This window comes from Castor canadensis, chromosome 10 (assembly GCF_047511655.1).
Source record: "Castor canadensis chromosome 10, mCasCan1.hap1v2, whole genome shotgun sequence".
Lineage (NCBI taxonomy): Eukaryota > Metazoa > Chordata > Mammalia > Rodentia > Castoridae > Castor > Castor canadensis.
The window spans coordinates 54,731,821-54,803,909 of NC_133395.1; the positions used below are offsets into that span (position 1 = coordinate 54,731,821).

The 72,089-nt window shown below is 43.3% G+C and overlaps 1 protein-coding gene across 2 annotated transcripts; it reads left to right on the top strand.

Moving 5' to 3' along the window:
• The first annotated feature begins 34,633 nt into the window (after positions 1 to 34,633).
• On the top strand, positions 34,634 to 39,219 carry LOC109702825 (protocadherin-8). 2 transcript variants are annotated; one of them, XM_020188082.2, is made up of 3 exons: positions 34,634 to 37,462; positions 37,633 to 37,840; positions 38,257 to 39,219. In XM_020188082.2, the coding sequence occupies exons 1-3, from the start codon at positions 34,832 to 34,834 to the stop codon at positions 38,628 to 38,630; spliced, it is 3,213 nt and encodes a 1,070-aa protein (XP_020043671.2). In that variant the 5' UTR covers positions 34,634 to 34,831; the 3' UTR covers positions 38,631 to 39,219. The 2 variants fall into 2 exon arrangements, with proteins under 2 accessions (XP_020043671.2, XP_073899392.1); XM_074043291.1 differs by having other exon boundaries at positions 34,634 to 37,171.
• The last annotated feature ends 32,870 nt before the right edge of the window (positions 39,220 to 72,089 follow it).

Below are 72,089 nucleotides of genomic sequence, written 5' to 3' on the forward strand. Positions count from 1 at the left end.
ATAATCTAGCTTCAACAATGCTTGTCTCAAAGCCAGTTTTGTTTTAGCAATAACTCCTCATCCTCATCCCTACATTGGATTATATTGAATCAGATCTAAGACTTTATATCATTATACCCATAAAAATTCTAATATAAATCTCCAAAGACAATGGCTCTATTTTAAAGCCTTTCTGGCATCATTTTTGCCCTTCTTCATCATCCTTTATATCCAATTTATCAATAACTCACAGTAGTTCTCTTTCCGTCATAGTATTTCCATCTTGTTCTCTGCAAACCTCATCCCGATCTTAGTGCTTAGCTCAGAAGACTGAAAATGCTTCCTGACCCTAAGTCACTCCCACTCAAATCATCTTCTATCAGACAACCATTATCATTGTCCATCAATACCCTCCCATTATTCCTTGTTCAGGAATCCATAATGGGGACTTCCATTTTCCATAACTGATAGTAGATTAGCCCTCCTGCCAAAACAACTTCAAACTGAACAAAACATATGGACCACTGTTTTCACAAATAACATACAAAGTCACAAAACTGATTTCTTGAAAGACAGGAAATTCATGGGCTCAAACCCCAGCTCTGGAGTCCAAGCAAAACACAATAGTCCTAGTAAGCTGAGTAGGCAGAGATCATAGATTTATGAGACAAAAGTTGAAGAGACGAAGCAGAGCAGTCCTCAGAAGTCCATGTGGGGATCTCCACAAGTGCTCAGCTGAGGACTGAGCTGCACATGTGAAAGGAGAGTTTAGACAGGCGTACTAGAATGTGGCCATTCTAAGGTTGAGCTCAGAACAGAGATACTAGAGGTTATATTGGGGTACAAGTTCAGCAAGAGGGGATAACATCTTGTTCACAGTCCAAGTACACAGCTGAAACTCCAGAAATGTTGCTACTCAGCAATAAGACTCATACCTCAGATAAAGTTTACAACAGATCTACCCTTCCCAAGTTTAAAACCAATCCTTTACAAAATTGAAACACCACATAAAAACACATAAGTGGATATTGCATCTCTCAAGTTTAAAAGACATTGAAAACACCTTGGGATTTCCACAGATACTCTCTAGGAAAGCATTAAAACCAAGTCTATACAAGTTCAATGTGAGTTATGAGTAACCCAACTACCAACTAGACCAAAAATGAACACTGGAATCTCACAATACAATATACGTATACATGAAAATGTCATACTGAAACTCTCTGTACAGATTTCTTAAACAAACAAAAATGTCTTTTTTTTTCAAAAACAGCTCCTGGCTGGGGGTTGGTACCAGTGGGATGGGGATATAAGGGATGTATAGGAGGTGAATGTGGTGGAAATCTTATGTTCTCATGTATGAAAATGGGAAAATGAGACCTGTTGAAACTATTCTAAGAATGGGGGAGGAGGGATAATGGAGAAAGATTGGAGGGGGTGAATTCAACTATGATATACTGCAAGAACTTTTGTAAGTCTCACAATGTACCCCCAGTACAACAATAATTTAAAAAAGGAATATCACAAAATACAGCCTCTACACTGATTTACCCGCAATATCCAGTACGCAATCAAAAATTATTAGGCATACCAAAAAATGTATAGTGTAATGTATAGTCAGAAGAAAAAGCAAGTTCTGGAAACCATTAGGTACCATTAGGTAAACAATCCATTAGAGATATATTCAAAGAATTAAGAGAAGATAAATTTAAATCCTTACAAGAAAATACAACCTTAATAAAGGAAAAGATGGACTCTCAGCAAAGAAAATAGAAAACACTAAAAAATGAAAACTCTAAAATGAAAAGTACAATAGCTGAAATGAAAAATTCACTGCATGGGTTTTTAGTGAATTGAAGGTAACAGAAGAAAAACTCAGTGAACTTGGAGATAAATCAGCAAAAATTATCTAATCTAAAGAAGAGAGGAAAAGTTGTATAAAAATGAATAGGATCTCAAAGACGTAAGGACAACATAAAACAGTCAATGTATAATTGGAAGCCCATAAAGAAAAGAAATGACGATGGAAAATAACTGAAGAAATATTAAGACCTTAAGCCCCCACCACTGACGAATGGATTAAGAAAATGTGGTATCTATACACAATGGAATTTTATGCAGCCATGAAGAAGAACGAAATGTTATCATTTGCTGGTAAATGGATGGAATTGGAGAACATCATTCTGAGTGAGGTTAGCCTGGCCCAAAAGACCAAAAATCGTATGTTCTCCCTCATATGTGGACATTAGATCAAGGGCAAACACAACAAGGGGATTGGACTATAAGCACATGATAAAAGCAAGAGCACACAAGGGAGGGGTGAGATTAGATAAGACACCTAAAAAACTAGCTAGCATTTGTGGCCCTTAACGCAGAGAAACTAAAGCAGATACCTTAAAGCAACTGAGGCCAATAGGAAAAGGGGAACAGGTACTAGAGAAAAGGTGAGATCAAAAAGAATTAACCTAGAAGATAACACCCACGCACAGGAAATCAATGTGAGTCAATGCCCTGTATAGCTATCCTTATCTCAACCAGCAAAAACCCTTGTTCCTTCCTATTATTGCTTATACTCTCTCTACAACAAAATTAGAAATAAGGGCAAAATAGTTTCTGCTGGGTATTGAGGGGGGGGAGAGGGAGGGGGCGGAGTGGGTGGTAAGGGAGGCGGTGGGGGCAGGGGGGAGAAATGAACCAAGCCTTGTATGCACATATGAATAATAAAAGAAAAATGAAAAAAAAAAAAAAAAGACCTTAGCTGAGCTGTTAACTATTGGAGGAGCCAAATAAAGTGACAAGCCAGGGCTGGGCATGGTAGCTCACATCTGTGATCTCTGCTACTTAGGAGACCAAGATAGGAGGACAGAGGCTTAAGGCCAACCCAGGAAAAGAAATAGCAAGACACTGTTTCGAAGAGCAAGCCAGGTATGGTGGTGTACATCTATAACCCCAGCAGGTGGTCCAAAGCTAACCCAGCCAAAACAGTGAGACCCTATCTGAAAAATAAAGTGAAAGGGTAGAGGCGTGGCTCAAACAGTAGAGCACTTGAGCCAAGTACAGCAAGTGTTAACAAGCACAAAGTCCTGAGTTCAAACCCAATAACGCACACACAAAGTCACAAGTCAAAGATGAAAGTGGAGTGTTTAATCACTGCACTGTAAAAGCAAGAGCTAAAACTGAAGAAAGTGCAGACTCCCCTCAGTTTTGCTTTTCCTGTGAAATAGCACATGGGTTGAGGGTCAGGGGAGCCAGAGCAGACTTGGGGATTCTCTCCCTTTTGACAGAGCCTAGAGTGAAAGGCTCCAGCAGTTTCTTGGAGCTGAGGGTTCTCGGGGAGGGAGAGGACTAGGAATGGAATTTTAGGCTTCCCCAGCTGCCCCACAGTACAGGGGCTCGGCAGAGGTGTCTGAAGAGGGCCTCTGCACAAGACAGGAATTAAGACAGGTATGAAGGTGCAGGGCAGCCATGAAATATGCAGCGAGAATGACAAACCCTGAGTCCTCGACTGTAGCAGCTTCAGAGGTGGGGAGGGTGGTTTCCCCACCCCTACCTTTCCCACCTCACCCCCATTCTTCCCATAAGGACTACAGGCAAAGCCTTTGTCATGGCCTATGACTAGGCCTGAAAACTCACAGAGGTTTTTAACCAGGACAAGAAAACAAAAAACTTCAGCTTAGAAATCCAAGCAGCCCAGTGAACCTCAAGCAGGATAAATACAAAAAATGCAAACTACTGAAAACCAACAATAAAGAGAAAATTTCCAAAACAATCAGAGGAAAAAAGGACATGTACAGAACAATAATAGAATTGGTGACTGAGTTATCAGCAGAACAAGGGAAGAAGAAAAGGATTAAGAGAAGGAAGGTCAGAAGTCAATGAAATCACACCTTTAAAATGTACCAGGTGTGCCTCAAGAAGTAGAGCACCTGCCTAGTACGTTGAAGGCCCTGAATTCAAACCCCAGTACAAAAACTAAGAAACAAAGGAAGGAAAGGAGGAAGGAAGGCCCTAAAATACTGGGGAAAAAACTGTCAACTCAGAATTCCATATCCAGAACAAAGATCCTTTAACATAATAATTTAAAAAAGAGTGGAAAAGACATTTTCAGGTAAGAGAAACCTGTGAGAATTTGTGGTCAGCAGATAGTCACTAAAGGAAATGCCAGTGGATTTTTCTTAGGCTTAGGGAATGACACAAGATGGGACAAGAAGGAAAGAAGAGCCAGGATTGGTAAACAGGTAAACATAAACCACTACATGTTTTGTTTGTTTTCTTTGTGGTTTTAAAATAAAACCACAAAGTGGGGTTTACCATGTCTATAGAAGTAAAATACATAACAAAATGTTAGTTTAGGAAGCGGTAAGCGGGGTTTTCTAGTTGAATGACTAAGTGTGTGCAGTGAGAAGCAGGAGTTACGAATGCTCAGGTGTGAAGTAGGAGGAGGGAAGTACGTTGTTGGAGAATGCATTAATACGGACCCCGACACCTAACAGCATGATGCAAACCAAAGGTGTGACCTCCTGCCTCCAAGAAGGTTAGATTTGACTGATGATTCCTCAGAAGACTTGTGACTCAAAAGAATGACTGTGCCAGAATGAAGTGATAGGCCATGAGTTTGAATTTTGGATCGGGAAGCTCGCCATCTGTGTAAGTCACACGGTACAGCTGACTGCTGACTCTGCTGATGGGTGGTGTCCAGGCCTGACTCCAACTTAAATTTGCTGCAATCTTCAATTTACCAGAAGCTTCTTGTTGCTTGAGTATCTGCAATATACAAGAATATGCCTTTTTTTTTTTTTACATTTTACCAGCTATTTTTGTGTATCCGAATGTTATACCTTGAATTATGTTTTACTATAAAGGTTGAAAGGATGCTTATTGTATGGTATGTTATCACTTCATCTATTCCATATTATTGTACCAGCTACAATCATCCCTCAGTGTCTGAGGGAGATTGGTTCCAGAATCCTCCTCAGATTCTGTACGCATCAGTTGCTCAAGTTCCATAGATAAAATGGTATAGTGTTGGCATACAATCTGTGCATGTTAGGTCCCTGGCATTCTTGGGGTGGGCGGAAGGACCTGAGGCTACACCTTAACACCAGACCCCCTGATTTATGACTGCTAGTTTGTCCCTGCCTGATTGTTTCTCAGCTTGCAGAACAACTCAGGAACTTCCAGTTATTCAACTAGCCAGGCATGTCGAACTGTTCCATCTGGTGATCACAGATAATCAGACACCAGAGACTCTCTCCCTCCCCCATGGCTTGGCCCCTCCTATAAAGCCCACTACCCATTTCACCCAAGTCGCTGCTCCCTGACCTGGGGCAGGGGGCCGACCTGTGGTCTGGATTTCTAAAAATCTTTCCTTTCCACACGTGGCATGGTCTTAAATTCAGCAGTACCTTACATCTGGTGCAAGACCCAGGAGAGGTTAGAAGGATGCTCCAGCCTGGGGCTGGTCCTTTGGCTTTTGTGTCCTGCCCTCTCCTGAACCCAGACTGCTGAATTGACCCATGTGCCTCCAGACTGTGGATTTCCGACCTTATTGCCTTTCTGGCTTTCCCATCCATCATTAGCCTTTCTCTTCCACTGCTCTCCACCTGACCTACTCCTCAGACTTGGTAAGTGTCACCCTCCCTTGGGGCTGCCTGTTCCCTCTCTCTCTCTGGTCTTGGAAGTGGCAGGTGCTGCGCCAAGCACGCCTCCTACCCCCATTTGGGGCGCCCACCGCTTAGCACGGGGATGTCTGGCTAACCAGTTGGGCATTCTCTGTCAGACAGCAACCCAGGTCAGGGATGCCTGCCCTTGGGAACCTGTCCAGGTGACACTCCCACTCTCTCTCTCTCTCTCTCTCTCTCTCTCTCCCTCTCTGTTTTCCTTTCCTCCACCCAGGGTGAGAGCTCGACTGCCCTCCAACTTACTTTGACCAAACAGCAACAGGACAATTCTGCTCTCCTTGCCTGAGTCACATAAGGGAGGCTAGATCTTGACCTAGATCTATATTGGCCTGAAGAGTAAACTCACCAAGGCACCTGCCTCTCTCCCTCTCTCCCTCTCTCTCTCTCTCTCTCTCTCTCTCTCTCTCTCTCTCTCTCTCTCTCTCTTTCCTTCTACATTATGGGGACCTCCTACTCTAAATTAGATGGGTCCACTGGGATGCCTTCTCTGCACCCTCCCCCTTGGTCTCCAAGAAGATATAAAACCTAAGCGACTGACTCATTACTGCAACACCATTTGGCCTCAGTACAAGCTAGACAATCATTCACAATGGCCTGAAAACAGTACTACTGATTTTCACACACTTCTAGGTCTTGACAATTTCTGCCATTGCAATGGCAAGTGATCTGAAATTCCATTTGTCCAAGCTTTCCTTTCTCTCTGCTCTCGACCCTCCCTGCTCCAATCTTGCAATGCTGTTCAAATCCTCCTTGCCAACAACAAACCCCTCTCAAAGTCTGTGTCTCTCCCTCCCACTGAACTCTCATACTTGTGACCTCATGGGCTCTCTCTGCCCATTTCCCAGCTCCTCCTGCCAGCCCCCTAAATCAATCTCTTCCCCCACCTTGTGCTCCCATGACTCAGACCCCCCCCCCTTCTTCCACCCCTGCTGCCTCTCCCAAACAACTGCCACCCTATTCTCCTTCTACAGTAGTCACTATTGACCCTGAGCCATCAGGTTCCTCAGGAACCAACAACACTAGTCTTGCCCTCAACCCCTGCTAAAACCCTAACCCGCTATACTTTATCTTAACTCTCATTGATCTTAACTCTGGGAGGTGGCAGGAGCTGACATTATCAGAGTTCATGTGCCTTTTTCCATGACTGACCTCTCCCAAATTGAAAAGAGACTTAACTCCTTCTCAAATGACTCAGCCCCCTATAGTAAAGAATTTAAATACCTAACCCAATTATTCTCAGCTCTCATTTTATTTCCCACTCCTTCCCTGATATTAAAAAAAAACTTAAAGAGGCAGAGGGTGGCCCTGAAACAACCCAGGGAGATCTTGTAAAAATGACATTTAAAGTATTTAATAACCGAGATGAGGTTTGAGACCAGAGAAAGGCCCAGCTCTTGGCGGTTGCCCTGAGGCCTCCTCCAACTTCAAGACAGGCTGGACAACAATGCACTCCTCCAGGGCCTGCTTCAAGTGCAACCAGACAAGACACTGGGCAAAACACTGCCCTTCCCCTCACCCGCCGCCAGGACCCTGTCCACGATGTGGCCAGAACAGACACTGGAAGGACGACTGCCCCTCTTTGTCTCTGCAAGGTAGGTCAGTCTCCCACTCCCACTCTCAACAAAGTGAAGGCCTCACAGACCTCTTGGGCCTGGTGGCAGAAGACTGATGTGGCCCTGGGACCTTGGCCTCCTTCAAGATCACACAGAGGAGCCCAGGGTAACCGTCTAAGTAGCAGGTAGGCCTCAATCACCTACTTGGTGCTTACCTGACTTCTCAGGTAAGCTTTATCCTTCACAGATCTCCATGGTGGGAGTGGACGGTCTCCTCCACCAGCCAAAAAAAGAAAAACAGTTTTATTTATAGATAAACTTCAATGTGTAACAAAGTTAAAGTTAACTGTAATCTAAGAGTTGCCTAAAAGATTATTAAGATCATGTCAAACTAAAATCAAATTCTCTATGTCTATAAAATAACAAAGTTCTCTATGTCTATAAAATAACATTATCTTAAACATTTTATCAAAAAAATTATTTGTGTTTTCTATTAACCTTCTCAAGCTCTAAGTACTACTAAATCAGAGTTCATTTACATATTTACTCATGTGTCTTAAATGACCATCTTGTAACTGTGTTCCGTGTCTATACTTTATTTAAATACGATACAAAAGGTGTCAGTTTATGTAAAATAATGAGCTAAAGCTCTCCTTTACCCAAAAGTGCTACATTTAACCTGCATTCTGGCAGTCAGCCTCTATTTGCCTTTAAAGGTCCCACAAATGCTTCATAACAACTAACCTGGCCAGTTTTGCCAGAATTTAAAGACAGCCCTCATCTTTTTGGACAGGCTCTAATTAGAGACTTATTAGATTGGCACTACCCAGAGGCCACCCTTCTTCAATGCAGAGCCACAGAGCCCCTTATCTGCAGGGCAACTGGGTCCTTTTTAAAACTTGCTGGCCTCCAGGGATACAAAGTCTCTAAAGAGAAGGTTCAATTATGTCTCCCACAGGTCACCTACCTAGGTGTGGTCTTAAAGGAACAGGCTCCCTAAAGACCTTCTTTCTTGAGCCCCTGTTAAATAATGTATGGCCACCCATTTCTCTTGAAAAACTTGCCTCCAACAGACTCTGCTTGTCTGGTTGACTACCTACCTTATCTTAACCTCCTCCAGGAACTTCTCAAGAGAACAGGCAGACCAGATCTTCTCCCACACCTCAGAGGAGCCCAGGGTAACCGTCCAAGCAGCAGGATCTTTGATCCTCTCCACTGGGACCTCATTGGATTGGCCCTCATCTGGTCATCCTCACAATGCCCACCACTGTCAAGCTCAATGGGATCCCCCAGTGACAGCACCTCTCAAGGATAAAACATTGCCCACCAACTTCAGACTCTTCCACTACAAGAAAAGATGAATGTTCTTGCGTATTGCTGGGCCCCATGTGGCTATGCCTCCCCTGCAAACTCTCTCCCTTTTCCACTCCTGCATAAGCTCTTATTCCTCATCTGGCTCTCAATCTGCTTTCCCTTCGCAGCCCAGAAATCCTCTTCCCGTGACCCATGCATGCGCATTGCAAGGGCAGGACATATTGTTACTAAGACTTTACTGTTCTACACTTACTATTCCTGTGCAGGCTCTGTTATCGGGTCATGCACTCACAATCACACCATCTATCAGGTGTGCTCCCATGATAATCAATTTACCTGCTTCAACCCCACTTATCACTCTGTGGATCAATGATTAGAACTCAGGAGTGGCCACCTCACTGGGAACATTGTTACTCGAATCCAGGTGTTCCATCCTGAAAAACCAGTGTCATTATTGTTTGATGCATGTGCGGCTATAGACAAACTATGCAAGGTACAGGCTGTGGCTGTAGAGGCCTGGGTTGGGAAAGGACCTATACATCAAATGAAAAATATATGTTCCAGGGAGACAACTTCTGGCTGTGTAATAATGAGGGTTATCATTTTTGCCCTTATTGGAGTTGTATTTCATGGGCCACATGGCACGGGGCCACACACTTAGCCCTCCTTCAAAAGGGCACTACTACCCCTAACTACACCCAAGCCACCTGTAACCCTATAAATTTCACTGTACTTAAGCCATCTGATTGGACACAGGGACAGATGGTTTTCTGCCATAGGTGGATTTAAAATGCCAGTGGGAGCAGTGGGCCTAAATTATGCCATGGAAATACAAACCTTTAAACCAGGAAAATGCTCTTTAACCCTAGATGCCTGCAGGCCCATTCAGGGAACTCAGCAGACAGACTTCCCACCAGATGCTACTACAACCTTCTCCCTACAACTGGCCTTGTCTGCAAATGAAGCCTGGGAAAAAACCATCAGCTTCCACTCCAGGGGACCTCACAAATTTCCAAATTCCAGCTGAACCCCCTTTAACGATGCCCCCACTCAGCATGAAGCAGCTAGATCGATTGGTGCCCATAATACCAACAAAAGGCTGGAATGTTAGGTCCCTGGCATTCTTGGGACAGGTGGAAGGACCCGAGGCTATACCTTAAAACCAGACCCCCTGATTTATGACTGCTTGTTTCTCCCTGCCTGATTGTTTCTCAGCTTGCAAAACAACTCAGAAACTTCTAGTTACTTAACTAGCCAGGCATGTCGACCTGTTCCATCTGGTGATTGCAGATAATCAGAGACCAGAGACTCTCTCCCTCCCCCATGGCTTGGCCCCTCCTATAAAGCCCACTACCCATTTCACCCAATCGCTGCTCCCTGACCTCAGGGTGGGGGGGGCAGGGGGGAGCAGCCCTGCAGTCTGGATTTCTAATAAATCTTTCCTTTCCACACGTGGCATGGTCTTAAATTCGGCAGTACCTTACAGTGCACATCCTCCTGTATAATTTAAATCATTTCCACATGATTTATAATACCTAATATAATATAAATGCTATAGTTGTAAATAGTTGTTATACTGTATTGCTTAGGTAATAATTACAAGAAAAATGCCTTTGCATATTAAGTACATACAAAATTTTTTTCTGAATATTTCTGAACCATGGTTGGTTGAATTGCAGATGCAGAGCCCATAGATACAAAGGGTTGGCTGTATTATACTCGTGGCATTTTCTATCCCATAAAAAAAATGAACAGAGAGAATGGTGTAGTCCCAAGAGTTAGCCAAAAGGGACAGAGGTGATCTTCATCAACTTTTAGAAATGGAGTCCTTTAGCTAGTGAACATAATCTGAAAATAATAAAGTTGTTGTGATTAGTTAGCCTTAAGTCAAAACCTGAAGCAAGAAAAAGAATTGGTAATGGTCACACACCTGTTGATCAAAATACACTTTTTTGTGTTTACCTGCCTTCCTTCCCACACCCACCCCTCTCACCTGTTCGCTCTCCCTTTCTCACTGTTCCTCACTATTTTACCAGTCTCTTCCTTGTCAGCCTTGTGGGTACCTTAAATCATTTCTCTGAACTCCCTATAAACTTCAGCTCCAGCCTCCTTTGGGGTCAGGCATTATTTCTTATAGCCTGTCATATCCAAGTTTGTTATGTTGAACTCTCCATAGAGACCATCCCATCCCCAATGTATAAATCTGTCACCATGAAATAAAGGTGTAGGCTTTATCTTGGAGTTTTATTCTCTGTCCTTGACAACTTTTTAATTTGGGGCTGGAGAATTCTAATGACATCCTGTCGATGGCTTCATATGCTTGTTGTTATGATGGGCTAGGGAGTGACAAACATTTTATACACAGTCCACCTGATGCTGGCTCTTGAATTCCCCAGATATCAGGACTCCAGTTAAAATAATTTTTGATGGCCTGAACCTGTTATCACATTGGGGCTCAAGCCTGGAACTTTGCAAATCAGTCAGCAGAGTGGGCAGTTCACTGTTTCTCACCTTTTTAAAGCTTTCTTCTGATATTGCCTGAGAGGATTTGCTTTTGCTAGAGTGCATTGGCTCAGCACTGATACCTCTGACAGAGACTTTTCTCATCCTCGCCAGGTATCTGGGCAGCTGGATAGTCAGCTCTTTGTGTCTTTGCTCCTTGTCTTCTGCTACCTCGTCTGTCCTTTTGCTGCCTCTGAATCGTCTTCTTCCCAGCACCAAGAAAGACTGGGGTGGAGAGAGGGCGGACAGGGATGTCCTTTCTAATCTATGCCTCTTCTCTCCTGTGCAGAGTGGATATACCCACTCTTAACTCATTTTTTTCTCTGTTGGTCAATAATTCCTCAAATATTTATTGAGTGTCTTCTTTGCACAGGCATTGGGTAGCAGCACCATATAGGGCTTACAGTAAAATGGAGGTGAAGGGTGGCAGACATTAAACTAATTATTCAGTTAATGATTTAATTGCAAATGTGAGAAGTGTTAGACAAGCAAGATGTTAAGAGAATGTGTGAGTGAGGATCCAGCCCAGTCCTGAGCAACAGTTTTGAGGGTTTCTATGAGAAAAACTCATAGCTGAGCAGAAACTAAGAAGCAAAGTGGTTACAGGAGAGTCAGAGAAAATTGGAGTGCCAAGCCAAGAGATAGAAAGGAATATGGTCCTTTGGGGGCCCTGAATTATGGCACCAGGGTGGCTAAGATGCAGTGGGCCAGGGGAAGCCACCATAATGTGAATGTGAGGAAGGAGGCAGGGGCCTGTTTCCACAAGAACCCAGCAGGCATCTGAAGGATATGTGGCTCTATCTGAAGAGTAGTGAAAACTGAAAAATTCTCAATCATCCATGTCATCAGTTTCAAAGTCAACTCAATAACAGCAGGAAACAAATCCACAGACATTGAGATGTTGTCCAATTTCTAATGCCACTGGCCTTAGGAAAGTCTTAGTCCTCCCTGGTTGGAGCACTGAAACTCTACCATCCTGCAGAAGAGTGTCCTGGTTATATCACCTGAAGGGAAACAGCACAGTCAGCCTCAGGGCCGGCTCACTAGGCTGATTCTGGTCCCTCCTAGACTAGGGATGAGTCTCTGCCTTCGTGCCAGCATCAACCCTCAAGAAGTCTGAGGATTCTTAGTCCCCTTCCCATCTGTGGTGCCTACAAGAACCCTGGTGTTATTCATAAATGATGGGACATCAGAGAGTCTCGCTATACAGGTAAGCATCACTGGACAACAACATCAGCATTCACTGGGTACCAGTTTGATGGCTGTTAGTTACCCCTCTCTGGATAGAAGGGACACGCCCTCAGGTGGCTCATCTTTCATGCAGTCACCCTAGAACTAGCCACCTCACTTAGGTAGAGGCTGTGGTCTGTGTCTCACTTTCTGCTTGGTCCTGCATCTCCCTGTTCTCTCTAGGCCAGACTGTTCATGTCAGATGCCTCCCATCACCTCTTCATATCCACTCTCCATCCTCTTCACATGACTCTATACCCCAGAAGCATGGCCCATTTGGACCATATCAGTGAGTTCCCTTTCCTCTGGTTTCTGGCTAAAGTCAGCCCCTGGGAAGCACTAGCAAGAAGACAGAGGAAGAGAAGAGAATGAGTTTGGAGCTCCTGCTACTATGACTCTTTCCTTGTGGGTCACAAGGCTCACAGCTCCTTCTATGTGGCCTCCCATACTATCCTTGTGGCTTCAGTAACTACTCCCTACCCTCTTGTTCTTTCAGGCCTGGCAGTGATAATGGCTGCTGTCATTGCTAACCCGAGGGACACTGGCACTATCCCTTCTTAATCTCCCTCCACTCTGCCCAGGTCTTTGCAAATAGAACTTTTATTAAATTCCTCAGGATACCTAATTTCAAAGTGCCAGGCTTCCTTCCTAGACTCCAATCAATACAGCAAAGCAATCTCAATGTCATAGTCCTGTCTACTTGCTTTATTTTTCTGTCAGATTTTGGTTCAGATTTCCTGGTAACTGACCTGTGTAGGTGCTTGCAGAAGGCAAAAGAATTCAGTGAGTGCAAAAGGAAAAACACATGGATGACATAGCTAGCTGGCCCTCCCTGATCTGTGTCTCCCTCCCCTCCAGCCTCATTGGTCTCCATATTGTTCTTTGACTACACCAGGCACAACCTGCCTCAGCCTTTTCTGTCCCTGATCCCTCTGTCAGTAATTCTCTCTCCCTGAAATCCACGTGACTCACTCCCTCAATATTGTGAGATCTTCTTCACCAATGTTGCCTTTTCAATTAGGCTTCCTACAACCTACTTAAAATAACCCACCCCAATATTCTCTTTCCTGCTTTATTTATCTTTGTAGCATTTGACAATCTCTAACATATTCTGTCATGATTTTTTTTAATTGTTCACACACACACACACACACACATGTGTATATGCTCTATGAAATGTTCCATGAACCCTGGTATTTTTGTCTGTTTTACTCACTATTATATTCCTAATAACCAGTACCAAATTTGTTGAACGATGAAATCCCAGTTCCAGAGGGAGATATGTGGTAGGGAAGTGGGTACATTATTTTGGTCCTTAAACTTCCGGTCAGTCTCTGGACACAGCCACTTCTGGCAAAGTCCTACCTTCAGTGTCAATGCCTCATCAAGGATGTCCTATAGAATGTAAAACTTAAGCTGTGAAGTGGTGTCACATTTAGTTTCATCCAGTTTGGCTGTATTAGTGGGAAATTATTGGACCATTCTTTGCTGTCTCCATTTCAGACACTGAACCACACATGGGAAGAGTAAAGTTCCCCTTGATCTGGGAAGATGACCCCATTGATCCTAGAGGAAGAGATGCACTTTGAGTAGATAGATCCACTCACACTCTATTCATTTTGAAAGCTCCTACTACATGCTAGACTTTGTACCAGCAGCTGAGAAAGCCAAGATGAATAAAATATGGTCCCTTCCCTCCAGGTACACTGACATACCATGCTGGACTTCAGTGAGGTGAAAAGATGAAAGACTTTCTCTTCTATAGTACAGAAGCAGCACACTAGACTTTGCCACCACTGTGGTGTGCTACATCACTAACACATAGGGACACTTGCCATGCCCAGGAAAGCCAAGCTTTGACCCACAGTCACAGACTGAGAAATCTGAGACATGGTCAACTCTAACACCCATGACCCAGAGAAAAAAAGCCCAAAGTCTCAGTAAGTCCTCACCACATCCTGGGAACAATAATCCATGCTCCTTGGGATTTGGGACAGAACTGTAGTCATCCTTTGGGCCCAGCCCCTACAGAGTTTCTCATAAGAAAATACTTTTGGGATAGGTGAATAAATGAGTGAATGAGAACAAAAGAAACGAGCTAAGGACAAGAGCAGATTAAAGTCACAGATGAGTCCAGTAGTCAATACATCTTTCAACACACCTGTGACTTTGGGGCCCAGGAGGCTTCTGGATGTCCTCAGAAATTCAGAAACTGAAGGTCTAAGCCTTCAACACTTAGGAAAACAAGCTGTATGATGAAGAGCAGAAACAGAGACAAATCAGTAAATTTAGTTCAGGATTAGCTATTTAGACCCTCAGGTGTCAGCCAAACATTGATTATTCATTAGATAATGCAATTGCACTCAACAAAAGGCACAGCAAGAGCCCTGGATGGTTTTAAATAGCAAAGCTGGTTCTTTGAGCCCTTTGGGAGCATATGCTCCTGAGACACTAAAGGTAGTATCTCAGGAATAATGCCTAGGTGCAGCTTGTTAGAATCACTATCAAGTTGGCCCAAATACATCGTTCTTTTCAGATGGTTTCTATTAAGTTTAGGAAGCTGTCTCTTAGAAGTTAGGAGCCAGAACCAAGGATGCAGCCTCCAGGGTTGCAGTTGAGTAGAGGCAGGTCATCTGGAAGCTTTCCCCAAAGAAGTCATTCTCTGAATGCTAGGCAGAGAAGGTGGGTGCCCCCATGGACCTGCATAGGCCACATCTCAGCAGCTGTTCAGATGGGCTGATGAAATTCTTCTCCCACTGCCTCCCAAAGCAGCACCAGGAAGCTAGTCATAAAGCAAGCCACTTGCAGAAATGACAATTTTCTGTGCAAAGCAGGTGTGTGCTGTTTCTGCCACATCTTGGGCATATGTGAAACTTACAGGGTGTCAAAACCTTAAAACCAGAGCTTTTAAGCACATTACCTGTTCTAAATCAGTTCAGATTTCAAAAATGATGGTTGGCACAGTCCTCATGCAATTGATCCTAGAAATCTTCTGTCATCCCCTTTACAGAGGCTTTCCATTCTGAGTATTTCCTTTGAATAGTAGCCAGCTGGTCGGAGAAACAAAGGTGCAGCTCTTTTTAAATACCATATGTACTTGCATGCTTCTCCAGTTGCCCTCCTCCTCCTGCAATAATTTTGAGAAGGGCTTATGTTCGTACTTTTGGTTTTTTTCTTGTACACAATTTTATGCAAGACTACTATGGTCAAAATCAACAGTTATAAAAGCAATGAAAGGGTGAATAGTGCTCATTTTAACCTCAAAATGGATTATAAGCACTTTCTAAAATCCTGTCTGAGGATTTATCTGATGCAGGAAGAAGGGCTGATTTGGAGAAGGGGACAGGAAATTGGACCTCCACCTCACAGGACCTGTGTAAAAGATGTCGAATTCTCCCGACAGTTGGCTAAGCGTGAGTGTTCAGCACACTGTTAGTGCTCCTCTGTGCAAGGCACTGGGTGGAGCTTTCTTTGTGGCCTCGCTGCCATCACCATCCACCATCATCGCATTTATTGTGCAAGGATGAAAATAAAATCGGAAGTCCCCAGCTATCTTTGATACACACCTAGAATAGAAATTAGAGGAATAAACAGTTCCAGGGCCTCACTCATTGCTCTTTCAGGTAGAATCTTATTACATTTAAAGGTATCCTTTGAAATTCTGATTAGCTGGAAGCCTTTGAAAGCAGATAGTTATGCATGCAGGCTCTCTGAAGCCAAAATCTCTTACTATCTGACAGCTCCCCAGCCTTTTGACCTATACCCTCTGGAAGCCTCTGGCCAACTTCCCCCCACACAACCAGATGTTGTGGAGCTCACCAAGCCCCTCCTGAGGGGCATATGAAGCTGGAGACAAAGGGCAGAACTGGTCATGTTAGGAAAATAGTTACATAAATTGATCTGAGAGAACAGAAAGCATCCATATAAATGCAACTAGAGAAAATGGCTTCGTTTATTCATTCATTGCTATGGTATAAGAAGTATCCCCCACAAAAGATTCACGGACTGAGGCTTGGTCCCTAGATGGTGGCGCTATAGAAAGTGATTGGATTATGAGAGTCCTAGCTAATGTCATCCATGGGTTAGCCCACTGGTGGTATTTTTAGGAGGTGGTAGAACTAGGAGGTGGGGCTTGGTTGAAGCAACTGGAGTTGTGTCCTTAAAGTATATAAAGTATATACCTTATCTTGCTCCCTACTTCTCTATCTGTCTGCTTGCTTCCTAGCAACCAGGTGGTGCTTTCCTCTGCCATGCCCTTCTGCAACAATGTTTTTCCTTACCACAGCCCCAGAAATACAGAGCCAAGAAAGCATGATCTGAAACTTCTAAAACTGTGAGCCAAAATAAATCTTTCTTCCTTTAAGCTGTCTTCTCAAGTATTCTATCACAGTGACAAAAAGTGACTAACACATTCATTCTATAAATAACTGTTGAGTGCCTATTATGTGCCAAGCACTCTGCAGCTGCTGAAGCCAGTGCAAAACAAAGCAAAGTCTGTGGGGCCTTTGGAGTATGTGGTGAGGGCCTTCATCCATCCACAGAAGCCAGGGAAGATGGCCAGAGCAAGTGCTTTTTGACCTGAGTTTCCAGAAGGTGAATCTGTGAAGGAAGGAAACCAGAAGGGTCTTAGCAATGGAAGTTGATCTGATCCTACAATTCCAAACCACCCCAGACAAACTCAGAACACAGGCATTGGCCAAGCTGCCACTCAGACACCTAATGCCTGACCTGCATGGGGCCTTTGGGGTGTCCTCTGTCGTTCCATATTTTCTGAGCATTTATTCTGGGTCAGTCCTTTATGAACATTACCACATGCATTTCTTACAGCATCCCTGGCAGAGTCGACCATATTACAGTGACCATTTCATAAAAAAGGATGCAAGAGGTTGAACAACATCCCCAAGGCCAACCAGCAAATGGGAGACTGCACCAGAATGTGAACCAAGGTCTATAAGGTGATTCTGCAGCTTTTACTCTTCAACGCACCTTGTGCCAGCTCAGACCAGAAATCTATTTCTCTTCAGCTTCGCAGTATGGTGTTTCATTGTCCTGTAGGCTAAGATTGCCTTCTGTAGATCTAATCAAAATCACTCTCGTTTGAAAGTCACCCTTTCATCCCCTCTCTCATAAATTAGAGGCAACAATTTGCCTATAACTGCCTCATTAAAACACACACACATACCTTTAAATGCTTGACAACCAAGTGTGTAAATGCACATCACCACTCAGCTTTCTCTTCTCCAGAAATAAGAATCTCACAACCTCTATAAAGAAGGAGTCTGCCAGAATATACAGGGAACTTAAAAAACTAAATTCTCCCAAAACTAATGAACCAATAAAGAAATGGGCATGTGAACTAAACAGAACTTTCTCAAAAGAAGAAATTCAAATGGCCAGAAAACACATGAAAAAATGCTCACCATCTCTAGCAATAAAGGAAATGCAAATTAAAACCACACTAAGATTCCACCTCACCCCTGTTAGAATAGCCATCATCAGCAACACCACCAACAACAGGTGTTGGCGAGGATGCGGGGAAAAAGGAACCCTCTTACACTGTTGGTGGGAATGTAGACTAGTACAACCACTCTGGAAAAAAATTTGGAGGCTACTTAAAAAGCTGGACATCGATCTACCATTTGATCCAGCAATACCACTCTTGGGGATATACCCAAAAGACTGTTACTCCAGAGGCACCTGCACATCCATGTTTATTGCGGCACTATTCACAATAGCCAAGTTATGGAAACAGCCAAGATGCCCCACCACTGACGAATGGATTAAGAAAATGTGGTATCTATACACAATGGAATTTTATGCAGCCATGAAGAGGAACAAAATGTTATCATTCGCTGGTAAATGGATGGAATTGGAGAACATCATTCTGAGTGAGGTTAGCCTGGCCCAAAAGACCAAAAATCGTATGTTCTCCCTCATATGTGGACATTAGATCAAGGGCAAACACAAGGGGATTGGACTATGAGCACATGATAAAAGCGAGAGCACACAAGGGAGGGGTAAGGATAGGTAAGACACTTAAAAAACTAGCTAGCATTTGTTGCCCTTAACACAGAGAAACTAAAGCAGATACCTTAAAGCAACTGAGGCCAATAGGAAAAGGGGACCAGGAACTAGAGAAAAGGTTAGATCAAAAAGAATTAACCTAGAAGGTAACACCCACGCACAGGAAATCAATGTGAGTCAATGCCCTGTATAGCTATCCTTATCTCAACCAGCAAAACCCCTTGTTCCTTCCTATTATTGCTTATACTCTCTCTACAACAAAATTAGAGATAAGGGCAAAATAGTTTCTGCTGGGTATTGAGGGGGTGGGGGGGAGAGGGAGGGGGCTGGAGTGGGTGGTAAGGGAGGGGGTGGGGGCAGGGGGGAGAAATGAACCAAGCCTTGTATGCACATATGAATAATAAAAGAAAAAAAAAGATCATAAAAAAAATAAACTGTAAAACTGAAAGAAGTAAAAAAAAAAAAAAAAAAGAAGGCGTCTGTACCCAGAAGCATCCACAGCACTGCTTGGAGCACAAGAAAAGTGGACAAGGTTCCTCACAGGGTCAGCTACAACATTCCAGCTGCCGTGGGGCAGAAACCCTTCTGGAGTCAGAGCCAAGTTCTAGTGTTTTTCCACAACGTTTATATTTTCACTTATACCATGCTTCTTTCCATTTGCATGAGACTCCCAATCCTAAAAGTAGAGCTTTTGCATCTTCCCAGGAATTCAGTCCCTCAGACACATGAAACCAAGTCATCAGAAGGATTACTACAGGGCTCTACAGGCTTTCCCAGTACTGATTCCAGGGACAGGTTCTGACTGACAGCCAAAAAAAAAAAAGGTGCTGAGACTCAGTGCACTTGCATTTACACCTTGTAAATCTCATTAGCATGTGTCAGAGCGCTAGGTTTCAATGTGTGGAGCTGGCAGAGCCCTGCTGCTGTAGAATCTTGCATCCTGCCAACACACCAGTGCCTTTTAGACATGGACCACAAGTCAGCCCCACCAACTCTCTCTGCATACCGCTCACTATCTTGTAGATCATGCAAAGATCAGTCTCAAAGTTTTGTTTGTGGTCGTGGTTAATTGTGATAGGTGGAAAATTCTGGAGGAAATAGAGAACAGAATACACTTCTGGAAAATATACACTTCATTCCAACTGGAGCTTTGATCTTATATTCTTCAGTAGTCTCCTACTTTAGTGAGCTGGGCTTACCCACACATGAATGATCTATTACTCAGGATTAGTTTAATTTGCAACCGACACTAGCATAAGCAAGATAAATGCTTACTCCTCTTGCATAAATGAAATCCAGTGAGCTTGCAGGGCTGCTCTGTAATAACTGGGAACTGAGGCATCTTTCTAGCTTATTTCTCTGCCATCCTAGTTCATGGCTCTCACCAAAACTGCTCTCACTCCAATTATAGCATCTGCATTTTAGACAAGTAGTTAGCAAATTCCAGTCCACAGGCCAAATTCAATCTTCCTGTTTTGGTAAATAAGATTTTATTGGAACATAATGGAACAAATGGGCCACACCCATGTGTCTGAGTATGGTCTATGGCTGCTTTAGCAGTTTAATAACAGAGTTGAGAAGTTGCAGCAGATACCATATGGCCTTCAAAGCTGAAAATATTTACTATCTGGACCTCTACAGAAAACGTTTGCCAACCCCTATTCCAGACAGTTAACAACAACAAAAAAGGACAAAGTCACAGCAACCCGGGCCATTCTCCATAAATCATGTTTGACATTTCTGCTTCTATCCCATTGCCAGAATTTAGTCTCATAGCCATTCTCAGCTAAAGGGAAGGCTAAAAAGTGTAGTCTACTCTAGATGGCTATGTGCCCAGCTCAAATTCAGACTTCTCTTCTGAAGGAAGAAGAGAAGGGATCTGCAGTGTCAATTTGTCATCCAAGGGCCCTTTAAGTCCCTTAGGATCAGGACAGAGACAGGCCCTCAGTGGCCTACTTAGAACCTTCCCCAGGTCCACACGCTGACAATGGCATTCTGGGTTTCAGTTCTTGGTCAAGGGGAGAAGGCATGGAAAAAAACACAAGTTTAGTTGAGCCCCTCCCCTAATGACTACAACAGAGCTGAGCCAGGCAAGGGCTCCCTGTCTCCTCTTCTGTGAGCCAAAACTGGTCTCTGCTGCCTTTAACGGAGAGGTTCCCTCTGAAGGAGGGCAGCCCAGACCACATGAGCCCATTAGACACAGAGAAAGAACAAAAAGCTTTTTTTTCTAAATAAAGAAGATGAGTTGAGAGACAAAGGCAAACGTAGGGAGAGATGCAACAGAAAGACCTGGAGAAAACTTTCAGACAGGTATAAAACTTTGCTTACAACTGTGAGAAAATATGCATCACTTTTTTTAAAATTATTAAATCCGTTTCTAATCCACTTTCATGCTGAGCAGGTAAGAAATTCATTGCAGGCAGTATTGAGGCACCCTCCCCAGGTTCAAGCAAAGGTTCATGGGTTTCCACAGTGGTCACCCCCATCACTGGGTCACATGGGTACACAGAGACAACATATGGTCCCTTCAGATGAGGCTGGGAAACCCAAAGAGTCAGATTCCCTAGAGGCACTGCCCTGCCCCCTGGACATGGCACACTTGTTTCTTCCCTAAAAGAAGGAAAATTCATCCACACCTTCATCCACACCCCAGAAGAAGCATACCCCTTTCTCTCCATCCCCTCGGGCTCTTCCAGCAGCTTCTATTTTCTGCCCAATGAAAATTCTATAATCAAGGAAATTGGAAAATTGGAATGGGAGGTAGTAAAAACAAGGTAACTTAAACATTTTATCCGCAGACAAGCAGCTAGTAGGTAGATAGGAAGTGTTTATATAAAAACCTAGACCTATTTGCATATGACCAAGTTTAGCTTCTGTATTGAACAACTGCCATCTTTAACATCTGTGTATTCCCCTACTCTCAACCTTCCCTCAGAAGCCTATTATGTCTCTGTGATTTCCTGTAAGTCTTGACCAGGAGTTGGGTTTCCTCCTGAAGGGAGTTTGGAAGTGAGTGGTATGATTGGAAGGAACAGGTGAGCAAGACATCTTGAGCACCCCCTGGAGGCATGTCTGCAAATCACCTAAACCAGCTCTGATAATTACCACACCCAAATTCCTTTTAGAAGCCTATCCTAAAAATAATAATTTATGTTGAGATTCTTGTTACAAATGAAAATATGGCAATTGCTAAGTATGGGAAATAGTCACACACCATGATGAACAGAGTTCTATGAATGGACTCTGTGGCGATTTCCTTAAAGTGGAGTAAGTAGAGGTAATATTGGGCCTGCATGCACCAGGAAGGCTGTGCCAGTTGTCAAAATGCTACAATACTGTCATCCTGCTTGGTAAAAATCCAATTCCTGTGACCTCCAAGTGCTATTCTAGCACCTTCCCAGTGACCTCCCCGACTTCCCATGACTCAACAACCGAAGGGTTAATTCCTAAATCCTCCGGCAGCCTTTAGATCCAAGCCTGCTCCAAGGCTAAGGCCAAGGTCCATTCTGATTAGTCAGTGCCTATATACAATAACAGTTGCTGAATATTTTTAATTCATCCTAAAGATGGACGTTTTGAAGGGAGAGAGACGGGAGGCAAGGAGAGGACTAGCTTTCAGGGTCACTACACACAACTGGGCAAGCTGCTAATTACACAAGTTCTCATGCCTGAAGGAGCCAATGGGAACTGAATTCCAGACTATGCTCTGCTTGCCAAGCCCAGCATGAGATGGCATCACCCAGAGGAAAGGGGGCTTTTTGCTAGTATGCCCAGAAGTGCTATGTGTTTAAGCAGCTGACTCACTGCAGAAGCTATTCCAATCACCAAGGACTGAGTAGAAGAAGGCCTGACCTAAGATGGATGCATAGACTGCAAAGTCAGAAATAGCATGAAATATATTTTACAGCATCACACAACCCTTTTTTAAAGTTGTGGTTTAGAGGGGCTGAGAGAGAATGAAAAATAAAACCTGATTCCATCTTGAGGGACCAAGAAACTCTGCTACTGACAGAAAGCGATACCAGAGAAAAAGAATCAGTTGGAAAGTGATGAGATGAATTTGGCTTCCTGTCTTCTGACTGGGAAACTATATCTGAGTATTCAAACAACATGCCCAGCTACAACATGGAGTGGGGGAGCAAGAGATGTCGGAGCTGCAGATGGAGAAACTAGGATCCTACCCATTTGTAAACCTTGAGGGGTCTCTGGGAAGAGATGAAGGAACCCAAAGAGCCCTAGGAAGAAAGAAGGGGTGAAATAGGGGTGTAGTTCCACAGAGTGGAAAGTACTTGGGTATTCACACCACTAGAATTGGATTTAAGGCTTTCTTTGCCATTCACCAACTGGGAGTCCTTGAAGACATTCATTTCTCTGAATCTCAATTTCTTTGAAAATTTCCATAATTATACCTACTTTACACAGCTGCTAAGAGAATTAAATTGTGTGAATTGTCTAACATAATGTGTAGCAAGAAGCAAGTGCACCACACGTGTAATATTATTAAAAATACGATTGCTATTATTATCAGCAGAGGTCTGCATTCTAGGCCATGAAGAACACCGCAAAGCAGAGCAGTAGCACATGCAGAGCCAGACAGACAGATTAAAAGGATGGACAGTAGGTGACAAACTTACTGAGATATGTCCTAGAGCTATACCTCTTCCTTCTAGAGACAGAATTTAATGTATGAATGTGATTTTGATACATGGCATGTAACATGAACTTATCTGGAATGAACTAGAATCACCTCCAAGTTGGGTTGGGCAACAGGTAAGTGGGGGTATATGAAGGACGCCAGCCTGTCTTAAGGAACTAGAATCACTTTGGAGCTCTTAGAGAAGAGGGGTCAGATGAGTCCACTTACGGAACCCTGAGCAGGCAGAACAGACAGGATGTTGTTCCAATCTGTCTGGCATCCAGACATCCTGGTGGTGCCATCTAAGGTTTGGCAACTCTTGTCTTGCCTGACCAGCCTTGAAATGGCCATGTTGAGTTAAATCTCTGACACTTGGTCTGCCCTGCTCATCTCTCCCAACTCACACTAAAACTAACTCAATGGAGTCCTCAGAATGTGGGCAGGAGAAGAGAATAGGATACAGTTGTAAGAACCTCCTCTCTAACCCATTTTCAGCCTCCAACACCTTTTATCCCCTAGAAAGTAAGAACTACCCCCTTTTACTTTTTACCACTCCCCATCCCATGGTTGAAAGGCTCCAGAAACTATCCCACATACAGTACTTCAGACCTGGCTCTCTCTTGCTTTTCTACGTGTGCCCCAAGCCACTTCCCTCAGCTGGTATCTGCCACTCCACCACATTGACTTGGTGTCCTTGTAGTTTAAGCCCTCCCATTAGCACCATGACTTAATATATACAATGCTTCACAGTTAGCAAAAGGCATAGAACCCTTTCCTCAACTCTGAGAAAGAATTATTCACCTCACGTAATCAACTTGAAATTGACATTTAGATCGTGACACCTGTGGGGCATCCTGTGTCTCCTTCAACTGTTTAAATTCTATATTAAAATACTGTCTTCTATATTCCTTATAGCTTGCCTACTTCCAAAAAGAAATGGAATTTTAATTCTTTCTAACCAGAGATATTTTAATCTCCAGCTCTTTGGGAAAGTGGTGGTTATAATGGAGTTTTGGAGCATACACAGTGGCAATTATTCCTGCCCTGTCCTTACTCCCAAGTCCAATACTTAACCTAAAACAGCCTTTCCTTTACACAGGGAGGCTGTGTGGAACCCTGAGCAGGCCGGAGCCATCTCCTTCCCCTCTTCAATCCAATCTTCTTTCCTGGACAAACCTCTATTTATAACTAACCACAGGCTACTGAAGTTATACACAGGTGTGGCAGCCACCTCCACTCACCATAACATACTAGACGTAAGAGCTTATCTCCCAGTGCCTCGCAATTGTGAATGACACACATGCCCAATCTTCAGTTGCATAATTCTGCCTTAATTCTTCCTAAATATTGTTCAGAATTCCTTCTCTAGTGATAACACTGCTCCCCTCCAAAAAAACACATTTATTCCTTAGTCTACACAAAGTGTTACTATTCATATTCGTGTCGTTCTCACTGTTGCTTCACTGACCTGAACACTTCCTTCTATGTAACTATAGATTTCTAAAAGGCAGATGGTTTAACCTAACTGCAAAGCATTCAGTATAGCCTCCTTCCACACTCTGAAAGTTGCTTAGTAAAATGTTTTTGATCCTGGTGGTCGGTTGATGGTGGTTAAAGTAAAAGCCATTAGAACTGTGATTAATGAAGATGCTTTGTGCAAGTTTTCCCTGAGCACAAGTGAGAGGACATGTAATCCCATTACCAATACTCAATCTTTCACTCTCAGGAGATTTTCTTCCTAATTAGTCTGAAGCTCTAATTTAGCCTATACTTTAAAAGAATGTGTCACATGAGGATACTTCTAACTTATTTCTGACCTTCCTTGAATTTTGAGGCACATATGGCTTTGACTAACATTTTTCCCTACTGCAAAGGTTTTGTCCAGCTGTTCTTCTCTGTTTCCTTAAACCTTCCTTTAAATGACTAGTCCCAAGAACTTTGTACCACAGAACTGGGACTTTGAAATGGACAAAGAAATGTGAACAAAAGTGGTATCTGTCCTATCTGGGTGGAAAATTTTAGAACCACATTCCCTCTTTCTTCTGCCACAAGGAAGAAGTTCCAATTGGTGGTCATCCACCAACCTGGGTCCTAATTAAAGAAAGTATACCACACATCTCCCAGCCAAACTGTGATGGACATGCAGAATAAAAAAGAAAAAACTCTGATTTGAAATCACTAAGACTTGGGGGTTGTTTGTTACTGGAACCTAACTTGGCCTATCCTGACTGATAACAAATTATCATGGGTTGAAGAAATCCTACCTCAGACTTTGACAAGTTGTATTCTGCTATTGTCCCTATGGACTTCGTCCTAGAGGTTTACCTCCAACAGGTGATCACGGTGGGCAGCCTTTCTGATCCCTATAGACTCCCTGACTTCTTATCTCTAGAATTCCTCCTCTAAAATATTCTACTCACAACATTCCAATCCCGGAAAAGCCATTCCACTCCTCCTTTTGCAAAATTCCAGCAAAAACCTCCACTGAGGTTTGATGGAAAGGTGTGTAATCCATCACACACCCTACATTGTTCCTTCTTCCAAGCTCCCAGCCCTGAAGGACTCAGTACCCGGCAGGGCCCCCTGGCCACTAAGGGAACAGGAGTCACCCAGTCGCCATGTTCTGACAGCTTGTCACATTATTTTTCCCTGTGGGGGCTCTGATCCCTCATCTAACCCTCTTCTCAGCCCCTGAGACCAGAGGCCACTATACAAGGCCCTCCAGGCAAAGCAAAGAAAGATTGATGCCTTATGGACGGCTGTGCCTGGGAGGGCTTGAGTTCAATACAGGGAGCAGGTCATTCTTCCCTATCTCTGGTTCCCACACTGGACACCAAATGGGAGTCTGGGCCAGGGCGGCAAGAATTCAACCTTTGTTCAGTCCCAGGCACAAATGATCCACCACACTCCCCTAATCTCCCAAGCCTGGACCTCTTACCTCAACAGCTCAAAATTTTTCTGAAGGTGCTTCAGGCCTTCTTGGACAAACTAACAAGAAATTCATATTGCCCTTTGGAAGGAGGAGCTGGAATCAAAAGAGGATTAAAAAAAGTATAATTGTCACATAGGAAGACAAACATTTATTTAAATATTAGCCTAGCAAAATCTCATCTCCTATTTCAACTTCCACTGCTGTGCATTTCTCCCCTTTGGCCTCTCTGAAAGCCAGCAGTGTTTAAGGCCTGGAGGCTGGGTTGTCTTACTAAGGAATTATAAATTAGCATTAAGGCTAATAGCATACTGGCTATTTGCATCCCCATTCTTGCCCAAGCAGGTAGCAGCCTCCTAAAGGCTCAAGCCTACAGCAGGACAATGGTACTTCTGGGCGCTGAGGAGCAATACATTTAACAACTATTTTATCAAAATTCCCTGAGAGATTTCATAGACCAAAGCACTTCTGAAGGACAAAGAGACAACGGGAAAATTACCTAAAAATAAATGCTTCTAAAGTGGTCGGAAGAAATCCAGGGTGAGAGGAATTCAGAGGCTGATAACTAATCCATCAGCTCATTTTTTTTTCCCCCCACATCTGGACTATTTTTTTCAAGGCTACAGCCCGTCACCATGCAGTTTATCAGCTGTCACTCCATCTCGATTCTGGGTGACATGAGATCAATGGCCTAAAACTGCTCTCAGATCTATGGAGAAATTTATAACAACAGGCTCCACCGTGCCCTGACTGGGTCTGGGTCCTGTTCTGAGGGTAAGATTGCCCTGTAGACTTCATTTCCATTTCAAAAGTGGATTGTGACCCACTTAGAGTAGGAGAGTTCAAGCCACAGATGCAAAGGGAGGCCTGAGTCAGAAGTCTTCTGCACTTGCAGAACAAAGACTTTGGGGGTGGGGAATGAGCCTAGTCAGTGATTAAAATTCTCTCTGCCTTGAAAAGGCTCTAGCTTTCCGCTTTAATTTCTTTTGAATCACGTGGGATTTATTAATAACGAAACCCTAAATTTGTAGCAACATGTTTTAGTCTCTGAAAGCAATTAATCCATTCAATTTGTCTAACTATAGAACTCCAGCACATGGTTTAAGCAGAGATTTGTGGTTCATTTGCTCCTCACTGAGGGCTCATTTGGTTACCTACAACCTCTGTTTCCACCATAACTCTGTAATCTGTCTTAATTCTGCCTCAAGGTGCCCATGAAGTATGAATGAGGCCATAGGAGCCCATATTCCACAAAGGCTCCAGAGAAATTCCAACCAAAAATTTCCAGAGAAATTCTTAATTTCCCGCAACACACACACACACACACACACACACACACACACACACACACACTGAATCCATGAACTTATCAGAGGAACACCCCCAGGACAGCTATAGAGCATTCCACTGCACTCCACCCCACCACCACTTGTCCTGAACAGATGCCCAATGGAAGGCATATTGAGAAGATTCTAGATTTGTTCCTGGTTGATCTTCAAGAAGTCTCACCTTGCAGAGCAAAAGAGAACTTTCAGTCATTCCTTTGTCTACTGTAACCTCCCCAAAACTAAACATCCAGGATGAGGTTCCCAGGTGGAACTACATTCTCCAGAGGACTCCATGGCTGGAGGGCGCAACCAGCAACTCCTGCACTCTCTGCTCAGCTTCTTCTGGCTGGAGGGAGAAGGTGGACTTGTGTGCTAAGAAATAATCAATGATTGGCCTCAGCCTATAAGGGAGCAGGTGGCATCACGAGGCTCTCTTCTCTCTGGAGTCTCTTGGGGCCTGTCCTTACCACTAACTTCCTAGTCAGTCTTCCTTAACCAATCATTTGGGAGACTTCCCTCACCTTCCTTTCGGATGAAAGCTAGTTTGAGCTACTTGCTCCACTTCTCTTCCCTGCACCTCTTTACTCTAGTAAACCTATTGAGATCAGAAGTAGCACACATAAAACAGCTTCCTGTTGCCTTAACACAAAACCCAAATTCCCGGACATGACACGTGAAGTGCCTACCTGACTCTCCTTGCCTCTCTGTACCTTGCATTCCCCTCTGGACCTCATGCAGCCCCAGATCTTTAAGCCACTTGCTGCTTCTCCCTCAAGAAATGGCCTCTCATCTCCACACTTCCCCTCTCCATTCTACCCCTGGCAATTTCCACTCATTCTTCAAAGTTCAGATCAAATGCCACCTCTTCCTGGAAGATTTTCGTTGCACACTGGTTCTCCAGCACAGTCAATCTCCCTCTTCTCGATTCCAACAGCACATCTGGGCCACTGTTCTTGGACCCCATGACACACATCCAGGTATTCCACTCTTCTACCAAAAGCCACCTGCAGCATTGTGGACCTTCATTGCAGCTCTTCTCACATCCAATTGTGATTTAACTGGTTTTTTTTTTTTGGCAGCATTGGGGTTTGAATTCAAGGCCTCACACTTGCTAGGCAGACACTCTACCACTTGAGCCACTCTACCAGTCCTGTTTTTGTGTTGGGTTTTTTTAAGATAGGGTCTTGTGAACTATTTACCTGGGCTGCCTTTGAACTGAGATCCTCCTGATCTCTGCCTCCTGCATAGTAGGATTACAGGCATGTGCCACCAGTGCCTGGTCTTAACGTTTTTTTTTAGAATAGTTTTAGACTTACAGAAAAATGGTAAAGACAGTCCAGAGAGTCCTCATAAACCTCACTCCCAGTTTCCCCTATTATTAACATCTTACTTAGTATGATACACTTGTTACAATTATAGTAGACTATTATTATCTGAAGTTTATACTCTATTCAGATTTTCTTGATTTTCCCCTAATGTCCTTTTTCTGTTCCAGGATATCACATTACAGTTAGTCATCATGTCTCCTTAGACTCCTTTTGGCTACAACAGTTTCTCAGATTTTCCTTCTTTTTGATGACTTTGATCATCTTGACAAGTATTGCTTAGTTTCTGTAGAATATCCTTCAATTTGGGTTTGTCTGATCTTTTTTCTCATGATTAGACTATAGTTATATGGTCTTGAAGAAACCCACAGAGAGATAAAGAACTATTTTTATCATATCATATCTAAAGACCTGTCAGTGTTGATGTAGACCTTGATCACTTGGTTGAGGTCATGTGTGACAGGTTTCTCTAAGTAAAGCTACTTTTTTTATTTTGGCAGTACCAGAGTTTGAACTCAGGGCATCATGCTTGCTAGGCACGCTACCACTTGAGCCACTGTGCTAGGCCATAAAGTTACTCTTTTGCCTTTCCTTTCATGCTGTGCTCTTTAGAAGGAAGTGGTCACTATGCACAGCCCACACTTAAAGAATAAGAAGTTATGATCATCTACTTAAGGGCAAAGAATCTACATAAATTGATATTCTTCTATAGTAGAGTTGTCTCTTCTCTCCCATTTATTATTTATTTATTTATCAATTTATTTATATTGATACGGATCATTTATTTTTGTTTAGTTTAATTGGGGGGACATACTAAGGTTTAAACTCAGGACCTTGAGCTTGCTAGGCAAATGCTCTACCACTTGAACTATGCCCCCAGCCCTTTTTGCTTTAGGTTATTTTTCAAGCAGGCTCTTGCTATTTGCCAGGGGCTGCCTCAATCCTATTAACTCTGCCCCGCTCCTAGCTGGGTTTACAGCATGCACCACTACACCTACTTCATTTGTTAAGAGGAAATCTTGCTAACTTTTTGGAATGGCTGCCCTCAAACAGTGATCCTCCTAATCTTTGCCTCCTGAGTAGCTGGGATTACAGGCAAGAGCCACTGTCCCTGGCTGAATCATTTGTTTTTTAACCTCTGTTCCCATATCACCTGCAACAGGGTCTGGCACTTAGTAACATGAGGATATAATTGACTGCTTTTGTCCTTTGTTGAAGCCCTAATCCATAGTGCCACAGAATGTGACCATATTTAAAGACAGGACCTTTAAAGAGGTGATTAAGGTCAAACGAGGTCATAAGGGTAGATTCTAATCCAATATGACTGGTATAGCTTTAAGAAGAAGAAATACCAGGGACTCATACACAGAAAAGACCATGTGCTGTCACAGAAAGAAAGCAGCCATCAACAAGCCAAGCAGAGGGCCTTTGCCACCTTGACCTTGGACTTTCTGCCTCTAAAGCTATGAGAAAACAAACTTCTGTTGTTTAAACCACTCAGTGTTTGGTATTTCATTATGGTAGCTCTACTAGGCTAAGTCAGAGGGTAAGCAAAAGGCCAAGCATTTTTGCACACTGGATCAGTAAATGTCACAGGCAGTTGGTTACCTGCTGCTCTGGGGCATCCTAGGAGGGAAAGTCCTTTGAAATACTCTTTGCATCCCTACAATTATGACTTGGTATCTATCAAATGTCTGTATCTATAGGTGGCTTCAGTCATGATACAATGGTTTTTGTGGAAATAAGCAGGGGAAAAGTCTACTGAAAACTTTTAGTCATCATCTGATCTCAACTAGAGAATAAGATACCAAAAGATTTTGAAATAACAGAAGGGCATGACAATTGCTCAAATCCTCACATGACCTTCTTTCCTTTGGGATCTATGTACTTACCACTATAATCGATTATTTCCAGAGAAGGAGAAAACAGAAGCAGAAGTAAAGAAGCAGACCAAAACAAGAGGGTTTTCCCCCCCTTTCTTCCTGAACAAATCCTCCACCTATAACATAAGAAGTTTAGATTACACAGTCTGATGTTTCTTCCCTGTGCTTTAAAGGAAAATAATGACTAATATATGTTCCTAGGCACCTGATCCAATATCATCTTACACAGTTCTCAAGACAATCTTCATAGTTACTATTCTTATCCCATTTTGCACATGAGGGAATTAAGATACAGAGAGATCAAGTAATTCTACAGGTTCACACAGCAAATCACTGAACTCAAGCAGGATGATTCCAGAGCCTGCAGTTAACAACTGTATTCTACTTCTTATCAGGTAAAACAAGTCTCCCAGTTTCCTGCTATACAAAACACATAAAAGGCTGAGTGGTCCAAGATCTGGAAATAGTCCAGGATTTATGAGCATCTGGCATTGGGAGCAATCCAAAAATCAATGTTTAAATAAATAACAGTTACCCTCACCCCAAAATTGTCTCATTGTCTGACTGCTGAGTTTGAATCAGAGCTATGAAGAATGCTGTTCTATAGTTACGTTTAAAAATCACCATGTCAGGAAACTTTTTTTAAAAATAGAGTAAGCTTTTGGTGTATAGAAAAGAGCTTCGTTGCATTTCTACAGCGTTAAGCCCAGTTACAACCCACAGATGTAGGAATTCTAAGAAAATTTTGCAAAATGTGGTTTCCCAACAAGAATGAATTGAATGTCCCCAAGAGCTGCTTCTGTTCTGTGCTTGGCCAAGCATTTGCAGCACACGTCTTCGAGAGACTTATTCAACGGAGTGAGTCTGCTGGAGGAAAAACCTTGGACCCTGGGCCTATTAAAAAAAAAAAAAGTTAAAAGGTTAAAAAATAACCCCTCTCCCCATCCATCCTTAGAATTACACTTTCCAGAGAAGTCTAGTTCTCTTTCCTGGTACATATAATCCTAATTAAAAATAAATTACATGCTGTATAGAACTTGAAATGGAAAAGATAATCCTATTACATACGAGAATATATCCTGATTTTCTTTCCCGCTAAACTGTGGGAGATATCAGATCAGGCTGAGCCCCCCATTGTCGCCGCTTTGAAAACTTTCCTAGAGCCCTAATCCGTCACGTGACGCCGGTGTCAATCTGGGTGTCTGCACGCGAGTTTCACAATGCCGGCATTAGGCGCGGTAACAGAAACCCAGCTTGGCGGAGCCTGAAACATTGGCATTCCGAGAAAACGCCGGCCATTGTGGAGCTCTGTTTGTTCTCAGGATTGGGTGGACAGTGGCCGGCGAAGTTGCTAAAACCGAAAGAAAGGGGTTCCTTTGAGCCTAGTGAGGCCTTTTGGTATGATAACAAGGCGATCTGAGCGGCTTTTGTGGAGTGGGATCAGCGCTGGGGCAGGCGAGCTCCCCTCCCTTCCCACTGCTCCTCTTCCCCTACCCTCAACCCACCCAGGACATTTTTCCTCCCCAGGGAGTTGCTGTGGCCGCCGATGCGCTATTTTAAATGGCATTTCCATAAGCTGGCGGCTCGCGTGCCTTCACACGTCTACTGCCCGCTGCCGCGGCGCTAGCCGCCAGGCTCCGCGCTCCGCGCCCAGGGCTCCGCGCTCCGCGCCCGCTCCAGCTTCCCCGCGCTGCGGCTGTCATTGCCACTTCGCAGCGGCCAAGGCCCTGGCAGACGATTATATGCTTTCAACCTGCTACGAGCCTCCCCACTCCTCTCTGCCCACCCCCCCCCCACCGCTGGGCTTTTGCCTGCTTCCCCACTTTTTCCTTCCCTTCCCGCCCCCCGCACTCATCTTTTATTTCAGCCTCGAGAATGAGGAGAGAGAGAGGAGAGAGAGAGAGAGAGAAAGAGAGAGAGAGAGATTGATTGAGCACACAGCTGAGTTCCAGTCCAGAACTTCAAAGTTGGAGTCCAACTCCCAGCCACTAGCTACCGTGCTCTGAGAAAGCGTCGGCTCACGGGGACAACTGAAGACACACCATTGCCCACTCCCTCCCCCAACCAGGGATTTTCAGCTCTGTAGCAGCAGCGCCCCCTCCCCCTCGCCCCCCTCGGCGTCTTGACCTACCCGGGGTTGCAAGAACGGAAGCGCAGAGGCCGCTGTCCACTAGCCGAGTTCTGAATCTTTTCCCATCTGGGCTGACAGGGGAGTGTGGGAGGGGGCGAGAGCCTGGGAGTGCCAAAGGTTGATTGGATTCGCCAGGCCGGGAGGGTGGGGTGTTCCCAAGGTTCGACCGAAAGTTCTTTTGGCTGCATATACTCCACTCTAGGAATATCTCCTGGACGAGGGCAGGGAGAAAGCCAAATGTTAAAATGACCCTGGGTGGGGGAAGAGGGAGGCAAGCTGGAAACTGGACTCCTGTGGAGGTGTTGCTTTTCTTATGTCCTCTAGTGGCTGCAGATGTCTGGCCTCGTTGCTTTTAACAGTCCCAGGACTGTAAGGTGGAAGGACCCTAGGAAGCCTCGAGCTACACACTGCCTGCATCCCAATCTCATAAGAGCTTTCACTTGTTGATAACTGGAACTGCATTTTCTGCTTTCTGGTTGTTCCCTCACCCTCCTACACCCCATTGCCCACCTAGCAGGTGGTCTCACTACTCAAGGAACTCCTGCTTCTTTTCTGAAATGACTCCAAAACACATTCGAGTTCGAAGGTAAAAAGAAAACACAGAAGACGCTGGCAGCAGTAACAAAATCGGATTTCAGTGTTAGAACGTTGACTGGATGCAATCTGCTTATCAAACCCATCACTTTTTTTACTTCTTCAAAAGCTTTTCCTCTCCTTTCTTCTTGTGTATTTACATAGCCTGCTCAATAGAACCCTTCAGCAAGAATCGATAAGAATCTGTCTTGTTCCAGGTTAGTGCTCCATCTCCCTGGCCTTCAGCGGTGGGAAGGGGAATACCTGCGAGAACAGCGCAGCGCCTGGCCAATCCAGTGACCCGCCCAGCCCAGGGTTTGGCAATGCCGAAGTTCCACATTTTTGCAGGCAGATGGTTAAGTTCCCCCCAGGTTTATGCCAGGTTTCAACCTCATGCTGTGATTTTGTTCTTCTGGAACCGGATGAGTGTTGCTTCCCAGAGCGGCCCTATTAGAACCGAAAGAAAATCCTCTAAATAGGCGGAACAAGGCATCAGGAGGGAACGTTCTCTAAATGCACTTTTATACCAGCCGGGTATTGTGTGGAATTCAGCGCCCATCACAGTTTAGCCGGAGAGTTATGGCAGTGATTGGGGATGAATAGGGGAACATAATGGATACATGTGGCGTTTTCTCATTATATTCAAGTTAGCCCAACTCCGCTGTGGAAACTGTTCAACTTTCTCTCCCTTAGCTTGTCACAGTGAAATAATACAGACATTGGGGCCTCCAATAGGATCGCCTGCCAGGCCATTCTATTTCCCCTGCTAACGAGGGTTTCATAAGCCTTTGATACAGTCTGATCTTTGAAACCTTTCCAAATCTCCTCAAGCTTATGCTAAATCCTATTTGGAACTTTTTTTTCCTTGTCTGCTAGCGCCCAGGGTTTAAGAAAGCCATTTGGACAGTGACATGCATACTAACATTTCGTAGGGCTCTTTTCTGAAAGGGAAGTGGCAGCTCTGATCACCGGAGCTCACACCAGGAAAACACAATTGTGAACACAAATTTGAATAAAATCAATTTTCCCTTATCCTTTAGGATTCTTCATCGACAGGCTATTCCGGGCGCCGTGGAAAGCTGGGGGAGAAGTAGAGCAGAGTCTCACTGTTCAGAGCAAGTTTGGAAGCTTGGGAGGAGGAAAATGAAGGGGGAAGGAGATTGGAAGATCCGGAGCCACAGGGGGAGAAACCCCAGCTAGTCGCACTTAGTCCTAGCAGTAGGGGTGCAGGGCTCACAGTTAACAAAACCATCCACTCCTTTTACTCCCAAAACCCTGTGCCAATTCTTCTACAAGCAAAATGCTTCCAGAAAAGCGGGGGTGGGGAGCGGTGAGCAGAAGGAGTTTTAAAAACAAAAGAAAGATTCCCTCATTTTCATTTCTTGTTTTCTTCTCTAAGCCTTTCCACATTAAAAGGATTGTTAGAGGCTGGCGGAGGAGCGGCGCTACAAGAGGGCGGCCATTGGCTGCCCGGCTCCAGTGATTTGCATATCGGATGCTATAAAGACAGAGGCGGCGCGCAGCAGCGCAGCTCCTGCTAGGAGGAAGGAGGGAGAGGAGCGGAGTGAAGGCGGGTCCACGCGTCCTCAGAGCCAGCCAGAGCCGGAGCTGCAGCCAGCAGACTTCTCCAGCACCGAGCTCGCAAAGAGCGTGCTCCCGGGAGCCTGGGACTCACGCCCAGGCCTGCAAAACAGAGAGGACTCTCTTCCTTTCCCTTTTGGAATAGCACTTGGGGCTGGCGACATGAGTCCTGCGAGGCACTGGGGCAGCCCTTGCCTTTTCCCCTTGCAGCTCTTTAGCCTCTGCTGGGTGCTCTCAGTGGCCCAGAGCAAGACAGTCAGATACAGCACCTTCGAGGAAGATGCTCCTGGCACGGTCATCGGGACGCTCGCTGAGGACCTGCATATGAAAGTGTCTGGTGACACAAGCTTCCGCCTGATGAAGCAATTCAACAACTCTCTGCTCCGGGTACGAGAAGGCGACGGACAGTTAACCGTCGGGGACGCAGGCCTGGACCGTGAGCGGCTTTGTGGCCAGGCCCCGCAGTGCGTGCTGGCCTTCGATGTGGTCAGCTTCTCTCAGGAGCAGTTCCGGCTGGTACACGTGGAGGTGGAGGTGAGGGATGTAAATGACCATGCACCCCGCTTCCCCCGGGCCCAGATCCCCGTGGAGGTCTCAGAGAGCGCGGCTGTAGGCACACGCATCCCCCTGGAAGTGCCGGTGGATGAGGACGTGGGTGCCAACGGGCTGCAGAGTGTGCGCCTGACCGAACCCCACAGCCCCTTTCGAGTGGAACTGCAGACGCGTGCGGACGGTGCCCAGTGCGCCGATCTGGTGCTGCTACAGGAATTGGACCGCGAGAACCAGGCCGCTTACAGCCTGGAGCTGGTAGCCCAGGACGGTGGTCGCCCGCCGCGCTCTGCCACGGCCGCCCTCAGCGTGCGCGTGCTGGATGCCAACGACCACAGCCCGGCCTTTCCTCAGGGCGCCGTGGCCGAAGTAGAACTGGCAGAGGACGCGCCCGTGGGCTCGCTGTTGCTGGACCTGGATGCGGCCGACCCCGACGAGGGTCCCAATGGCGACGTGGTGTTCGCTTTCGGCGCCCGCACCCCGCCTGAAGCCCGCCGCCTCTTCCGGCTAGACCCGCGCTCTGGCCGCCTCACCCTGGCAGGACCCGTGGACTATGAGCGCCAGGACACCTACGAGCTGGACGTGAGGGCGCAAGACCGCGGCCCTGGGCCACGCGCCGCCACCTGCAAGGTCATCGTGCGCATCCGCGACGTCAACGACAATGCTCCCGACATCTCAATCACCCCGCTGGCTGCCCCCGGCGCGCCAGCCGCCTCGCCTTTCGCTGCCGCTGCTGCCGCAGCTGCACTTGGGGAAACGGACGCGACCTCGTCGGCTGAGCCCGGGACGCCCGAGGCAGACGCCACTTCGCTGGTGCCGGAGGGGGCGGCGCGCGAGAGCCTGGTAGCGCTGGTCAGCACCTCGGACAGGGACTCAGGCGCCAACGGACAGGTGCGCTGCGCCCTCTACGGGCACGAGCACTTCCGGCTGCAGCCAGCCTACGCCGGGAGCTACCTGGTGGTGACCGCGGCTTCTCTAGACCGCGAGCGCATCGCCGAGTACAACCTGACGCTGGTGGCCGAAGACCGCGGCGCGCCCCCGCTGCGCACCGTAAGGCCCTACACAGTGCGCGTGGGCGACGAGAATGACAACGCGCCGCTTTTCACACGGCCGGTCTACGAGGTGTCAGTACGTGAGAACAACCCACCTGGCGCCTACCTGGCCACGGTGGCTGCCAGGGACCCGGACCTGGGCCGCAATGGCCAGGTCACCTACCGACTGTTAGAAGCCGAAGTGGGCCGCTCAGGGGACGCCGTGTCTACCTATGTTTCTGTGGACCCGGCTACTGGCGCCATCTACGCATTGCGTAGCTTCGACTATGAGTCTCTGCGCCAGCTGGACGTGCGCATCCAAGCCAGCGACGGTGGCTCCCCTCAGCTTTCCAGCAGCTCTCTGGTGCAAGTGCGAGTGCTGGACCAGAACGACCACGCGCCGGTCCTGGTGCACCCTGTGCCGGCCAATGGCTCCCTAGAAGTAGCGGTCCCCGGGCGCACCGCAAGGGACACGGCTGTGGGACGCGTGCAGGCCCGGGATGTGGATGAGGGCGCCAACGGAGAGCTTGCATTCGACCTACAGCAACAGGAGCCGCGCGAAGCCTTCGTCATCGGCCGCCGCACGGGGGAGATCGTGCTCACCGGAGACCTCTCCCAGGAACCTCCGGGCCGCGTGTTCAGGGCGCTGCTGGTCATATCCGACGGCGGCCGTCCCCCTCTCACCACCACCGCCACTGTCAGCTTCGTGGTAACAGCAGGCGGTGGACGTGGGGCGGCTGCTCCTGTCAGTGCGGGGAGCCTGGAGCACTCGCGCCCGCCTGGCTCGAGGCTCGAGGCGTCGGGGCCTGCGCTGCAATGGGACACACCGTTGATCGTCATCATCGTGTTGGCCGGAAGTTGCACGCTGCTGCTGGCCGCTATCATCGCCATCGCCACCACCTGCAACCGCCGCAAGAAGGAGGTGCGCAAAGGGGGGGCCCTCCGGGAAGAGCGGCCCGGGGCGGCGGGCGGCGGAGCCTCGGCTCCCGGCTCCCCGGAGGAGGCCGCCCGGGGAGCTGGGCCCAGGCCCAACATGTTCGACGTGCTCACCTTCCCTGGCAGCGGCAAAGCGCCCTTTGGCAGCCCCGCGGCCGACGCGCCCCCGCCCGCGGTCGCCGCGGCCGAAGTGCCGGGCTCAGAGGGCGGCAGCGCCACTGGGGAAAGCGCCTGTCACTTCGAGGGGCAGCAGCGGCTCCGCGGCGCGCACGCCGAGGTGAGGCCTTCCTTCGGCTGGGCGCCCCACTCCGTGCTCCGCGGACAGGCTGGGGAAGGGAGACTGGAGGGGTCGGGGTGGGCTCTCGCAGGAAGACGCTTAACCTGTCACGCTTGCTTTTTTGTTTCTTGTCCGACCCTCACACCCTTTTCCCCCATTCCCTGCTGCAGCCCTACGGTGCCTCCCCTGGCTTCCGAAAGGAGCCGGCGCCCCCTGTGGCGGTCTGGAAGGGACATTCATTCAACACCATCTCTGGCCGAGAAGGGGAGAAGTTCAGCGGCAAAGACAGCGGTAAAGGAGACAGTGATTTCAACGACAGCGATTCCGACATCAGCGGGGACGCTCTGAAAAAGGATCTCATCAACCACATGCAGAGTGGTGAGGACTCTCTACCCTGCGGAATTCAACACACACACACACACACACACACACACACCCTTGCTTGCCCCCTAGAAATCTTGGTTCCCAGTCCCTCATCTCACTTTTCATTCCTCCAGTTCCTGATCCCAGCCTGCCTCAAAATGCCAAGTAGAGACAACTGCCCACCTAAACAAAAGCACACACCCAGCCAGTTAGACAGAAGCAGAGAGCCGATTCTGCTTGTCTTTTTTGGTTTTCTCCAGCAAAAGAGCTGGGCCAGTTTTGTGTGCAGGAAGCAAAGTGTCTTTCAGTTCTAGAATCACTGTACATCTTTATACACACCTTCCTTTTCGCCCACCCTAACCCTAGCTGACATTCTGAAGATGGAGGCCTTAGGTATGTGTAATCTCATGGTCTTTTCCTTTGTACACTAGGACTATGGGCGTGCACAGCAGAGTGTAAGATCCTGGGCCATTCTGACCGCTGTTGGAGCCCATCCTGTGGTGGGCCCAATGCACATCCCTCGCCTCACCCACCAGCCCAGATGTCAACCTTCTGTAAGAGCACGTCCCTGCCTCGGGATCCTCTGCGCAGAGATAATTACTACCAGGCCCAGCTGCCCAAGACAGTGGGGCTGCAGAGCGTCTATGAGAAAGTGTTGCACAGAGACTATGACAGGACAGTCACTCTACTCTCCCCTCCCCGACCAGGGAGGCTCCCGGATCTGCAGGAGATTGGAGTACCCCTCTACCAGTCCCCCCCTGGAAGATACCTGTCCCCAAAGAAGGAATGTAATGAAAACGTGTAATCCTGTGCTGCATGTCTTCACACACATATACAGGTCACTTTGAAAAGCCCTAAGTTATTGACCAGTTTCAGTGTTGTATATAGAAATATGCAAGATGTGCCTTAAAACGAAGTTGTTGGAAGCTATTTCCAATTACACTGGTACTGTTTGGTATTTGCAAACAAAAATGTAGTTAATGTAATTTTTATGAAATGTGTTCAGTATTTAATTTTTCTTATCATGCTATTGACTTTAATTTCACTTACGGCTTGCCATTTTCTTAGTGTTTTTAACCTGTACATTGTGTAATGTAATGTTTGTACATAATGAAATTTTGTTCTATTTTTATATAATAAAAGCTAAAGTGGAAGTTATTGCCAAAGGAACTGTCTGTAAGACAAAAAACAAAACATGTTGGAATTATTCAATGGAACTTTATCTTTCACCAGAAACAACCTAGTGTTTAAGAAGTTTTGCCTTGCCAAATGTAACTTGTATATCTTGAGTCTGTGGTAGATTTCAAGTTAATGTTATTTAATTACATTTGGTTTTCTGTAAACCGTGTCACTTATAAGCACAGTAATAAAGGATTTGTCACGTGTTTGAAGAATCTGCTAATTGCTTTTCATGAAGTTGCTTATAGTCTGACATTTACAAATTTCAGCAGCAGAATTAAATCTTCTTTCAAGAACTAGTTATTTGGGCATTATTAATGTTCATAGCAATGTTAAACCAATGGATTTCAAGCACTGCAAAATCTCACTCAGGTATTAAAAACATTGGTTTTGTAAAATCTGTAATCTCCATATACACTTGTCGCTCTCTAAAATTCCTCATTTATTCCCTCAGCAATATCTACCAGTCATCTACCAAAAAGCAAAGGCAAGGTAAGTTTGAATTGTTCCTTCACTCATTAAGTGAACATTTGTAGCGATTTTACTACTCCTTTATGAGCTGGGATTTGAGGTGAAGACTATCCCAAGCTGCATATTAGGGTGTTAGTATCAAAAAGAGACAAGACACACAAATGGGCTGGAGTTGTAGCACAGTGGTAGAGTGCTCGCCCTGGGTTCAATTCTCAATGCCACACACACACAAATTTATGGTGAAATAATATTATGCCTAGGATCTGCTTTTTTTGGGGGATGTGGACTGGGTTTGAACCCAAAGCTTCACACTTGCAAAGCAAAGTAGGCACTCCACTGTTTAAGCCACACCTCCAATCCTCTGATGCTCTGGTTATTTTGATGGGGGTGGGTATCCCTCAAACTATTTGCCCAAGCCGGCCTCCAATCCTCCTGACCTCAGCCTCCCAAAGAGGTAGGATTACAGGTGTGTTCACCTGTACCACCAGCACCTGGCTAGGATCTGCTTTAAAATATTCTAGAAAAAAAAATGTGGCTCTATGAGACAAGACAGATAAAATATTGATAATGCTGGCATGCACACATGTGAGGGTAGATAACTACGTCAGTGTGTGTGTGTGCATGTGCGTGTGTCTGTATGTGGTGTTTGGAAACATAAGTATTAAGATGCTAATATAAAAAATAAAAATAAAGTGGGAAAGGATATTAAGACACCTGTGCCTATGTTTTCTATGCATTTCATTTAGAATTAAAATGATAATAACGAAAGCGAACATTTACTGAGCAAGCTTTTATATGAGCAGAGTTCTTCACAAATCACTCTGCATGAATTAGTTATAGAATTTAATCCTCAAATCATCTCTATGCCATGGGAACTATCATTAACTCCATTTTGTAGACAGGGAAACCAAGGCACAAGGAAGTTAGACACAGCTAAAAAGTGGCCTGGGTAAGAGTCAAACCTAGATTATTCAAGAACATGAAGCAACGAAAGAAATTTGTGGGATTTTTTTTTTCAGCAGTGCTGGGATTTGAACTCACAGCCTCACACTCGTGGGATTTTTTTTTAACCTGAAAGAAACAAAGAGTTAAGTGGAAGAGTCTCAATGCCTTCCTTTACTGCCTGATTATTTAGTCCTTTATATTTGTGAAGTGCCTGTGTTCCTTTTTTACTAATTATAGAGAGTGAGGCACTGTAACGAATACAGGCGCCCTCAAAGCTGCCTGTTGAAGTCATAATTGAAACCAGTGGTGGCTCCAAGCTGAACAGCAGGTTGGACACACACAAGTGCTTTGCCACCCACAGCCTGTGCAAAGTTCAGCGGTTTCTGCAGGCAACTGAGCTGCACATGCGCCTGACAAGCTCTGACATCCAGTCATTGGGTTCTGAAAGCAGACATAGCATGTGGGGAGGTTTTCAGAGAGTTCCAAGCAGGATGACCTGGCCTCAAGGACAGACCCTCAGATAGATTTCCCATTATGACAAGTAAAGCTTTATTCTTGAGTGGGTGCCATCAAAAGTAGAGCAGAAGAATGAAAAACTCTACCTTACAACCTAAAAGCATCCAGCCTCTCTCTGTGTGTGCTCCTTTGAACCTTCAAAAGTAAAATAATGTTACTGTCATTACTTTATTTTGTACTATACAAGCTATTTTATTACTCAAAAAATTCTAGTTTCAAAACCTCTGTAACTTTACTGTCAATTTTTTCTTCAGCAAAATGGCCACTGAAAGAATTTGTTTTTGCAAAATTGAGCACACAATTCCTTCTTTAAAACTGCTTAAACAAAAAAGAAGAGCTCTTCCAAGGGCCAACAGTGGGAACCCTCAGAGAAACTGGAGCTATAGGGAAGCCTTTCTGCTTTTCCCTAGGAACGTTCACTCTCGAGGACATTCTTAAGAAAATACATTGTTCTGTTAAATTAAATGAGATAGTATATACGCAAAATGCTTAGCACAGTTGCTGGCCTATGATAAGTTCTCACTATATCCAGTCCTACTTCCTCTGTTCTTACCTTCCTTTGGAGCCAATTTCCAATGTAACTATGAGCACGGCCCCACTCACTAAGGAAGATGAAGTAGACCCATGGCACCTGGCCTTGTTCTGACTCTGTTTTGCTCTCCAGTTCTTCCATTTTCACCACATACACCAGAGCCTCACATGTAGTCAAGGTACAAACAAGTATGGTGAAGCAAATATCACATATAAACTCACAGGCCTTACAGGTTTGTGATGGCAACACAAATGCCTTCTTGAAGTGGAAGCCAACAACCTTGAGCACCTTGAAAGTGAACCCTGGGACAGTGGAAGGTCCTCAGGAAAAAGGAAGGTCATTTTGAAAGAGAAAGCTAAAGGCAGATCTTACCCGTTTCATATCTTTGTCTCTGGCCCCATTGACTTGGATGCTCTATATTTCTTCCTATAATAAAATATCCATCAAAGAAACCACTTCAGAAAATTAAAATGTAAGTGGTTTCAACATCTATTGAAAAATGCATTCTGAAATAGAGCAAAAACAGGATGCACGTCTCCAAATGCAAATCTATGTCTATGGAGAGGAGAAAAAAAATTATGTATATATAAAAATCAGGATGAGTTCCATGCCATAATTAGCTAACTATCTGGCTTATTTCAGTTGGCAAATATAAGCTTTTATCCTCTAAAAATTCCATTTTAGAAAACAAGCATATTCACTTTAGTACCGAATTCAGTAACAGCAGTGTAATTGGAGCGCTGTAAGTTTTGAAAGCAAACTTGGTGGGCCACTGGGCTCTGCAACATCTCAGAAGAGATGGTTTTCTATAGCTATAAAATAATGCAAAGAGTATTTATTATTCCCTTTCTTCGGAGGGAGACAATCTGCAATAGAATTCACCAACAGGTTCAAAATCAACTAATACGTGAACAGCAGGTGGAAAGGGATACCAAACAATTTTAAAGGTCATCACTTAAGCCACCAGATTAAATGTGCTCTTTCAACAAGGGGGAAAAAATCTTCATTCATTATGAGGGTGAGAACTTTCACCCATAAACCCTGTAAGGAATTTCAACATTTCAAATTAAAACCTGCATAGTTTAACACAGAATTAGGAAAATTCCACTTGTGATCACAATATGACACGTGGCTATATCACAGACACCTCCAACTCAACAAGAACAAATAAAATAATCTCTTCTCCGCCATGATTAACCCTAAAACTATCCCTCGGGCAATTGTTTTAAACTCAATAAATGTGACAAAAGTCATTTTAAGACTCCCTGTTTCCTGCTCCTGATATCCAGCCACCCACCAAACTATGCATTCTTCCTTCTAAATATTGTTTAATTGTCTCCACTATAGCAGATATAATGTTCTGTCCATGTCCCCTCTGCCAACCTCTGAGTCCACCTCAGGTGCAGTTCCAGTTGCACTTCCAGTTGCACTATGACAGCATCATCTCAAGCACCTGTCTCTACTGCTTTAAATTTGCTGAAAGCTTCAGGCCACTCCTGGAGCTTGCTCTGCCTGTGTGCAGAGCATCCTGGAAGTACTGGGGATTTAAGACGTGCAGGGACAGCCCTCAGTCAATGAGGGACAGGAGTTTGTAGGTAAATAGCCCAGTTTTCTCACCTCTTGGTGAAACTGAGGGTTCACAGTGAATTTGAGCCCTGGGTGACCACAGCAGCGGCCCACTCAGTAACACACCCTTTATTGGCTTTGCAACTTTCCTTGGCCTCACTTTCCTCCCTCCCTCACTTGTACATCCATTGATCACCTCCCAAGGAAACTAACTGCTCTTGGGTGCTTCCTCAGCACTGACCAAACTGAGCACAGTTGGTGCTTCACTTGTCCCTTGCTAGCCCATAAAGATGAGGATTATCTGTATCTTTCATCTCTACATCCCTAGAACCCATGTCTGCTTTTTCAGCATCTCTTTTGGGGAGACTGTCTCAAATGACCAATGGTTCATGTGTTGGAAGCTTGGTCTCCAATGTGGCAGTGTTGAAAGACTGTGGAACCTTTAAGAGATGGGATTTAATGAAAGGACAGGAGAATAGGTTGTTAAAAAAGAGAAAGACTGGCCCTACTCTGCTCTCTGGCTTTCTGTCTTGCCATGCGATCTCCCCCTCTCTCTCCCCACTCTGTGATGTGATATGGCCAAGGGGACCCTCTCCAGAGGCTGAATCAATTTGAGTTCCCCATCTTAGACTTTCAGCCTCCAAAACTGTCAACTAAAGAAACCTCTTTCCTCTTTGAAGTACCCAACCTCGGGTATTTTGTTATTGCAACAGAAAATAGATTAATATACTGACTAATAAGAAGAATGAATGGTAATATTTTATTTATTCTTTTTTTTTTTTTTGTAGTCTTGGAGATCAAATCCAGGATCTTGAGCATGCTAGGATGATAGGCAAGTGCTCTACCATTTAGCAATCTCCCCAACCTCACATCCATTTATTTTTAGTGTTTTCTGGGCACTGTATGAAGCACTTTATGGGTATTATCTAATCCTCTCAAACTTACATTAAACCATCTTCTCTATGGGGAAAGTAAGGCTTAGAGAGGTAACATAATTTGCCATAGATACATAGCTATTAGAAGGAGCAGAGATTAAAGTCAGTATCTGTCTGACAAAGAATGAGGTATATCTCCTTATTCAAATCTCATTGCTTTTCTTATGGGCTCCAGCAAAAATCTCCTGACCGCTTGCTCTGCATTCACTACCTGTCCTCCTCCACACTGCTGCCATAAAGATATTTTTCTAAATGTCTTACCTTGCCACTCTTCTGATTAATACCCTCATGACTTCATATCACTTTTGGGATGAAGACCAAGGCGCTGTCTGCGGCATCGCAGACCCTCTGTGCTCTGGACCTTGCCTCCCTCCACAACCTCAGTCCAGCTGCTGCCTTCCTTCCCTGCCCTCACCCCACACATAGCCCTTCAGTCAGAAAGACCTCCTGGGTTTCACATCTCCATCCTGTTCCTTCCACTTGGAATGACGTGCTGTTTCCTCTCCTCTCTCCACCCCTACTCCCTTCTTTTTCTGTGGCCTCTTCTTATGCTTTAAGAATCAGTTTACTAGAGACTTCTATGCAGTGTCTTCCTAACCCTCTTTCCCAGCCATCAGCCAGGCAGGACAGGGTGCCCTTTCTAGTGCTTCCTCAGTATTGACCGACGTGAAGACAATTGTTGCTCTACTTTATATCTTCCCTTAGCAACCCATGAAGTCAAGGACTGTCTGTGACTTTCGTCTCTGTATCCCCAGCACCAGGTACACTGGCTGCTACATAATTAGCATTCAATAAAAAGCACTTGCTGAATGGAATGATTCACACAGCCAATCACAAAAGGTCATGGTTACACAGCATAGCCAAGAGGTCTGTGTTATGTCTCCAAACCAGATATAACCAACAGATTCAGCATCTCATCCATCTTGGCTACTCTAATAACTGATGTATGTGAAGGGTGCAGAAGTAGAATCAGCCCTGGCCCAGTACAAGGTATCTTCCCACCAAAGGTCAAGCCCTCCCCCTCTCCCACTCTTAGTGCAGCAGCGTCTCTTTTAAACCCAACACAAGAGAGTTCCAGAAGTTTATCAGTACTATATATCTAGAAGTTTTATGTAATCTTGTCCATTTTGGTAACTAAATCTACGTGGCCCAAATAATCTAGAAAATTGTCAAATGTCCAGTTTGTTCTATGCAAACAGCAAACTGTAAAATTAATGAAAGCATCAAAAGGCTTTCTATGATTAATGTTGGATATTAGACTTTTATCTTATTGCAATCTCATTTTACCAAATTTTCTGCCTGTAAATTCTAACAAAGTAGCTGTAGAGGGGTGAGGATTTGCTTTGAGATCATCAGAGAGAGGGCTGGGTTACTGGGGGGTGGGGAGGTAGGATCTCATTTTCATTCAGTAACTGGCTTTCAGCCATCACTTAACCTCCTTGTGATTCATTCTGCTTATCAGCCAAAAGCCCTTAATCACCACCCTCACTGGAGGTCTGAGAAGGGACTAATGAAGACTCTTAAGAGTGCCTCCAGGAATGCTAAGAACTCAGTCAGACATCCTTCTGCACCACTCTCCTTGGCATTCCTTCCTGTGCACATGGTGGTGCATCTCCCAAACCATGTAACATGTAAAAACTAGTAAAAATTACACTCTACATACTTATCTGGATATTTTCAGGTGCCCCTATGATACTCTTAAATATCTTTAGAAATCCTTCAATTCCTGTCTTAATTTTTTTGATGGTTGCTTTAAGTCAAGTTTCTGAGAAGCACAGTCTGAGACAGAGATTCTTGCGAAAATCGTGTGCTGAGGAAGTGCTCTTAGAAGGGGAAAGAAGCAAGCAGGATAGGGTAGGAGAAGAAAGCTCACAGATGGTGGTCTTAGTTTCCATCTGGTCTCCACTTGGAGCACTGGAACACAAACTGGTCCTCTCTTGAGGCTAGCCTTTGAACTCCATGTCAGTTATTGGTCTCTGGACTGAACACAAACTGGTCCTCTCTTGAGGCTAGCCTTTGAACTCCATGTCAGTTATTGGTCTCTGGACTGGGGAGAGGGGCAGGAGGAGGGCATTGCATTTCCCTCCCTTGGCAACAGGGCTTCCTGTTTGTTTGGCTCTTCCAGGATGACAGCTGCCATGAGCCATTAGTAACCAGTATTTATGGTAGCCCCAGAAGGAATACAGAGGCCCCATGGGTGCATGTGGGCAAGGCAACAATAGAATGTACTCTACTGGTGGTTCTCAAATCATAATCACCTAGAGGGGTTGTTAAAACAAAATATTGGGCCTCTGAGCAAGAGTTTCTAATACAATAGGTTTGGGACGGGGTTCTCAAATTTGCATTTTGGGGGCAGAATTGGGAAGTCAAACTCAGGGCTTTGGGCTTGCTAGGTAGGTGCTCTACCACTTGAACCATGCCCCGATACAAATTTGCTTGTCTAACAAATTCATAGATGATTCTATTACTGCTAGTCCAAGGACTACCCTTTGAGAACCACAGTGCCATACACATTATTTAGTGTTGGGTCAAAGTGTAATTTCTAGCCTGCTTTGATTCTGTCAGGGTTTACCCAAAAGTATTTCTGCTATAGAACATACTATCCAATCACTCTCTCTAGAATGTTTAATTCTATACTCATTCACAAACACAGAGAACCAGCATAAAACCCCTAAGTAGAAAGGATGTAAAATAGAGGTTAGCTAGAAAAACAAGATCCTGGTCTCATCTACCAAGGCATCAACAGCACCTTGCCTTTCCTACTTTCCTACTCCAGCACATAGGTGGGGATATGGGAGAAGCAAAAGGGAGTATGGAAAAGTCTAATGATAAGCAGTGTCATGCTACACACAGATAGTCAGACCCTGTCTGTAATGTTGTGCACAGCTGTGTGTGGTCCCCCTTTTCAGGGACTTAGCAACTGGATCACATCCAGAGAAAAAGGGTTAGGAGATGAGGAGATTGGATGCAATAGTGTTTCAGGAAGGACTTGGTAAATGATCTATGATGTAAAATATTCAAAACTTTGATGGAAACTTTGAGTCCAAGACTAGATAATCAGCTGACGAAATGAGGGCCTAGAGGAGAAGTCTACATTGGGAGTAGATCAGAAAGCCTCTAAGTTTTCTCCCAAGCCTAATAGTTGATGACTGTGGATGGTTAGTTTTAGGTGTCAACTTGACTGGGCTAAGGGATGCCCATATATCTGCTAAAACATTATTTCTGAGTATGTTTGTGAGGGTGTTTCTGGAAGAGATTTGAATCAGTAGACCAAGAAAAAATGATCACCCTCATCAATGTCAGTGGGTGTTATCCACTGAGAACCCTAAGAGAACATAAAGGTGTAGGGAAGGGCTGGGGAGTACTGGTCTAGCATGTGCAAGGTCCTGGGTTCAATCTCCTGCACCAATAAAAAAATAGGAATAGGAAAAGCAAATTTTCTCTCTCTTTTTGAACTAGAACATCCTTCTTCTCCTTGTTCTTACACCAGTAGACACCTCTCCCATTCCCCCACATCCACCCACACCTCATTCTCAGGTGTTCAGTCTCTGATTGAATTATACCAATTATTCTGATTCTTCAGCTTTCAGACAGCATATTGACACTGTGAGATTTCTCAGCTTCCATAATCACATGAGCCAATTTCCATGATAAATTTCCCCTTAAATGAATATATATGTGTGTGTGTATGTATATACATGCATATATATATATATATACACACATATACATGTGTGTATGTATGTGTGTACATGATATTGGTTCTATTTTTCTGGAAACTCTAATACAATGACTATGAAAATTCCTGGTGTGCACTTTCTTCCACTCTGCAGATATTTTGATGATCCTGTCCTGCTTAACCTGATTGTCAAATAATAAAAGGTTTAGCTTGGAGGAGCCCTCCATCCTGTCTGTTATTCTGAAAAACAGTCGACTAATTCATGCTTACCTGGTTGGGCGCTTAGCTGATCTAAAAGACTGAATCTGTTATTTTCTCCTTTTGTGGTGTAAAACTCAACTCTTTCCTTGTGAAATTGGCTTTGATAAGATATTTTCCAAGCCACTTCTGGTCACTCCTAAAGCCTTCAGCTCTATGAGAATGAGTGGCCCCATCCTGCAAAGATGGAGGCTGAGATTGAGAGTATCAGAAGCAGCTGGCTTCCCAGTCCCTCCCTTAGCCCTTCCACCTCTCCTCTCTCTTTAATGCTTATTAAATGGGGATATTTATTCAGCATAAGTCTCTGGAGTTATGTTCATTGTAAATCATTTAAGAATTGAGTCACCAGGGTTGTGTTTTGGCCGACCTCCTGCATTCACTCATCCCAGACACATATTCTAGACTACAAAGGCACTGTGATTCATTTCCACACTTCAGCTTCACTAATCAGAGAGGCCCATTGCTCTTGCCACTCATCCAGTGATATAACAGAAATTTCTAGGCTGAGGGAATTAGATCCAAATGCAGCTTAAAAAAAAATGTCAGGCAGTCTGATTTATTGTAGCTATAGAGATGTGAAGGAAGAAAAATAAAAGCAAAATGGGGTTGTTTGTGCTCGCTTTTCATTTGCTTGACCAAGTCATCCATGTGAAGACTGCTAGGCTCACATTAGCTCCAGCCAGAGAAAGGAGTGAACAGACCTGGGCAGTACATGGAAAACCGGTTTAAAAGAAGCATCCAGACCCCCATGAAATGCAACTAGATCCAGAAAATCATAATTTCCTGAACTTCTTTTAGACAACATCCTGTATATAGCTGGCATACTGGGCAAGGGGGCCAGGTGGCAGGAGGCTGGCTGCTCCACGGTCTTCCATGGGGCATCTGCCCACTAATCGCCTGGCTTTTGTTTGTTGAGTGGGCAGGCAGGGGTGGGGGAAGCTGTTACTGCTGGGAAGAGAGATTATCCTCCTCTGCCCTTTCCTCACACAGTGCCCTGCCATTCTTCAAAATAAATGTGGAATGAATATTCAAAGAATATAAGCTTAGGGGACTTAAATCTTACTTGTAATCTTTTATTTCTTTTATTTAAAAAGATCTATAATAAATACGACAAAACATTAACATTTATCAATTCTGGTTGGCAGGGCAACACAAGTGCTTGTTATATATATATTTTTAATTTTCAACTACAACAAAGGAGTGCTGCTCTGAAGGATCGCTCCATGTATCAGCGATTCCATGGCTTTCATGGGTCTTTATTCCACATATTAGCACTGCTCTCATCCTCCCACTCTAACACCCACTTCTCTTCCCCAACTGAGCACCGTTCTGGATAAAGATCACATGTGAGTGGTAACATGATCATTGACTTGAAGATAGGACTATATGACTATCCCAGTCAGAAAGAAGCAAATGAGGTCTAGGACATATTGGTGCTGCCTCTGGAAGTCTATCTCTTCTTCAGGGACCACATCAATATCAGCACTGTCAGGTGGGGCGTGGTCAAGTGGTAGAGCCCTTCACCAACATATGGGAGGCCCTGGGTTCAGTCCCCAGTACTGAAAAAAATCAGCAATGTGAAGAGGATACAGAGGGGAGGTGACAACTCTTAGAGGACAGTGTTTATGCTTCAACAGGCTTGGAAGTGGGCCAGGATCTAGGTGTCTTCTAAGAGAGCTCTGACAACACAGAGCCCTTCTCTCTAGCAAAATATGTAGGCACTTCTTTATAAATCTTATTTGTATGATATCCACATCCAGCCATACTCCTGCAAGTAGTCAGGGTTTCTTGGGGATTTATCCTTTCTAGTTCCAAACATCTAGGGACGAGATAGTAGGGAGAATTCAGATTGTGGTCTTTGGGTAGATGAGAAAGAGGACTGGCTCTCAAACTGTTAGGTCTAGATGAAAAAGATTCTAGGTGGGCTCAAGGTAACTCAGGAGGCAGAAGATTACAGCAGTGTCTTCAAAATATGGTCATTGGCTCTTGGAGATCCCCTAGAATCTTCTGGAAGACATAAAGGCGAAACAATTTTCATGGGATGGGGTTTGGACCCCGAGGTTCATGTTTTAGGAGCTTGATCCTCAGTTTGGCACTGGAGAGGTGATGTGGAACCTTTAAGAGGTGGAACCTAATGGGAGGTCCATAACTCATAGGAGTGTACCCTCAGAAGGGACTGTAGGACCTAAGCCTCCCTCCTTTACTGGCACTTCTGCCATCTGCATGGGGCACTGCACTGTTTGGACTTTCGGCCTCTGAAACTGTGAACTAAATAAAAGTCTTTGCTTTGTAAAGTTAAACTGCCTCACATATTTTTCTGTAGTTATCTGCCTGTTTCGCTGTGCTAATATTTGTTCTGAAGGTGAAAAAGAAATGATGGGGTAAGCCAAGAGTGGTGGTACATGCCTGTAATCCCAGAATTTGGGAGGCTGCAGAGGCAGATTGTTAGTTCGAGGTCAGCCTAGGCTACAAACCAAGAGTCTGTCTCAAAAAAAAAAAAAAAAAGAAGAAAGTGGTGGGTTAAATAAACTATTAGAGCATTTGCACAAGTCAAGGCAAGAGTACAAAACCACTAATCACTATATTCCTTGCACTTGCAGAGAAAGTGTGCTTAAGAATGACCTTGATGAAGTAATACTATTACTTTTATTAAGTCTCAGCTATTGAGTATGTGTTTTTGGCTTTTTGTGTTTTAGAGGTACTGGAGTTTGAACTCAGGGCTTAGTGCTTGCTCTACCACCTGAGCCATGTTTCCAAGCACTCTTTGTTCTGATTATTTTCTGAGACAGTGTCTTGCTTTTTGTCACAGCCAGGCTGGACCATGATCTTCCTATTTTATGCTTTCATCATAGCTGGGATAACAGGCACATACCACTATACCTAGCTTATTGGTTGAGATGGGGTCTCAGTGAACTTTTTGTTCAGTCTTGCCTTGAACAAAAATCTAACCAAGTGGCTAGGATTACAAGCATGACATATTGCACTTGGCTCTGAGTATATGCATTTTAAACATGTAGGCTGCTTGAGTCAGAGAGTGAGCCCACTATCTTTTCATAGAAAAAGAATGACTCGCAGACAAACTATTTAGACTTGGGTATTTGGCAGACATTGTCTTGAAATGATCAAAATGAATCTGTCACTTTGAGGGAAACAATGACTATGCTTATTCCAATAATAATTTCTGAAATTTCAAGAGAAAATTAGAATGTGGGGAAGCCTGTTGGATAGCATGATAGCTATCCAAGACACTTAAGGACTTTTTCAGGGAGGTTGGTGGTGATATGAGCAAGCATGAATATCTCAAAACTTAGCTGATCTACATAACTTGGTGAGTCAAGATTTCCCAAGTGACATGGGTGATGTAAAAGTCATGCCCATAAGTGTCCCTTTCAAAGTGCAAGATACAGAGGCTTCCTTTGCTACCATGTGAGCACCAAGAAAAAAAAAAAGACCATGTTTTCTCACCTTTGTGTCCAGTACAGGACCTCACAGATCAACATGCACTTTCTATGTGTTTTATTTAATAATATATGCTTGCCTAAAATTATCTTTGTTATCATGACGTTTATGTCTCTTGATGGTACTATCTGTTCTTCAAGTTAATTAAGGCACTGGATGAGCCTACTACCTTAACTATTGCTTAACAATTGGTAAAATATATATTGCATTTGGAAACACAATTTTCACCAAGAAAAAAAGGTATGACAGAGCAATGGATTTTAATGTAGCAGAGGATGAGTTCATTAATACATATTCAGATTCCACATTGCAACTAGCCTTTAAGAGAGTACTTTCATCAGGTGGAAGTGCATGTCTGTAATCCCAGCACTTGGAAGGTCGAGGTAGGAGGATCAAGATTTGGAGGCAGCCTGAGCTGTATAGCAAAACACTGCCTCAAAAAAAAAAATACCACTTATAGGTTTTTGGCGTAGAGAACCAATGCCATAATGCCTTATGACAAAGGAGGCCATAATTGTATGAAAAACTGGTAAAACAGTCTTCCCTTTTCCAATTACATATCTTTGTGATATTAGATTGGATTTTCCTCAGATATTTAAACAAAAACAACATATTGCAACAGTTTGAACACAGAAGCAATTATGAGAATCCAACTATCTTCTAGTAAGCCAGGCATTAAAGAAATTTGCAAAAATGTAAAACAATGCCCCTTTCTCATTAAAATTTTTGTTTTGAAAATGTAGCTGTTTCTCGCAATAATTATGTTATTTTTAATGTATATTGGACTCGATATTTTAAAATTAAATGATTAATTTTTTTTATTTCTCCATTTTAATTCTTAACAAAGTAAATATATAGATAGAACCTACACAAATGAAAGTTCATGGGTTTCTCAATAATTTTAAATAGTATAAAGACCAAAAACTTTGAAAACAACCCAATTAGAGCATTATTTGAAGATTGAGTTGAAATACATATGCATAGGACGAGGCGCATGGCTCAAGTGGTGGACCACCTGTCTCGCAGGTACAAGGCCCTGAGTTCAAATCTCAGTGCTTAGTTATAATATTAATAGCTGGTACACATTTACTATGTGCAGGCACTCACTATTAGACAGTCACTCAACCCTTACTTACAGCACTCCTGAGCGTATCATTGTTATCTTCTTAAGGATGGAGTTTTACTCAGCTGTAAGGAAGAATGAAATCATATGGTTTGAAAGTAAATAGATGCGATTGCAGGTCATCATGTTAAGTGAAGTAAGCCAGGTTCAAAAAGACAAAGGCTGCATGTTTTCTCTCATCTGTGGAATATAAGCCCAATACAAATAAAAGCACTATTATGAAAAACAGGTTACATTAAGGGGAGGTCACTAAAGAGAGAAGGAGGGTAAAGGAAGGATGTTAACAAGGTGAATATGGTTGATGTACTTTCTAAACAAGAATGAATATAGAATTTTTAAATCTGTTGAAATCACCATAAGAAGGGACTAAGACAGAAAGGAGAAAAAGAGAGAGGATGAACAAATTCTAGTTATAACACAATGGAAATGCCATAATAAAACTTCTTGTATAGCTATCTTAAACAAATAAAAATGCCTTTTTTTTTCAAAAAATGGAGGACAGGAAGGTAAAACAGGTTCTGTCTGGGATTTGGTACCAGTGGGAGGAGAGAGGACATAAGGAAAGGGTGTAGGAGAGCAAACATGGTAGAAATACTATGTACTCATGTATGAAAATGGAAAAATGAGACCTGTTGAAACTATCCAGGAATGGGGGAGGAGGGATAAAGAAAAATGATGGAGGAGATGAATTCAACTATGCTATATTGTAAGAACTTTTATAAATGTCACAATGTGCCCCAGCAGAATAATAATAGATGATAAATAAATACATATGAGGAAAACGAGGCACAGAGAGGTTAAATAACCTGCCCAAGATCAAACAGCCGCTACATGCTACAGCTGGGACTGGAACACAAGTATTTTGCTCCCAGAGTTTGGGCTCCCAATCTTTACATCATACTGTTAGTGCTTGTTGATGCTGATGTTAGTAACATTTGGTAATATTTATAAATTAGATTCTAGTTTCCTCTTGTTATCCTTAGCCTTTTATGAGGTCTTACTTAATATTACAAATTAGAACCCAGTGTGCCATGAGATGGAGCCTGGACAAAAGGGATGATGTAAAGGAGAAAGCAGTAGCACCTGGCATTCCTGTGGAGGTAGCAGTAGACATTTACAAGGAGACTCCCCCTTTATCATCAAGCATAGAGTATTCATATCTCATTAAAGTGAATTGGCACTTCCTCTATATGTGGATCCCAGTCCTCAAAAACATGACAATCTAAGTTGAAGAGGATAAAGAAAATGTATGAAGTAACAGCTAGGACAGATGACAGTATCTAATTAAGTGCTAAATTAATCTGAAAGCGGCTGAATTTTTTAAATTTTTCTTAAATGATTCAGAAAATACTTTGGGATCTACAGTGCCTCTGGGTCATAATTAAGAACAGTAATTATTTTCGTGCTCCTGATGTCACAGAATTCTGAGTTAAGTTCTTTCACATCTCAATTTGGCAAGCTTTTCCCCTCTACAGTAATCTGGGATTTGATTCTCAGTTCTCCCCTACACCTACAGGAAGTACTTTTCTAAGACTGAGCTTTGCAGTGTTGCCATTGGCTACCAACCCTGACAATGGGATGCTGCTTCTGTGCACCAGTAGGACATTGTTGAGGACCTCTGTTACAGCCATGCTACTCTTAGTATCAGTGATGCCTGTCAGGTACTGGGACCAACAACAATTGGCCTTCTCATAGCTATAGGTATATTTTTCTTTCATGCGTATCATAGATTTTGTGTCTGATCAGGTTTCCCTTTCTGTTTGAAATATAATGTTTAGAGCCAAGTTTGTGGCTACCCTACTGTAGGTGGGGTCTTCTTGGTTTATGTATCTGAATTTTTGATGTTGTTGCTATTTGTTTGTTTTTTGGTGGGACTGGGGTTTGAACTCAGGGCTTTGCACTTGCAAAGCAGACACACTACACTTGAGTCACAACTGCAGTCCATTTTGCTCTAATTATTCCGGATATGAGATCTTGAGAAGTATTTGCTCAGGCAGGTGTCAATCTCCCAAGTAACCAGGCATACAAGTGTGAGCCACTAGGCCCGGCCCATATTCAAGTTTTGATCTGACTCTCAGTTCCTTTCTTCTGCTATTCCTAATTGTAATTTCGCTCTTATAATCAGCCTTGGAAAACTGGCTTAAACCTTGAGGAATAAGGAGATTTATAAATAACTATTCTACTCTGCTACCAAATAGCAACAAGGCCTTGACTAAGTCCTTCACATCTCCTGGCTTCTTGCCTGAGATATTCTCCCCTCTAGGGTACTTCTAACATTTGATGATTCTTGATAACAGATAATAGAGAATTATGGCTAAGGCAATGTTTTAAGGCAAGGTTTACAAACTGGAATGTGCACTGAAGATGTGTTGGATGTAGTCCTTTTTCACTGTTACCAATCAACAGATGTATGGAAATATGTACTAAAGAAGTGGACATATAGGAAGGTGGACACTTTGCTTTCACAATACTTCCCTCCAATCCTTATCTGGGATTAGAACATTTTCCCAATGACTAGTGAGCTCCTACTTTGTGCAAGGAAGAATGCTGGGAGCAGAGAAGGAGAACAGAATGCATGATGGTCCCTTGCTTCAGCAGAGAACCCGGGGCGGGGGGGGAAGAGGGAGGCCAAAGGAAAGAGATACTAGGTGAGGACTGAGCTAAAAAGCTACCAGCCTTGCCTGAAGGAGAGGGCCAGGGATCCCTGGGGCAGCAGTGAAAGGTGAGACCTAGGGGAAGGAGGCAGCTCTCCCCACTGCAGGTGCCAGGCTCTGTTCATGTTCATCTATAAAAATAATAACTTCACACATGAGTTAACTCGTCTTTCCAGGCTCTGCCAAGTTTATGTGCCAGATGGCTCTTGCCTCCCATGTCTGATTGACTGTGGGGCAGACCAGCTGTGCCTCAGCCCAGGGCAGGCCTGCATCTGGCAGCCAGTTGGTAGAACTCTCCGTATGACACTCGGGCCCTCTGATCACATTTCCCAGAGCAATTCTACTTCTGTCTGTCAAGGGATTTATTTTTATATGTTTTTCTCTTCTTGGCTTATTTCTAGGACTACTGTTGAATCTCTGTTGGCAACAGATCTACTGAAGCACCTTTACATCAGAGGAAAGAGTCTTACTGTGAAATATAAATAATGCTACTACCATACTCTGTGGGGAAAATTTATTCATGGTTAAAGGAAAGAGGAAGTCATATGTGACTGCAGCCTAAGGGTTAGTCACCTCTTTTTTGCTTTTTTTCCTGTAAAATCAGGACTCTGATTTTATTTGAGGAGATAACTCACTCCTGGGAAGACCCCAGCCCAGAACTTGACCCCTTTCCCCACTTCCAGGTACTTTGTTTGGGGACGTGAGTGTAACCCAGGACTGGCCAATACATAAATGAAAGTTTGCTGGGAGGGGTGAAATAATTCTGCAAACAATTTTTCTCTCTGAGAGAAAGAGACAGACAGAAAAACAGAGGCAGAGACAGGGATTAGCCCGGGTGCCTGTGGCTCACACCTTAATACTACCTACTCAGGAGGCAGAGATCAGGAGGATCACTGTGCAAAGCTAGCCCGGGCAAATAGTTTACAGGACCCTATGTCGAAAAATCCCTTCACAAAAAGGGGCTGGTGGAGTGGCTCAAGGTGTAGCCCCTGAGTTCAAACCCCAGTACCACAACAACAACAACAACAACAACAAACAGAGAGGTAGAGGCAGAGAGACAGCAAAGAAGAGAGACATAGGCACACAAAGACTTGTCCCTGTGTGTTCTTAGCAGCTTTACTCATAATAACCCCAAAGCAGTGGGAAGTAATTAGATCATTTGTGGTGCTGCCCTTCAAAGGAACTAACGTTCTTGTCTGACCCTGGTTAGTTCTAAAGAAAGGGTTGGTATGAAGGAGCAAGACTGGCCCCTTCCCAGCCTCTGGCTTCCTGCCTCCCAGTGTGAATTCTTCCTCTGGCAAGTGCTCCTCCAACATGCAATTTGCCATGATGTGACACAAGTAGGGAACCCTCACCAGAACCAGCACCATGCTCTTGACCTCCATAACTGTGAGCTGAATAAACCTTTTTTCTTTATAGGTTACCCAGCCTTAGGTAGTTTGTTAGTAGTCATTGTAGCTGACTCCCCAGGTGGTGAAGACAAGCCCAATCTCCTTTCCAGAGATGGATTTAGGGACAGGCACATGACCCAGTTCTGGGCTAATAAACTGTGAAGGAAAATGTGCCTTACAGAACTTCTAAAAATGTTTTCTCACTTCTAAAAGGGTCACAAGAAAAAGATCCCCATCTCTTAACCTTTTCAAGACTGGATGTAGTGTTGGAAACTGCCTCAACTCTTTTGCTAAGGAAAAAAAGAAAGAAGAAAGTTGTGTCCCTGGTGTCATTACATGCCACAGAAGAACCATACCAGGAAATAAACTTTTCTTTGTGTCAGATAGCAAATTCACTGTCTCGTCAATTCCTTATACTACCTGTAGCCAACAATTTACTAATATGTAGTGCCTTTACTGACTGGCTACAACCATTTTTGTCAATCTTCTTGTGGATAAAAATTGATATCATGTTCTCATTTTATTTTTTCCCTTTTATTAGTAATGTTGGATGTTGTTCACATTCATAAAATATTGACTTTTGTATTTCTTCCATGAATTGCCCATTTGTATCCCTTGTCATTTTGTGATTAGGTTGACTATTGATTTTTTTTTTTTTTTTGTATTATTGGGGCTTGAACTCAGGGCCTACACCTTGAGCCACTCCACCAGCCTTTTTTTGTGATGGGTTTTTTTGAGATAGGATCTTGAGAACTATTTAACTGGACTGGCCTCTCATGTAATCCTCCTGATCTCTGCCTCCTGAGTAGCTAGGATTACAAGCATGAGCCACCAGCGCCCAGCTTGTAAGAGTTCTTTAAGTATAATATATATTAATTGTTTGTAAATTTTATATCTTGCAAACATTTTCTCCCATAGAAGAGAAGTTTGGGGTTTTGGATTTTTAAAAAAATTTCATCCAGTTTTTCTTTTCTGATTTTCCATCTGGTTGTTACGTAAGGCCTCGGTCATTTCAGTCTCATTCTTTTTTTGTTGGAGGGGGTAGTGCTGGGATAAAACCCAGGGCCTCATACAGGCTAAGCGAGCAGCAAGCACTCTACCACTAAGCCATACTCCCAGCTCTACTTAAGATTTAACTGCTTGAGCTAGGCACCAGTGACTCAAGCCTGTAATCCTAGCTACCTGGGAGGCTGAGATCAAGAGGATCACATTAAAGGCCAGCCAGACAAATAATTCGAGAGACCCCCCCCCATTAACCCTCCTATTTGTGATTCCTATGTCACTGAGGTGACAGACCCAGACCACCACACCCAGCCATTGGTTGAGATATAATTTCACAAATTGTTTTTGCCTGGGCTATCCTCGATCCTCTGGATCTCTATCTTCCAAGTAGCTAAGATTACAGGCTAGAGCCACCAGCCCAGAGTTATTTATTTTTCCTATTGCTTTAATGAATACATTTATCCCCACAAGTTTTTTGTTGTTGTTGTTGTTGTTAAAACTTTCTTTGATTTCCTGAGTTGTCTCTTTTTTCCTCCAAGATCAGCAGCTCTTATTAATCTTGGAACTTCTCTTTTGTGCTTCCTCAAATATCTTGTCCTTTCATACATGACCAGTGTAGATGACTGGCAAAGGTTCCTTCTGCAATTGTGTTAGTTTTCTCAAATGATGTTTCTCTTAGAGGGAGTCTTTGCAAGGAAAACATCCTAGCCAGGATGCTTGAACTGGGGACAGGCATGAAGCTCACAGCCCATCTCTAAGTACCAGTTAGGTAGGCTCTACTCTAGCAATGAAGAAGTTTAGTAATTTCCTTCTGGGGAAGAAGTTCTTTCCTTCTTTACTTCTTTCCCTTTTGTATCGTTTATGACCTTTGGAATTTTCTTGAGGTCACCTGGGTTATTTTTTCTTCTAGGCCCTCTAATCACTTGAGAAGCCCTCCCCCTACTTGTCACTTTCCCTCCTGTGCTTTTTAGCCAAGCTTTTTGCTGTCAGGCAGGACTCTAACTAAGTTAGAGTTGCAAACAGCCTTTCTAGTCTGAAGGCAGTTCTCCTTGAAGTCCATAGCAACTGCCCAGGACCTTCTTCCCATTCACTGTCTATGCTGCAGCTGAGCTCAGGGTTTCTCTCACTATACTCTTACTTTACAGTAGTCTTCTAGGTAGTTAGGGATTGGGATTTTTTTCATTCTTTCAAATCCCATTCACTTAAGGAATTCCACTATATTTCTGGTGTCAGTCTCCTCCTATGTTCTGATCTATTCCCTCGTATGTTCCAAATTATTCCTTATACAGATCTTTTACACATTGAACTCCCCAAGGAGTACCACTAAAGAGTCAGTTTGCTAGAATTTGATTTCTGTACAAGGACTTGTAAGTGAACTTTTTAAAAATTGCTTTTAATATTCAGTGAGAGTCATACTGTGTTGGTCACTTCATATATATTTCCTCACTTGATATAACCCAATTCTCCCAAAACCAACAAACAAAACTTCTGGGAGCCAGAAATGAAAGCTAAAATGGGGGAGATTGCCCAAAGTTATATAGCTAGTACAGCACAAAGACAAGAGACCAAAACCCAGATCTCTCTAATCTCAAAACTCAAGAATATCAAATGTTATATATAATATCACCAAGTGGCCAGACTATTTCATTACAATATAAATCCACATCTTGAGAGTTGATTGAAATAAGTGAGTCAATATATGCCATGCTATAATTTAATCTTTTGCAATAGAGTTTAGTAGAATCTACAAATAAGACCTTCAATTATCTGATGTGAAGGAGAGGAAGCATGAAGTGTTGGGAACTAAGAGCAAAGTAAGTGCTTTCCATCCTCAGAGACTTTGCATCTGTGTGCACATACTGTCCTCTGTCTCTGCTTGAAATACTTAGCACATCTTGCCCATTACTTTTTTCATCAACTCCCTGGAGCAGTCCTCCCATGACTTCATCTAAAATAGGTCCACTCTTCCTCAATCTAGCTTTTCTAACTCAATATTCTGTTTCCTCCCTCAGAAAAACTTGTAAGTAATTTGTTTACTGTTGGATGTTTTCGTTTTTGTCTGTAGCCCCAATAAGTTGTAGCCTCCAGAGAGAAATATGCATCTCTCATATTGCAGCCCGCAATTGCTAAATTGTTGGTTAAACCATAGCTGTTATTAAGAAGTAAAGTGAAATGATCTTCCCCAAGTCAAAAGGCAGTGAAACGGTCAAAGTTAGGATAAGAAGAGAGATGATTAAAGCAAAGAACCCAGGAATCCCCACCCAGCATAAAGGATCAAGAGTTAAATATTGAACCACAGATTCTTTTTCTCTACCATCCGAAAAATTCTCTTCTTGAGAAATGACTTCCCCAGACTCCTGCTGAGAGCCAGGCCAAGGATGATGGATGGAAAGGTAGTCACCTGAGTGAACCATGCTGATCAGACCAAATTGGTCAAATGATCACTGTAGACCAGCCCGTTAATCCAAGTTGCTTGTTTGGGGAATTTGGCTTTCTCCATACATCAGGAAAATGTAGAGATGCTTAGTACCACTTAAGAAAACTAGTCAGCTAAGGAGAGAAAAATGAATCAAGCTGGTAAAGAAAAGCAGAAATTCTGAGATGTTTTGGTGGCTTTTCAGTTCAGGAACTGACCCCCACTCAGCCTCATGGGAGTCCCACTGATATCTCTGCTCCTGAACTCTAGGAGACAAATTGTCCTTTTTGTCTAAACTAGCTCAAGCAAACTGTGACCAAATGGCCCCCAATTAAGACAAGTGTAAAGTGTTATTCCTCACCTCCTCCTCTGCATGTGAAGAGCAGAGTGGTGAGAGATGGGTAATTGAACCTCATCCCAAAGACCTCCCTCCATATTCATTTATGAACATGATAAAACATTATGTTCCAATCATTGTCCTAGCTTATGCAGAAACAATATAAGCCACAGAGTATGGTTTCTGAGGCATCCCAAAGGCCTTTGCCCTCTCCCATCCTATTCTCACTCTTAAAGTTGCTCCACTACAGGTAAGTGCTTGGGCTGAAGCCTTGTCTCCATGAAACACTGTGTCACATACACACTCCTTGGGTGAATGTGAGTAAGCACAGAAAGTCCTCAATCATATTTGTGTCCTCACTATTCATAGGATGACACAGGAAAGGAAACTAGCACATACTCCTGCTGGATAAGTGAATCCAGAAGGAAAATGGGAAGGAGAGGGAAGTGAGGGCACCTACTCAAAGGTGAGCTAGGTTTATTCCAATCCTCCTTGAATTGTGAGATGACAATTGCAAAGAATTGAAATTTTCCAAGCTAGATGACAGACTCTACATGTGTCTTTGCAGGTTCTATTTACATTTCAAACATTAATGCCACCTGATCAGATTTGTTTAAATGAAAAGGAACAGAAAGGTTTACATGTTCAGAAGAATTGAAAGTAATAGAGGGAAAGAAAAAAAAAAAAGAAAATTGCCAGACAGAAAGGTGGAATTGTCTGAATATCTTCCTCTTGCTTTCTCTTTTCCTTATCCTTGCTCTATTTCATAAGTTTTATTGTCATCCTGACATTAACTAAATTATGATTTGAAATTCATTCAAGTAGAAGAACTCATGGCTCATCTGTAAAATTGTAAAATTTGAAGAAACAAATTTAATTTCTTTCTTCAGAAAAAAGCTGCAGTGTTATAAATACAACTAAGGGACTGTTCATGTGCACCCAGTGAGTGGAAAAAACAGATGCATGGTTTTAATATCCACTCTCATAAATCTGGAGGTTAGCCTCCCAACAGTACCCAATGGGCTTCCACTTCATCTTTTGAAGATATTTCACAAATGAGCTGCCATCATCTGCACAAACAGCCCTGGAAGATGGGGAAGTTGTAACTATTCCATTTACACATAGGAAGATTTAGGTTTGAGGAAGAGAGCAGAGTTTCCCAATTGTACACTAAACCCACAGCAGGGCTCAAAGAACTGATCTCCCTCACTTGGTCCCATGAGCTAGGCTGCCATTGTAAATGAGACTCATTTACACAGCTAATTCTCAGATTCTAACATACCTGTGGGGTCAGCTCGGTAAAAAATCCATGAATAGAGATGAATAAAAGCATATGATAGACAACATCTATGCTCATCCAAGGCAAATCAATTTTTTGCACAAGGTTAGTGGACAAAGTTTTAAGAAAAATCATGACAGTCTGAAAAAGCATTTTCATACTAATAAACCAGAGTAGCACACTATTCCACATTGAGGTAGGGCCCAAGGAGTATTTCTGTACATTATTCTTGGTTTAGCAACAGGATATGAATCTAATTGGAATTGTTTTGATCTACATCTGGGATTTTCCAATGAGTAGCCCATTGCCTAATTGGCCCCTTGAGTTAAAAATGGTTGCTATTTTGATGGACTGTTTTCCTAAATATTACAATTTTTGCTGCATTCAATTCAACATTCTGGTTTTCTTTTTTTTTTTTTTTAACTCAAGACTTTGCACTTGCAAAGCAGGTGCTCGACTGCTTGAGCCAAACCTCCAGTCTAGTCTATTTTGCTATGATTATTTTGGAAATGGGGTCTTGCCCAGCTTGCCTTGAACTATGATCCTCCAGATCTTATCCTCCCAAGTAGCTAAGATTACAGACAGATTACAGGAATGAGCTACCGATGCCCAACTCAACATTCATTTTTTGAGGAAGGAACAGCATGCATATCAAACAAGGCAAAGAAGAGAGGAGTTGGGGAACAAAGAAAAATAAAGTATAGCCTGAGGAGATTCCAAGATGGTGACTAGAGGGAGGAAGCAGAAAGCGTGCTTCCTAAAGTAAAATCTTGGAGAGATGCTGGAGATACACCTTACAAGAAAAACCACCAAGAAGAGGCAAAACGTTGACCCCTCCACACCTCCAGCCCACTCATAGCATCTCCACTTCACGTTAAACGGGGAAACGAGGAGGGCTCCTGCACCGCCAGCCCCCAGACCGTTTGGGAAGATGTGGACCACAAGATGAGCTAAGTGGCATGCAGTACTCCCACAGACAACCCTGGGCCAGATCAGCATAGCCCCCTGGACAGACCGACCCCACCCAGGGAAAAAAGAAAAAAAACTGAATAATAAGCAATAACAACAAAAAAGACACGTAGCAAAGAGGGCAAGACACCCTGAGCACAGAAGGGGGGGAGGGGAAATCCCTTACAGAACTGTAAATAAACAAGCCAGCGGGAGAAGGCAGGAGCAGCGGTACATGCCCAGCAACCAGGAGCGGGAAAGCTTGTAAAAGTGGCAGTGGGAGGAAAACTCCACAGGAGAGGGGGGAAGACCACTTCCCATGTGAGCTGTAAACAAACACGCAGGCCTGAGAAAGCAGGTGCAGTGTCACCTCCCCCACTGTGCTTGGAAAGGGGAAAGCTTGTTGCAGTGGTGGTTGAGCACAGGAGAACTCTAAGTAAATAGAGCCTGAGGGGCCAGGTGAGTGTTAAGCTCACTACTGAGATCTGCATAAATAAAGCCTCCAGCAACAGCAGGCTGACAGCAGCGGGCAGGTGAACCACAGCCTCACATAGACATTCACAGAACTGTCTCCAGATGCTTTTCTTTTCTCTCTCCCTACTTTTGATGAGACAACAACCAAACTACACTTGCATGCTGAAAAACTTACTGAAATGGTATTGCATTTGAACTTGGGACACTTTGTGGAGTTTTTGTTTTGCTTTGTTTTGGTTTTGGTTTTTTTCCCCTTTGAAGAGACAATGACAGAACTACTTCTGAGACACCATCTCCAGGATTGGAGGCTGAGGGACTAACACCAAAATTATTAAGACTGAAACTTTATTGCATTTGAACTTGGAGATTTTTTTTTCAATCCTCTCTCTGTCTCTCTAATGCCTGTTTAGCTTACTGTTAATTAGTATACTATCTCTCCCTGTTTATAATCTTTGAAATTTTTGTTTGTTTGTTTGTTTATTTGTTTTCCCTTTTTAACTTCTTTGCTTTCCATCTCCTCTCACCCTTCCATTCTAGGTATCACCATTGTTATTATTACAAGCTAGAAAATACTTAATTGCACACAGTACAGGGACAATAACAACACCAAGGGCAATGATGGGAAGACAGAAAAAACAGGGAAACCAGTTTCCCCACAGCAAAAATTAGTACAGGAACCAGAAGGAAATGAAAAAAACAGACACTCAGATTCAGAGACAAACAAAATGAAGATAAACTATGCCAAAGAACCCAATGAAGCCCACAAGAATACTCTAAAAGAAGACATACTACAGGTAATCAATGAGATTTTATAGAGATAATACTGGATATGGTCAACCAAAATGTACAGAAGACACTCAAGAAATTCCAAGACAACAAAAATAGAGAATTTGAAAAAGCACAAGAACAAATAAAGGAAACCATAGAAGCACTGTATAAACACCAAAGCGAAACAAAGAACATGATTAATAAAGAGATAAATGAACTCAGGACGAAAATAGACAACATTAAAGAGGAAACCACCCAGGATATGGAAAACCTCAGAAAAAAGAATGAAACAGAATTGCAAAGCAAAATGGAAGGCCAATCCAGCAGAATAGAACAAACAGAAGACAGAATCTCAGAACTTCAAGATGAAATGATAATTAAAGGACAAACTGAAGAACTATTAGTTAAACAACTCAAGACCTGTGAAAAGAAAATGCAAGAACTCACTGACTCCATCAAAAGACCAAACCTGAGAATCATGGGCATCAAAGAAGGAGAAGAGGTGCAAGCAAAGGGAATGTGTAATATATTAAAAAAATAATATCAGAAAATTTCCCAAATCTAGAGAAATCTATTTCCATACAGATGCAAGAGGCCTCCAGAACACCAAACAGAACAAACCAAAGTAAAACCACCCCACAGCATACTATCATTAAAACAACAAGTACAGAGACCCGAGAAAGATTATTGAAGGCTGTAAGAGAGAAAAAACAAATAACATACAAAGGTAAACCCATCAATATCACAACAGACTTCTCTACAGAAACATTAAAAGCAAGAAGAGCTTGGGGTGAGATCTTCCGGGAACTGAATGAAAATAACTTCAACCCCAGGATGCTCTACCCAGCAAAACTATCATTCAAAATAGATGGAACAATAAAAGTCTTCCATGATAAGCAGAAACTAAAACAATATATGACTACAAAGCCACCACTACAAAAGATTCTTCAAGGGATTCTGCACACAGAAAGTGAAACCCAACATAACCATGAAAGAGCAGGCAGTACCAAACTACAGGAAAAGAAAAAGCAAGAAAGTAAAGAGTAACCTCAACTTAGGTACATACAACCAAACCTTCAAACAACTAAGACAACTAAATGACAGGAATCACCACATACCTATCAGTACTAACACTTAATGTTAATGGACTTAATTCACCCATCAAAAGGCACCATTTGATGAACTGGATTAAAAAGGAAGATCCAACAATTTGTTGCTTGCAGGAGACCCATCTCACCAACAGAAATAAGCATAGGCTTAAGATGAAGGACTGGAAGAAGATTTACCAAGCCAATGGCCCCTGAAAACAGGCAGGGGTAGCAATACTTATCTCTGACAAAGTAGACTTCAAACCTACATTGATCAAACGAGATAAAGAAGGCCATTCCATACTAATAAAAGGGGAAATAGACCAAAAGGAAATAACAATTATCGACCTATCTGCACCCAATGTCAACACACCCAATTTCAGCAAACATACCCTGAAGGACCTAAAAGCATATATTAACTCCAACACAGTGGTCATGGGAGACTTTAACACCCCATTATCATCAATAGATAGGTCATCCAAAAAAAAAATCAATAAAGAAATCCTAGATCTAAAATACACTGTAGATCAAATGGACCTAGTTGATATCTACAGAACATTTCATCCAACTTCTACACAATAAACATTCTTTTCAGCAGCCCATGGAACCTTCTCCAAAATAGATCATATCCTAGGGCACAAAGCAAACCTCAGCAAATATAAGAAAATAGAAATTATACCTTGCATTCTATCTGATCACAATGCAATAAAACTAGAACTCAACAACAAAAGTAAAGACAAAAATATCCCTATTTGCAGACGATATGATCCTATACCTTAAAGACCCAAAAAACTCTACTCAAAAGCTCCTAGACACCATCAATAGCTATAGCAAGGTAGCAGGATATAAAATCAACATAGAAAAATCATTAGCATTTCTATACACTAATAATGAACAAACTAAGAAAGAATATATGAAAACAATTCCATTTACATTAGCCTCAAAAAAAATCAAATACCTAGGTGTAAACCTAACAAAAGATGTGAAAGACCTCTGCAAGGAAAACTATAAACTTCTGAAGAAAGAGATTGAGGAAGACTATAGAAAGTGGAGAGATCTCCCATGCTCATGGATTGGTAGAATCAACATAGTAAAAATGTTGATACTCCCAAAAGTAATCTACATGTTTAATGCAATTCCCATCAAAATTCCAATGACATTCATTAAAGAGATTGAAAAATCTACCGTTAAATTTATTTGGAAACACAAGAGGCCACGAATAGCCAAGGCAATACTCAGTCAAGAGAACAATGCAGGAGGTATCACGATACCTGACTTCAAACTATATTACAAAGCAGTAACAATAAAAACAGCATGGTACTGGCACAAAAACAGACATGAAGACCAATGAAACAGAATAGAGGACCCAGATATGAAGCCACACAACTATACCCAACTTGTCTTTGACAAAGGAGCTAAAAATATACGATGGAGAAATAGCAGCCTCTTCAACAAAAACTGCTGGGAAAACTGGTTAGCAGTCTGCAAAAAACTGAAACTAGATCCATGTATATCACCCTATACCAAGATTAACTCAAAATGGATCAAGGATCTTAATATCAGACCACAAACTCTTAAGTTGATACAGGAAAGAGTAGGAAATACTCTGGAGTTAGTAGGTATAGGTAAGAACTTTCTCAACGAAACCCCAGCAGCACAGCAACTAAGAGATAGCATAGATAAATGGGACCTCATAAAACTAAAAAGCTTCTGTTCATCAAAAGAAATGGTCTCTAAACTGAAGAGAACACCCACAGAGTGGGAGAAAATATTTGCCAGCTATACATCAGACAAAGGACTGATAACCAGAATATACAGGGAACTTAAAAAACTAAATTCTCCCAAAACTAATGAACCCATAAAGAAATGGGCAAGTGAACTAAACAGAACTTTCTCAAAAGAAGAAATTCAAATGGCCAGAAAACACATGAAAAAATGCTCACCATCTCTAGCAATAAAGGAAATGCAAATTAAAACCACACTAAGATTCCACCTCAGAATCTTGGAATAGCCATCATTACCAATACCACTAACAACAGGTGTTGGTGAGGATGCAGGGAAAAAGGAATCCTCTTACACTGTTGGTGGGATTGTAAACTAGTACAACCACTCTGGAAAAAAATTTGGAGGCTACTCAAAAGTCTAAACATTGATCTACCATTTGAACCAGCAATACCACTCTTGGGGATATACTCAAAAGGCTGTGTGACACAGGTTACTCCAGAGGCACCTGCACACCCATGTTTATTGCAGCACTATTCACAATAGCCAAGTTATGGAAACAGCCAAGATGCCCCACCACTGACGAATGGATTAAGAAAATGTGGTATCTATACACAATGGAATTTTACTAAGCCATGAAGAAGAATGAAATGTTATCATTCGCTGGTAAATGGATGGAATTGGAGAACATCATTCTGAGTGAGGTTAGCCTGGCCCAAAAAACCAAAAATCGTATGTTCTCCCTCATATGTGGACATTAGATCAAGGGCAAACACAACAAGGGGATTGGACTATGAGCACATGATAAAAGCGAGAGCACACAAGGGAGGTATGAGGATAGGTAAGACACCTAAAAAATTAGATAGCATTTGTTGCCCTCAATGCAGAGAAACCAAAGCAGATACTTTAAAGCAACTGAGGCCAATAGAAAAAGGGGACCAGGAACTAGAGAAAAGGTTAGAACGAGAAGAATTACCTAGAAGGTAACACACATGCACAGGAAATCAATGTGAGTCAACTTCCTGTATAGCTATCCTTATCTCAACCAGCAAAACCCCGTTGTTCCTTCCTATTATTGCTTATACTCCCTCTTCAACAAAATTAGAGATAAGGGCAAAATAGTTTCTGCCGGGTATGGAGGGGGAGGGGGTTGGGGAAGGGGGGAGAAATTACCCAAATATTGTATGCACATATGAATAAAATAAAAATTAAAAAAGAAATAAAAAAAGGATCTAAAAAAAAAGTATAGCCTGCTGTCTCCAAGAACATATAGCCTATTTGTATAAGTAAGTGACTTAATTAAAAGACAAACGGGTTTACATACTATCAGAGTCAATGATATCAGAATGCAGAGAAACAAACAATGAACATTATAACAGGGGATGGCCAGAGACAAGAGGGATTTCATAAGGAAGGCATATTTGAGCTGGACCTTGAAGAAGGAATAAAATGTGCATAAGTTAAAAAGAAATGGATTTCTAGACAGAGAAAACAGCACATCAAAGACGCAGATGGAGCTAGGTGCTGGTGGCTCATGCCTGTAATCCTAGCTACTCAGGAAGCAGAGATCAGGAGGATTGAGGTGTGAAACCAGTCCTGGGCAAATAGCTCTCAAGACCCTATCTCAAAAATATCCAACACTGAAAGGGCTAGTGGAGTGACCCAAAAGTGCCTGTCTACCAAGCATGAAGCCCTGATTTCAAACCCCAGAACTGCCACAAAAAAAAAAAAAAAAAAAGAGAGAGAGAGAGAGATGTAAATGGAAGTAGAAAGGGTAAGAGGAGATAAATTGAAAGTACAAGTTGTAGTCAGATTGTGAAGGACCTTGCTCTTAGTTCTGCAGGCAGTGGGGAGCCACCAAAGATTTTCTGACAAGGGAGCCAAGTTCTCCCTGCCAACTCCAAAACAACTAGTATATTATAAGACAGAAAAGAACTACTTTCTTATTTAAATCGTTAAATTTAGTGGCTACATAAGTTTAGTCTTACCTTAACTAACAAAAATGCTCTTGTTTAACAAAGAGGAACCTGGAGCTTAGAGAAGACGGGAGTCTTAACCAGCCTCATGGTACCAATCTGTAGCAGAACCAGGACCAGACAAGAAAATTTGAACCCGGACATTCCACCGTCCCCAAAAATGTGACAGTGATAATGGTGGTGGTGGTGATGGTGGCAGTGGATGGTGATGACGGTAATATTTATGGTGATGAAGGAGATTCTTTGTTTTGATAAAATGGTCTTCAGGGTATTATCTTTCACCTCTTCTTCTTTACATTCTTTATTTTTAATGTAAATGGTCAGAATAGATTATCCAGGAAATCACTTTAATCAATTATCTGTGGATGAGAACTTCCTTGCAACTTAATTAGCAAAGTTGTTTCCCAGACTAACCATACCATAGCATCATCTAAAAGTCACCTCGGAAAGACAGAACAATTCATTAAAAATCTCTAATGTCTGCAGGGTTTAAAGATGTAAAGTGTTATTCAAAGATGAGAAAACCACACACAATGACTCTTGCTGTCCGGGTTTGTCACGCTCTGTGTCCATGGGATGACTCGTGATGCTAAAGCCCAAGCTTAATTAACATGCTTATTCTGTGCTGCTACTTAACAAATTAAATGTTTAAACAGCCAGTGCAAACATTTAGATCTGAGTCAAAATTGTTTGCGCTCTGCCAGTTTAGGCATTTAATTTATTATAATCCTTTCCATAATACATGCCTTGAAAGTCATTTTTTGCACTGAAAAATATCGTTAGTATTTCAACTGATGGTATTGAATCTGAGACTATCAGAGTGTGATGTGAGAACTAATTCAGACTACAGACAAGAGCAATAAATGAGATAATGAACAAATCCTCATCTGTCCTGACTTCCCCAATTGACTAGATGATAACGATGACAGGTCCCAACCCTGGGCCTGACTTTTGTCCCCAGAAGTCTCTGCTCTTGTTGAGAGACACCACTGCAAAATGAAACAAGGATCTGCAAGATTCTCAATCATCATTTCATCCTAAGAGTCTTTCTCTGGATCCAGACCTCTTAATCCCTGTAGATATTTTTTCAGAATATAGAATTTTGCTGGCTTTCAGCAATTTCCCTTTTCCTGAGGCTAAAAAAAGTGAAAATGCACTGGTAAGAAAAACTGTAACAAGACTCCATTGAAGCAATGTTGACTGTGCTGGTTGGATCTCAGGCAAACAGCCAAAGAAGCTAGACAGAGGATGCTCCCGAGGAATGACCCTCTTAGGCCCCAGGTGACCACAAGGTGGCAGTGAATGTCTTATGCACCTGCTCATGGGCACCCTCACCAACCCCATCCCCCCCACACACACATACACCCTCCATATCCTGACCCTAAATACCCTGCATCCTCCCCACCAACTCCCAGGAAACCAGATGGATGGATACACTCAGATCCAAGGAACCAATGCTTTTACATTTTTAATAAAGACATCTTTCTATTTTGTTGCAAATAACATGGAAACTGGAAAATGGTTGGAAATTCTTTCAATAGCTCTTGCTTAAAGAAAACAGAGCTTTGTGTTGGGACCAAGAGAAAAATATATTAAAGATGCTAGTTATGCAAACTCATTAAATCTCAGCTTCCTCATCCACCGAATGAGGAGTTGTTTCCTCTCATCCCCTGAAGTTTCCTTCAGTGATCCTTCCAAGCAGAGAAGAATAGATCAAACTCATGGAGCCAGGGAGACTGTGGGTTTCCAGCGACAGCAATTGTTTTGCTGCTATGTGCTAATCAAGGTCACCCGAAACTGAAAACCTGAATTTTTTTATTCCTTGGCTTTTCAGGTTTCCATTTCCTGCTTGGAAACCATTCAAGGTCTTCCACAAAGCATTCCAGAGTGTTTATACCTTGAGATTGAATTACCCAGAGTCAAGCTCAGTCAGATTTCATAATGAAGCTGTATCTACCCAAAAATTGGCTGGTGGAAGAAGGGAGGAAATAGTTGAATTTAGCCAATTTGTTATTTCTCAAAGCAATCAACTCAGATCAATGCAGCTTTGTTTGTTTTTCCAAAGAGTGTGGGTCATTTATACACGAGAGGGTTTTCTGCTACAGCCAGCTCTAGGAACCACACATTCAAAAGAGCTCTGCTAAATAAGAATGGATGTGAGCCCCTCGTCACATAGTTACTGTTTAAATGCCAGGAGGGAGAACTGAAAAAAATAAAGACAAAAATTCTTTTCCAATGAATATGTATGAGGCATTTTTTAATGTTTTTAATGCCTAAGTGATATAATTAAATGAAGCATTAGTTAGCTTTTCAAACCACTTTTTAAAAAATTAATCATAATTAGCCTTATGATTACATACTTGCTATGTTCCAGGAAGTATGTATGTGCATTATATCAATTCTTATTATAACCCTATAATTCAACCGCTATTTCTCTCAGTTTATAGATGCAGAAACTGAGGGTTAGCAAGAGGAGGGCACTTACCCAAGGTCACACTGCTGGAAAGCACATCCATGCTTAATTGCAAAGTTCTAGCTCCTCAAAACAGTTTATCCATCTCCAGTTGTTTTTAATTTTTTCACAATCCTTAAAGATGAGCCTTTTTTAACTGGGACCTGGGGAGTTAAACAAGACCACCTCATTAAAATTTTCAGTGGAAAACCCAGACTCCATGTGGTAGGAAAGGCTATCAGGGGTCACTTATGGTGGCTACATGACATGGCTTCTGGTCCCAGGCTCTGCCCCAAATTCACCACTCAAAGAGATCTCACACTCTTAGAGTTAAGGAATCCACCCACTGGCTTCAGCCACCATTGAAATGCCTTCTGTCTTTCTTAATGCTCAATAGACCCAGAGAACAGCCAACTTTTCCTTTTGATACTGACCTTGAGGACTACCATGACAAAGTTATTAAGGAAATACATAATTCTTGAGATATGACATCAAGAAGTATTCCAGTCCTGTCCTCTGCCTCCAGATAGGGATTGCATACTTAAAATCAAATGAACTTCGAAATCACAAAATATTAACAACCATGTTTAACTTTTTTAAAGATGATAGTAAAGTTTATCAGGAAAGAAATTTAGTGTAACAGGATAAAAGTAGGAGAAATGGGGAAAAAAGAGAGAGAAGAAAACATTTCCTGCACTCATGTAGGAAATGGGAGTAGATACTCCCATGTCTAACTTTTTTGAACACTCAATGGAGGACAAAGGACTTTACATCAACTCACTTAACAGTGGAGAAGAACGAGGCTCAGGCAGGTGAAGTGACTTTCTCAAAACCACACAACTAGACAGTGGTAAGCTGCAATTTGAATCAATAATACTCTGAATTTTATTTGTTAAATTCTGCTCCATCTCCCTGGCCTTGGCTGATGAGGAGAAATCAGGGAGCAGGCACCTTGCTATTGCTTGGATATTGCATGTTCCCTGAAAGGTCCATGTGTTAAAGGCTTGGTCCCCAGCATGGTGCTATTGGAACCTTAGGTCACCGGATATATGCCCTCGAAGGAGATTATAGAACCTTTGTCTCCTCCTCTTCCT

What these genes read in the sequence shown, in the direction of transcription:
- LOC109702825 (XM_020188082.2), top strand. Translation starts at nt 34,832, where the DNA reads ATGAGTCCTGCGAGGCACTGGGGCAGCCCTTGCCTTTTCCCCTTGCAG. An exon ending in TCCGCGGCGCGCACGCCGAG is followed by an intron (nt 37,463 to 37,632) that starts GTGAGGCCTTCC and finishes TCCCTGCTGCAG; the next exon opens with CCCTACGGTGCCTCCCCTGG. An exon ending in CATCAACCACATGCAGAGTG is followed by an intron (nt 37,841 to 38,256) that starts GTGAGGACTCTC and finishes TTTGTACACTAG; the next exon opens with GACTATGGGCGTGCACAGCA.